General features: G+C 36.4%; 2 pseudogenes; both read left to right on the top strand.

Moving 5' to 3' along the window:
* The first annotated feature begins 16,868 nt into the window (after positions 1–16,868).
* On the top strand, positions 16,869–18,411 carry LOC140511301 (serine--tRNA ligase, cytoplasmic-like; annotated as a pseudogene).
* Positions 18,412–53,960: 35,549 nt separating this feature from the next.
* Positions 53,961–54,497, top strand: LOC140511300 (ubiquitin-conjugating enzyme E2 H pseudogene; annotated as a pseudogene).
* The last annotated feature ends 17,592 nt before the right edge of the window (positions 54,498–72,089 follow it).

Genomic DNA, 72,089 nt, shown 5'->3' with positions numbered 1-72,089 from the left:
TTGAAGGGATTCAGTTTCCTGGTATGGCACTGGTAGACGGTCCTTATTCCACAAGCATATAACAATGAGGTCCGCACAATGGCTCTGTAGACTTTCAGTTTCATAGTCAGTCTAATATCTCTTCTCTCTCAAACTTTTTTTCGGAGCTTCCCAAACACTGAGCTGTCTCTGGCAATGTGTGCATTGACCTCAGCGTCATTGTGGACATCCTGGATAAGTACACATCCCAAGGTAAGTGAAGTTATCCACAGCATTCAAAACTTCTCCATTTGTTGTTACTGATGGTTCCATGGATGGATGGTGTGGTGGTGGCTGATCGAGCACCTGTGTTTTCTTGGTGTTAATTATTAGGCCAAAATTAGTACAGGCAGCAGACAATTGATTCATACTTTGTTGCATCTCAGCTTCAGAGGCTGCATTGAGTGTACAAGCATCTGCCAACAGAAAATCATGCACCGACATTCCCTCTACTTCTGTCTTGGCTTGTAGCCTTTTTAAATTAAAGAACTTACCATCAGTATGGTAGTTGAGCTTGATACCATGTTCATCCTTACTGAAAGCATTTGCAAACATGGTTGAAAAAATAATGCTAAAAAGCATGGGAAGAAAGCACACAGCCATTTTACTCTGCTGGTGACTGAGAAGGCATAAGAGCATTGTCCATTATTCAGAACCCAGGCAAACATGCCATCATGAAATTGATGTATGATGTTGATGAACTTCTCCGGGCAACCAAATTTTGACATAATTTTCCATAAGCCCTCACGACTAACTGTGTCAACGACCTTGGTCAGATCTGCAAACATTGTGTACAGAACTCTGTTCTTCTCCTGGTATTTCTCCTGGAATTGTCAAGCAGGAAACACCATATCGACTGTTCTTTGGCCCTTTCTGAAGCCACACTAGCTCTCAGGTATCTGACCATCTTCCAGGTAAAGGATCAGCCTATTAAGGAAACCTCTAGCAAGAATTTTGCCAGGAATGACTAAGAGAGAGATTTTCCCTGTGATTGTTGCAAGACAGTCTATTCCCTTTACCTTTACAGAGATGGACAATGGAGTCATCCTTGAACTCCTGAGGGATAACCTCCTCTTGCCATATAACCTGGAAAATTTCAGTCATTTTTCGTAGGAGCAATGGTTCCCCTACCTTGTAAATATCAGCTGGAATAGAATCAGCACCAGGAGCTTTGTCACATGAAAGGAGCCTAATGGCCCTCAAAATATCTTTTTTCAGTTAGAAGTTCAGCTAATTAGGGTTTGACCTCAATTTAAAGTAAACGGTCAATGGCCTCAGCATTGATTGATGATGGTCTGTTGAGAACACTATGAACGTATTCAGTATATTTTTCTAGGATCATGTCCTTATAACTAGTTAATGTGGCCCTATCAGCACTGAGTAGTTGTGATGCACCATAGGTTTTTGGTCCATAAATAGCTTTCAGAGAATCAGTCAAAATGTTTTGGATTGTTACTATCAGCATAAAACTGAATTTCATCTGCCTTCTTACTGAGCCAGGAATCCTGCATCTCTCTAAGTTTTGCTTTTACTTTGGTTTTGGTGGAATTAAATGATTTCTTCTTAGAGGTGGATGAACTATTCTGCTGGTAAATCCTGTGGAGTTCTCGTTTTTCATTTAGCAGCTTCTGAATTCCCCCATCATTTTCATCAAACCAGTCCTGGTGTTTGAGAATGTTCTGACCCAGATGAGCAAATGCAATAGTGTACACCACATCTCTGAAAACTGTCCACTCATTTTCTGCTCCACCGCTGCCAACTGTGTGTTGACTCAACTTCCCTTCCAAGTTAGCAACAAACTGTTCACGCTCAGAGAAGAGCTCTAATTTGTTGGGATTAATACCTCTGATAGTCATTTTGTCTTGGGAGTGACACTTTTGATGAATGTGAATATTTAGCGTGGAAAGGATAAGTCCATGATCAGTCCAGTATTCTGCACCACACATTGCCTTTGTAACTCTCATATTTTGTCTGTCTCTTCTCCTTACAATTGCACAGTCTATTAAATGCCAATGTTTGCTGCGAGGGAGCATCCAGGAAATTTTATTGTGTTTAGGTAAATGGAAGACAGTGTTGTTGATGAGAATTTCATGCCATACACAAGTCTTCAGCAGTAAATGACCATTGCTGCTTCTGTTTCCAACTCCATTCCTCCAAAGGACTCCCTGCCAAGTCTGGTAGTTTGAGCCTAGTCTAGAATTAAAGTCGACTGCAATTTTAAGCTTGTCCTCTTTTGGTACATTGGAGATAAGCGTCTTTAGATCTCCATAAAGTTTTTCTTTGACTTCATCAGAGTTTTTCATGATGGGAGCACAGACACTGATGAAGGTAGTATGACATTTTCTTGAGAATGGCAATCGCATTGTCATGAGCCTGTCATTCACTGCTTTTGGCAGGCACACCAGCTTGCTGATTAGATTAGATTGGATTGCAAACCCATGTCAGGTTCATGGCACTCCCCTTCACTGCACACACTCCAGAAAAAGGTGTATTCAGCTCCAATTTCAGTAAGGTGGCCTTCATTTTTCAACCTTTTTTTCACTCAAGGCTGCTATTTCGATGCAATAACTGTTGAGTCCTCTTGCATGAAGAGAAGCTCTTCTTTTAGGTCTACTGGATTTTGTGTGTAAGGTGTGTTCAGGGAAGACCAGTACCTTTTGTGTGATGGCTGCTGAGCCCTTTGTGGGATTCTTTACACCTTTGGTGTCCACTTGTTTCACCTAACTCTCACCTGTAACTCCAAGAACCTGCAGCATGCACAGCAGCCACACCCAGGTAAACTGTTTCGGTAGATTGACCAAACCAGGTTGAGGGTAACCAAGGTGTCTCAGACCCATTGGTGAGTTAGGAGGGCATCTAACTCAAGCATGTGAAGATTTCCTCTGGTGGAATGGGCTTATGAGAACAATTTGTATGAGTGGCCAGGAAGGCAGATGAAGCAGGCAACGTAGAGCACTTTGAGTTGGTTAGACACTGAAGACTCCAAGGTCATCCACTGAATCCTGAGCCATCTCCAGCAATCTTGACTATTTTCTGACACTGGACTATGATGACTTTGGAGGAGAGAGTGAGGCTGACGAGGTCATGCAACTGTGCCTCACTTATCCAATTTATGCATGAATCAAAAGACATAACCCATACCATTTCACTATTATGCCTCAAAGTCCTGTGGCGGCAGTCAAGTGATGAAGCAGCAGGTGTGGACACACTGGGAGTTTTAGTCACAAGACTCCACACAAGCAGCCCAGGCAATAGGGTTGTTTCTTACTGGAAGGAGCAGTGGGACTTGGCATCCCCCTGGGTGTCTGAGCAACCTTTGAAGGATTGCACTGCTCACCCCCTGGTGTGAGGAAGGGGCTAGAAAAGGTGTCCTAAAAATTGTCTGCTTACACAACCCTGGACTAATTACTGTGGCAGGTGGGGAATCTCCCTATGCTGTTGGAACACAAAAAAATATGTACAAAATGTATGAAAACATCTGCAAAGATGATTCTACTCACCATCCATGCAAGGAACATGCACATACTAATATTTTCTTGTAAGGCAAGATAGATTGCTATACCCCATTGCCTATATGTCTTATTTCCCTGTTGCATGTAAAAACAATTTTTAACATTCGTTTTTCTTTCTAATTTGTTCTTGTTTATTCGTAGTATATTTTTTAAAATTTATTTTTAGTTTACAACATTCATTTCCACAACATTTTGAGATCCAAATTTTCTCCCCATATCACCCCTCCTCCCACCCCAATATGCTGTGCATTTTGATTACCCCTTCCCCAATCTGCCCTCACTTCTATCACGCCCCTCCTTTCCCTTATTTCTATGTTCACCTTTTTCTTGTAGGACAAGAGAGATTTCTGTACCCCATGACCTGTATTTCTTATTTCCCAGTTGCATACAAAAACAATTCTCAACATTCTTTCCTAAAATTTGAGTTTGAACTCTCTCTTCCTCCCTTCCCACCCATCCCCACTAAGAAGGCAAATATTGAATGGAGGCTTTGTATGTGTAGTTTTGAAAAAGACTTCCATAATTGTCATGTTGTTTAAGACTAACTATATTTCCCTCCATCCTATCCTGCCTCCCATTTACTCTATTCTCTTTTGACCTTGTCCTTTCCCAAAAGTGTTTGGGTCTAATTACACCCTCCTCGCATTTAACCTCCCTTCTGTCATCCCCCCACTCCACCTATCCTCTCCTCCCCTGCTTTCCTGTAGTGCAATATAGATTTTCATACTAAATTGAGTGTGCATGTTATGCCGTCCTTACACCAAATTTGATGAGAGTAGGTTTCACTTTTTCCTTCTCACCACCCTGCCTTTTCACACCATTGTAAAAGCTTTATCTTGCCTCTTTTATGAGAGATAGTTTTTCTTGTTCCATTTCTCTTGTTAGCCTCCCAATATATAACATATTTCTCTCTCACTCCTTAATTTTATTTTGTTAGATATCACCCCTTCCTATGCAACTCACCCTGTGCCCTCTGTCTATGTATATATGTATGTGTGTGTGTGCATGTGTGTGTGTGTATTCTCATCACATGCCCAAATACTGAGAAAAGTTTCAAGACTTACAAATGTTATCTTTCCATGTAGGGATGTAAACAGTTCAAATTTAATAAGTCCCTGATGATTTCTCTTTCCTGTTTACCATTTCATGCTTCACTGGATTATTGTATTTGAAAATCAAACTTTCTGTTCAGCTCTAATTTTTTCATCAAAAATTCTTGAAAGTCCTCTATTTCATTGAGTGACCGTTTTTCCTTCTTCAGTATTGTACTAAATTTTGCTGGGCAGGTGATTCTTGGTTTTAATCCTAGTTCTATTGACTTCTGAAATATCATATTCCAAGCCCTTCGATCCCTTAATGTAGAAGCTGCTAGATCTTTTGTTATCCTGATTGTATTTCCACAATACTTGAATTGTTTCTTTCTGGCTGCTTGCAATATTTTCTCCTTGACCTGGGAACTCTGAAATTTGCCTACAATACTCCTATGAGATTTTATATTTGGATCTCTTTCAGGAAGTGATCATTGAATTTTTTAAATATTTATTTTACCCTCTGGTTCCACAATATCAGGGCAGTTTTCCTTGATAATTTCATGAAATGTGATGTCTAGGCTGTTTTTTTGATTATGGCTTTCAGGTAGTCCCCTTATTTGTCCCTCCCTGGATCTATTTTCCTGGATCAATTTTCCTGGTCAGTTGTTTTTCCAAGGAGATATTTCACATTATCTGCTATTTTTTCATTCATTTGGTTTTGTTTGATAATTTCTTGATTTTTCATAATGTCATTAGCTTCCATCTTCTCCATTCCAATATTTAAGGAATTATTTTCTTCAGTGAGCTTTTAGATCTGTTTTTTTCCATTTGGTCAATTTTTTTTAGCGTATTCTCCTCATTGGCTTTTTGGATCTCTTCTGTAATTTGGTTTAGTCTATTTGTTAAAGTGTTATTTATTTTTTTTAGCATTTTTTGAGTCTCCTTATAAAGCAGTTGACTTGTTTTTCATGATTTTCTTGCATCTCTCTCTTTTCTCTTCCCAATTTTTCCTCTACTTCTCTTACTTTATTTTCGAAGTCCTTCTGGAGCTCTTCTATGGCCTGAGGCAAATTTATATTTGCCTTGGGGCTTTAGATGGAGGAGCTTTGACTTTGTTCTCTTTTGTTTGCATCCTTTGATCTTCCTTATCACCAAAGTAAGATTTTATAGTTTGACTCTTTTTCCTGTTTTTGCTCATTTCCCCAGTCACTTACCTGACTTTTGAGCTCTTTCTCAAGGTGTTTCTCTGTTTCCAGTGGGAGTGAGTGGATGTACTGTCAAATGCTTGGTTCTCCCACAATCTGTGAGCCTAGAGCTCCAGAAACAGTGTCTTCAGGTGCCCATGCTACTAATTTGGCTGCTGCGAGTTCCTCTGCCTTCTCCACCGTCATCGGGTCTGGGGCTGGTCCAGGACCACTGACTTTTCCCATTGACCTTCCAATTTATCGTAGGCGTTTTGGGGTCATGAAGTCTGGAAACCACCACAAATGTGAGAGATTCAGTCTCCCCAAGGCCTGCTCAGGTTCCCTAGTGTGCATACCCAGTCCTTACTGGACTGTAAGCTGCCACAACCACAGTGCAAGAGATATTTCCTAGTGGTCTTCCAGTCTCTCTTGCCCTGGGAATTTGCTTCACTCCTTCATTCTGTGAGTTCTGCAGTTCCAGAATTTCTAAGAGCCATTTTGATTGGAGGGAGTGCTCTAGAAAGTCTGTGCTGTTACTCTGCCATCTTAGTTCTACTCCCAGGAATGAGGTCTTTATCAGAGATAATGGCTATAAAAATTGTTTCCCAGCATTCTACTTCCCCTCTAATCTTGGTTGTATTGGCTTTGTTTCGGCAAAACTTTTAAAATTTAATGTGATGAAAATGATCCATTTTCACCTAATTTGTTAATTTGTTTTCAGTTTTTAATAGTCGCTTCTGTAAGTTCCAAAATTTTACCCCTCCCTATTTTCTATCTCCCCCAAACAGCATGCAATCTTATATGGGTTCTTCTACATTGCTATTAATATACATTACTATTAACCACCTTTTCTCAATAGTCATGTTGCACATGAGAACTAAAACGAATTAGAAAAATCATAAGAAAACAAAACATGACATAACAAAGGAGAAAATAGTCTGTTTCAATCTGCATTCCAACTCCATAGTTCTTTCTAAACTCCCATACTTTTTGCAACTCATAATGTTCTCTATCTATTGTTTAGTCATAAATTCATCCCTTCTCTATAAATCAGACAGGTAAACTATTCCTTTGCTCTCTTAGTTTGTTTATTGTATCACCCATTATGTCTAAATAGTGTATTCCTTTTGACTCTTCTTATACTGTGTAAGATATACTTACCTATGCTTAGTTTCTGACATACTATTTTTCAGTTTTCCCAACAGTTTTTATTAAATAAGGAGTTCTTATCCCTGAACCTGGAGTTTTGGTCTTTATTAAAGAGTAGATCACTATAGCCATTGGCTACTGTGTCTTGCATATCAATCTTACTCCTTTGATCCATCACTCTATTTCTTAGCCGGTACCAAATAGCTTTTATGCCTGATTCTTTATGATACAATTAAACATCTTATTTATCTAGGTGATATTTCTTGCATTTCTTTTCATTAATTAGCTTCATATCCTGGATATTTTGTTCTTCTACATAAAATTTATTATTATTTTTTCCAGCTGTGTAAAATACTTTTGGTACTTTGGTTGTTGTGATTGGTAGTTTGATTGGTATGGCACCGAATAAGTAAATCAATTTAGGTAGAATTGCCATTATTATTATTATTATTACTATTATTATTATATTAGCTCATCCTACCTACCAGCAACTGATATTTTTCCAATTATTTAGACCTTACTTTATTTATGTGAAAAGTGTTTTGTAATTACGTTCATATAGTTTCTGGGTCTGGTTTGGTAAGGAGACTCCAAATTTTTTTATGATGTCTACAGTAACTATAAATGGAATTTCTCTTTCTATCTCTTGTTGCTGTGCTTTTTTGTTTTAGCAATATTTAGAAATGCAGGTCACTTCTATGGGTTTATTCTATATCCTGCAACTTTGCTGAAGTTGTTTATTATTTCAAGGAATTTTTTATTTTATCCTCTAGCATTCTCAAAATAGCCATCCTGTTGTCTGTAAAGAATAATAACTTTCTTCTTTGCTTATTCTAATTCCTTCAATTTCTTTTTTCTTCTCTTAAAGTTAACATTTCTAGCACAATATTGAATAGGAGCAGTGATAATAGACATCCTTGTTTCATTCCCCATCTTATTGGAAATAGTTTTTATTTATCGCCATTACATGACATGTTTGCTGATGCTTTTTGATAGATGCTACTTGTCATTTTAAGGAGCACTCCATTTATTCCTGTGCTCTCTAGTGTTTGAATAGGACTGAGTATTGTATTTTGTCAAAAGCTTCTGCATCTATTGAAATTGTTGTTTTAATTTCCTCTTCTTTGGTGTTGAATTCACCTTTTCATTTTTGATACTGGCCTTGTTGTTTTCCTTTTTACATCAAGTTAAGCAAAGTTTCATATATATTTTTTAGATTTTTTGTTTCATAAAACTAGCTCTCAGTTTTTTATTAGTTCAGCAGTTTTCTTAATTTCAGTTTTATTAATCATTTCTTTGCTTTTCACAATTTCTACTTTAGTATTTAATTGGACATTTTATTTTTTTTCTTTTTCTAGATTTTTTAGCTGTATGCTCAATTTATTGATCTGCTCTTTCTCTTTCTCCATTTTATTCATATAAGCATTGATATATATCATATTTCCCCTAAAACCACTTTCCCTGCATCCCATAAATTTTGTTATGTTGTCTCATTATTTTCATTCTCTTGGTGAAGTTATTGATGCTTTATATTACTTGTTGATTTACCCACTCATTCTTTAGGATTAAATTATTTAACTTTCGATTAATTTTAGTCTATATTTCCATGGCCCTTTAGTACACGTACTCTAATTGCATAATGATTTGGAAATGATTAATTTAATATTTCCATGTTTCTTCACTGGATTGTGAGATTTTGTGCCTAATATATGGTCATATTTTTTTTGCACAGGTGCCATTACTACTTAGAAAAAGGCATATTCCTTTCTATCCCCATTAAATTTTCTCCACATATGTAACAAATCTACTTTGTCTAAAATTGTATTCACTTCCTTAACTTCTTTCTTGTTTATTTTGCAGTTAGACTATCTAGTTCTGAGAGGAGGAAGCTGATGCCCCAGTAGCACAATTTTGCTATATTTCTTCTTGTGATACATCCTCTAAGAATTTTGATGGTGTACCATTTGGTGGATATTTGTTTACTAATGATATTGCTGTTTTGTCTTGTAACACCTTTAAGGAGGATGTAATTTACTTTCTCATCTTTTTAGTTAGATCTTTTTTTTGCTTTTTCTTTGTCTAAGATTCGGATTGTTACTTCTGTTTTGTTTTTTTGGGTTTTTTTTTTACTTCAGCTGAAGCATAACATGCTTTATGCCTGCCTTTTAAATTTATTCTGTGTGTATCCTTTTTCTTCAAACGTGTTTCTTGTAAACAACATATTGTGTGATTATGATTTTCCCCAGATTCACTTTGTGTCAGTTTTCTAGGAATAACCTGAAAAGCTAGATTTTTAAAGCTGTTCATTACAAATCACTATTATTGTTCTTTCCATTAATACTAGTCATCTGTACTTTATACTCTGTCAGGGCATAGGTGTTTCCATGAACTCCATACTTCTTGATATTCAGCATTTCTTATACTGTTATAATATTCCATTGCATTCATGAAACTAAAATTTTTAGCTACTCCCAAGTTGATGTAGCAAATTTTGCTACTAAAAATATTGTTGCTACTACTATTTTTGCATATATGAGAGGCATCATATTATTTTTGACCTCCGTGAAATATATGCCTAGCTGTGAAATTAAAGGATTAAAGGGTTTTTATGTTTGTAACATAGCAGTAAATATTGTGGCAGTAATTCTAAATTCACAAGCTGTATTTCAATGTAAAGTAACTTGAGGAAAAGTTTGAGGAAGGGCTTAATTTATCATATTTTTGTAGGATCCATACACCACATATGCCTTCAAATTACAATGCAGTAATTGTCACATTTGCAAATTATGCTGACTCATCAAACCAAATATTTTTTTTCCCCTTAAACAGCAAGGATTAATCAGGTTTCTATAATGTGTCATCCATTGGAAAAATCGTATTTATCTATATTTGAGGAAAGGGAAGGGAGAATTGTCATTTTTTCATGTTCATGTCTTTTTAATACCTACTGCAACTAAATCAATCTTGATTTTGTTTCTAGCTTCTTATCTACTTACATTTAGAATCAATCTGTTACAGGGTTGTCTGAAGCTCTTTTCTGAATCTCAGGGTAATCTCATCTCTAATGCTTTTATACAGTAGCTATTTAATCTCCTCTATGGAGGAGACAGAATAATCTTACACTTAACTTTTCCTAATAAATCTAAGTGTGGCTAAGAATTTGAACTAGGGGAAAGAAAACTGCTGTATCTTTCAAACATAAAAAAATCTTCCTAAATATTTAGCACACAAAAAATATTGGACTCACACTCATACCTGCACACCCTCACACACCCATAGAGGTATACAGATATCTATATCTATAAATGGCTATCTATCTATCTATCTATCTATCTATCTATCTATCTATCTATCTATCTATCTATCTATCTATCTCTATCTATCTATCTATCTATCTATCTATCTATCTATCTATCCATCTATGCACATATTTATGTATACATATAGGTGAGTATATGTGCATGCGTGTGTGTGTATATATACATATGCATGAATGTATATGTGTAAATGTTGGCTTGCTGTACTATTTCAGGAAATTTTTAAAAGCCTGTCATTTGCAAAAATAGTGTAAGCAGTAATAGCTAGCACTTATTTCAGTTACAAAGTGCTTTACATACATTATCTCATCATAGTATACACATATTCTAGAATGGAATCTGCTTCAGTGAGGTATAAGTAAAGAATCATCAAAATATTACCTCACTTCTTTAAAAGATGTGATTCATTTGCATTTGTGACCTTTTCCATGACGATTCCAATGCTTATAAAATATTCAACAACTCATTGGTACGACTTATTTGACTGATGATGATGATGATGATGATGATGATTACATTACCACCTGGAAACCAACTTTTGGTAACAAGCTTCTCCACTTTCATGCCATGATACATACATACATACATACATACATACATACATACATACATACATACATTATAGATGTACGTATTTATACACGTGCATACACACACCATGTGGTATAAAATTTGAACCAATATATTTCTCAATCCTATATGAAAATTGTCTCCTAAATCCTAAATTCAAAGTTTAATTGTAATATTATTCTGGCAAGTCATTTAAATTACATCAGGAAACTCCCAAGCACTTCTTTAATATATGGATGGCAGTCACCATTGTCCTTTATCTCTGAAATTGCAAATCCTTCTAGCATTCATACACTGATAAGCAAATAATGTGTTTCATGCTAGGATGCTTGCATATGTAGAGTATATAGTTTGCATCCTGTTTTCTAATAGCACCAGGACTTCTCAAAGGAAAGTTATGTAGGCTACAGGCCTTATCTGAAAGAATATAATTACATATATTTATAAGATTATAACAATGCCTTAAATACTTTGTAGACTAGTAAGTACCTGTTTACTCATTTTACAGATGAGAAAAGATTATAAGTATCTTTTTATTTCAATTTGTTTATCTTAGTTTTCAACATTCACTTCCACAAGATTTTGAGTTCCAAATTTTCTCCCTGTGGCTCAGCTTCCCCAACCCCAATGACCATGTGCATTCTGATGACCCCTTCCCACAGTATGTCCTCCCTTCTATCATCCCCCTTCTCTTGTCCCCTCCCCCTTTTCCTGTAAGATAAACTAGATTTCTATACCCAATTGCCCATATATCTTATTTCCCATTTGCAAGTAAAAACAATTTTTAAGATTCACTTTTTTAAAACTTTAAGTTCCAAATTCTCTCCTTTTCTCCCTCTCTACCCTCCCTCATTGAGAAAGAAAGTAATTTGATATAGGTTGCCATTGTGCAGGCATCAAAAATACTTACAAAATAGACATGTTGTGAAAGACTGACTACATTTCCCTCCAAATCACCGTACCCCCCTTTATTTTATTCTTTCCTGTGACGCTGTTCCTCCTGAAGAGTGTTTGCTTGTGAAAATCCCCTCCCCCAGTATGTCCTCCCTTTTTTTAACACTCTCTCATCTTCTTTCTTCCTACATTCCTGTAGGATAAAATAGATTTCCATAACCAATTGAGTTTACGTTATTCCCTCTCACTCTACCTCCCTCCTCTTCCCTTCCATTGTAAAAGCTTTTTCTTGCCTGTTTTATGTGAGATAATTTACATCATTGTACCTCTCCCTTTCTCCTTTTCCTAGTACCTTACTCTTTCACCCCTTAGTTTTATTTTTTTAGATATTATCCTTTCATATTCCACACATCCTGTACCCTCTCTCTCTCTCTCTCTCTCTCTATCTATCTATCTATCTATCTATCTATCTATCCATATATATGTATATATATATATATATATATGTGTGTACGTAAGTATGTATGCATGTATATATGTATGTATATATATATGCACGTATATATAGTTAAGTGTCCTGAATCTATTTTCCAGGTCAGCTATTTTTCCAATGAGATGTTTCACATTCTTTTCTATTTCTTTTTCATTCTTTTGGTTTTATTTAATAATTACTTGATTTCTCATAGAGTCATTACCTTCCATTCACTCTATTCTAATTTTTAAGGAATTATTTTCTTTAGTGAGATTTTGTACCTCCTTTTCATTTGTCCAACTCTGTTTTTTAAAGCATTCTTCTTATTATCTTTTCTGTTTTTACTTCTTTTGCCATTTGGTCTAGTCTATTTCTAAGGTGTTACTTTCTTCAATACTTTGCAGTGTCTCCTATAGCAAGCTATTGGCTCGTTTTTCATGATTTTCTTGTGTCCCTGTAATTTTTTTCCTGATTTTTTCTCTTCTTCTCTTAACTGATTTTCAAAATCCTTTTTGAGCTCTTCTGTCACCTAAGAGTAATTCATATTTTTATTGAATGCTTTGGATGTAGAAGCTTTACCATTTTTGCTGTCTTCTGAGTAGATGTTTTGATCTTCCTTGTCACTAAAGTAAAATTCTATAATACATTTTCCCTGCTATTTGCTTATTTTCCCAGATAATTGTTTGACATTTTAACTCTTTGTTAAGATAGGACTCTGCCTGAAGTGTGGAAGGTGTACTGTCCCAAGCTTAAGGGATTTTTTTCAGCTGTTTTCAGACATATTTCTAGGACACTGTAACTTTTCAATTCTTCTAAGTTGGTATGGTCTAAGTTCAGGTGTTTACTCCTCTCCTGGCCTGTGCTCTGATCTATGAGTGAATACAAGCACTTTTTTCTGGTCAGGAACTGTGAGGGAAGTTCTTTCCACTGCTGCTACAAGCTCTGCTATATCAGTACTCCTCCTTACCCCAGGATGTCCAATCACCACTGCAACACAGATCCTAATATGGACAAATCAACAGAACAATGCTTCAGTGCTAGCAAAGAGATCCATGTAATCTTCTCATCATTTATTTGATCCTTGTTGGCCTAGAGCTCTGGAACAAGCAGATGCTGCTCTTTCCTTTGCTCAGGGTCTACTCTGGGGCCAGGGCTAATCTGTACTCTTCTCTCATTCAGGTCTGAGAGTCTTTTCCCATTAACTTTCTAAATTGATTTGGGCATTTTTGAGTTTTGAAGTCTGGAAACTGCCTCATTTGTGAGTGATTCAGTCCCTTGAGGTCTGTTCTAGCTTTGCTGGGGGGCCCCAAACTGTGGCAGTGTTACTGATGCTAGACTGTGCTCCTCTCCCAGTTCAGTGTAACAGACCTTTCCTGTAAATCATATAGGTTGCCTTTTGCTAGAAAGTTGCTTCATTTTATTTTCTGTGGGTTCCGCTGTCCTAGAATTTGTTTATAGTCTTTTTTACATGTATTTGGAGGAGTTAGGGGAAAAACTCAATTGAGTCCCTGCTTTTACTCCACCATCTTGGCTCCACCAATGTATGAGTATTAAGGAGTTTGTCTGGTGGACTAGAATTTTCTAGTAGCAGGGGAGAGAAAAAATAGGAAAAAAGGTGGGAAGGTTGAGGGAAAGATGGGGAAACAAATTAGAACTTTTACTGGGAAAAGTCAGAACAGGAAAAATAAAAGCTCTTTCTTTGCATTCTTTCCAATCCACTGTTGAAAACATATCATTAAAATTAAACCTCACAAGATTATCCAACCACTTCTTTCTCCTCTCAAATCTGATTAGGGCATCATCAACTAAAACATCAGCCACTATCTGATTATTTCTAGTTTCATTATATTTTGAGATACTTTATTGGCTAACCAGAAATATAACCATCCTCAATTATTTTTTGTACATGATTGCATGTATTTTTATTATACATTTGTATCTTTGTGTTCCTTTAATAGAAGAAAATGGGAAATTAAATTTTCATGTACTGAATCTCATTTAATAGTCAACTTTTTGAAAAGTAGCTAATTTACATATCAGTTAACATTTGTACCTTTATAATTTTCAAAAGTTAAAAAAAAGATGATGATTTGAGTTTTTGATGCATAGAGTACAAACAATATAAAGAAAAAGATCAATAAAGTGGACGTCCTGGAAATGGGGACATTAAATCACTGAAGATATAATATAGGGGACATAAAGAGACAGTGGTTTAATTTAGATTAACAAAGAATTAATAGTGTTATTTTAAAAATATCTATAATGCACAAGCAAAAAATTACATATATTTCAGTAAGAATCTAAATTATTGGAGTTTAATTCAACTTTGGTCTGTGGTGTAATTTATTTAAATTATGTGTATGTGTGTGAATATGTGTATACACACATAAATGCATGCATACATACACACAAACATATATACGTATGTACGCACATTAACACTCTTCAGAAAAATAGCCCTACACAACTTTTAAAGATCAAGCAGCTACTCACTTATCACTGCTACTTATTGCTAAGTAGTTTGTGTTTTATAAATATATTTTCCATCTGAAATTTCTCCAAATTGATTAAGCAGCTGATAAAAAGCACTCTGATAATTAGATTTATTCCGGAGTGGCATCATTTAATTTAAATAGAATTGGGGATTATCCCTAGACACAAATTAACTTCATTGAAATGTAGAACTCCGTTTTAAATATAAAACTATATCTCTTCAGTTGTAATTAGCTGCTGCTGTCTAATATAACAAGAACTTCACAAAAGTAAGGGAATGGAATAAGTGTCTAAATAGTGTTTACGATGTCAGGCACAATATTAAGAATATTTTATTTTTGCAAATACTATCTCATTTGATTCTCATAACAACCCAGAGATGTGGGAGCTGTTATCGTCCATATTTTTCCTCAGCTGAGGAAACTGAAGCATACAGATATTAACTGATTTGTCTACAGTCACATAGCTAGTAAGTGTCTGAGGTTAGTTTTGAACTAAAAATACGGTGACCCTAGGTACAGTGCGTTATTCTTTATGCCCACCAACAGTCTCTATTCTAAAAAAAATAAGTAAATACAATCAAAGACATGCTATATACTCTTTAAATCAGTGTATTGGCATATTATGTATACAATTTAAAGGACTTTTTTCTCTGTATTTAAATAATTCTTCATATTCAATAATTTTAAATGGTGTTCAACACTTCATTAATACATTTGAAGGTTTCTTGGCAAAGATATGGGAATGGTTTGACATTTTCTTTTTCAGTTCCTTTTACATATGAAGAAACTGACACAGACAGGGTTAAGTCTGTTGTCCAGAGTCACATAGTTACTAAGTGTCTAAGGGTGGATTTGAATTCTGATATTCCTGATTCCTATTCTAGAGCTCTATTGACTGCACTGCTTAGCTGTCTACGAAATAATTCTTAGTAAAATCCAATATGATGTTTGAGATTTGTTCTGTGCAAAATCATCAAACATTTTCTTTGCTCTTATTAGTCAATAGTGTCATTTTGTTGAATATTCAATAATGCCAACTATTAATCCTTTGAGTCTGTGATTATTGCTTTTGTGTAGGAGATTTTTATTTATGAAGACTGATTTTCAAATACATACTGTTTTTTTAAAGGTAATATGTTTGTAAAAATACATTATTGTGGCACAGTCGGTAGAGTATAGGACTTGAAGTTTAAATGTTGCCTTGGATACCTATTAACTGTGTGACGTTTGCCAAATAAATCAATCTCATTCTACATTAATTTTCTAATCGTAAAATGGGCATAACAATGGCATTAATCTAATATGGTTTTTGGGAGGATCAGATGAATTAAAATACATAAACAGCATGTACAACTAGGTGGCACAGTGGATAGAGTACCAGCCCTGGAGCCAGGAGGACGCTGATTTCAAATCCATCCTCAAAACTAGATGTGGAGGGAGGGAGAGAGAGAATTGTATAAATCTTAGGTATTACTTCATCATCATGATTATTATTAAAATTATATTATTAAAATGGTGGCTTATTGATGTGTTCAGAGTGAGTGTTTACTGATGATATTGAATGATATCTTTAAGATTTTTTGAAAAAATAAAAAAAAAATGATCCCAATAGATATGTTGAGATCTCTGTGACAAACTTAGAGGACATGAGGAAGTATAAAACAAGGTGGGCAAGCATGGATGTGTTGAAATTGATAAGTGGAAGACCTATGAATCCCCATAGATAAGATCATAGGCTTATCTCAATATTGTAGAGTATTATTTTTTGAAAGCATAAATCGGGAAGAGGATTCTGGGAAGGTGGCAGAGTAGAAAATTTCTCAAGATTTTCTTCCATGAAAGAGATAAAATATCACCTCAGGGTCAACATAGAGTAGTGAAAATAAGCATGGGGGGGAAAGGATATCCCCTGGGTCAATCCTAGAAGATCTGAAGAAAACTCCCAGGATGAGGTGTCATCCCTGTGATGAGTAAAAACATCTAGGTTACAGACCACTTAAAAAACAAACAACAAGGCCTGAGGTTAGCTGGGTGGGAAAGCTGCGTTTGTGCCAGCCACAGTAACTTTTACCCCTGGGACAGTGAAAGGAAATTAAAAAAAAAAAAACAAAGTGCACAATATAAAAAAAATGAAAAAAATGGCAGTGTGCTACTAGCTGGCAGGCTGGAGGAAGCCAGGAGAGGTGAATTCTCTGCCCTCAGAGTAAGGCCTGAAGAGCAGAGAAGATGGTGCTGGACCAGGATCTGTTTCATGATGATAAAGGAGGAGATCTGGAGCTGATCTGGGAACTGCAAATGAAGCTCTTCAAGGACCCGGAGCTGGTGGACCAGCTGGTGCTGGTGGACAGCGAGTGGTGACGATGCAGATGTTGGTCAGAGCACTTAAGCAAGGTGAAGAACTTATGCAGCAGGACAACTGGAGAGAAAATAAAGAGAACAGAGCCTGTAGGGGATAATGAATCCTTACCAGAGAGTGTGTTGAACCTTGATGACATAGCTGCAGACGTGTTAGCAAGCCTCAAAGTGACACAGATTAAAAAAGTCCAACTCCTTATTGACGAAGCCATCATCAAGTGTGATGCTGGGAGGATACAATTGAAAGCAGAGCGAATTGAAAGTCTCCGAGAAATTGGGAGCCTCCTCCATCCCTCCGTGCTCATCAGTGATGATAAGGATGCTGACAACAAAGTAGAAAAGATTTTGGGTGATTGTACTGGAAGAAAGAAATATTCTCAAGTGGACCTCGTGGTGATGGTGGACGACTTTGAAGGGGAAAAAGGAGTAGTGGTGGCTGGGAGCCGAGGCTACTTCCTAAAGGGAGTCTTTGTGTTCTTGGGGCAGGCCCTTATCCAGCTTGCCCTTGGAATCCTTTCTAGTAAGGGCTACACCCCCATCTATACTCCTTTCTTCATGAGAAAAGAGGTAATGTAAGAGGTGGCACAGTTTGGCCAGTTCGATGAGGAGCTGAACAAGGTTATTGGCAAAGGCAATGAAAAATCTGATGCTAGTTCTTATGATGAGAAGTACCTGATTGCCACCTCAGAGCAGTCCATTGCCCCCCTATACCGTGATGAATGGCTTCCACCAAAGGACTTGCCCAGCAAGTATGCTGGTTTTTCTACTTACTTCCACCAGAAGGTGGGCTCCCATGGTTGTGACACCCGTGGCATCTTTTGAGTTCACCAGTTTGAGAAGATCAAGCAGTTTGTCTGTGCATCACTAAATGACAACAAATCGTGGGAGATGTTTGACGAAATGATCAGCACTACAGAGGAGTTCTACCAGGCATTAGGCATTCCTTACCACATTGTGAGTGTCGTCTCAGGCTCTTTGAACCATGCTGCCATTAAGAAGCTGGACCTGGAGGCTTGTTCCCTGGCTCAGGAGTCTCCCATGAATTAGTATCCTGCTCGAATTGCACAGACTATCAGGCCCACTGGCTCCACATTCCCTGTAGACAGACTAAGAAGATGATGGATAAGGTGGAATTTGTCCATATGTTCAGTGCCACAATGTGTGCCACTACCCAGACCATCTGTGCCATTCTAGAAAACTATCAGAGAGAGAAAATAATCATTGTGCCAGAGACGTTAAAGAAATTCATGCCACCTGGTCTTCAAGAATTGATCCGTTTGTGAAACCCACCCCAATTGACCAGGAGCTATCCAAGAAACAAAAGAAACAGCATGAGGGTGGCAAAAAGAAAATGATAGCAGGAGATGTGACCCTGGAAGGTCGGCTGCAGAACATGGAGGGAACTGATGCCTGAATTTAGCCTCTTCAACTTCCCATTCTTTCATTACTGCCAGCCTGGTACCCCAGGACCCTGCCCAGGGACAGCAGAACCAAGCATTCATCCATTGCCCCCATCTGGCTCTGAAGCTAAAAGAGAATCAGTCTGCTCTTATAACGCACCTGCCTCTGACTGGACATAGGGTTTTATCTCTGATGACTGACAAAATTTGCAATGAAGAATATGGTAAAGGTCAAAAAAAGAAAAAAATTATAAGAGAATATGAAACAGCTTATAAGAAAAACAATTGATCTGGAGAACAGATCAATAAAAGAAAATATAAGAATAATTGGATTACCTGAAAACTATGATCAAAAAAAAATCTTGATACAATAAAGAGAATTATCCTGAAGCATTAGAACAAGAGGGACAAGTAGGAATAGAAGAAACGCCCTGATCACCACCTGAAAGAGATCCTAAAAGGAAAGCACACAGGCATATCATAGTTGAATTCCAAAATCCCAGCTCAGGGACAAAATATTATGAGTAACAAGAAAAAAAAATTACATATGGTGGTAGCACAATTAAAATCACATGAGACCTTACAGTGGTGACAATAAAGCATCACTGGTCTTGGAACAGTATAAACTGAAGAGCAAAAGAACTTGGCTTCTGATTAAAAATATCATACCGAACAAAATTAAGCATAATCCTAAATGAAAAAAAGACATTTACTGAATTGTCAGATTTTCAGGACTTTGTCAAAAAAAAAAAAACAAAACAGCAACACAGAACTTAATATTTGACATGCAAGACCCAAGAAAACATAAGGTACATACCAATGACCAATTACAATGGACTCAATAAGATAAACTTTAACTTTCATGTATGCAAAATGTAAAATCCATGTCTAAGATTGTTATTAGTAATTAGATTGCAATTTGGTACTTGAGTCTGATATGACTTCAAAAAGTAAAATTGTTCAAGAAAAGCTAAAAAAGTAATTATTTTATACAAATGAAGTGTGAGAAGAAGAACAAATACAGAGGAATTAGATTGGGGAGGGAGACTGTTAGTTCTGGAAACATACTTTCCCTGGAAATGGGTTCAATAGGAAAAAATACATTTAGATCTAGAAGTGTATAAAAGCCTTCTAAATTTAGGAAGAAGTGAAACTCTAATGGGGATGGGGGGAGAAGATAAAGGAAGGATTTTTAGAGGTAAGGGTTAAGGAATAGTTTAAAAAGGGAATAAGGAAGGGTTCTGAGATCAATGGGAGTGGAGCACATATAAAGGGATGATTATATTTATAGGAATGGGAGGATAAAAGAGGGTTTTTTTCAAAGGGGATGTTAAGTAATAGGAGCGCAAGCTAGTGAGTACAAGTAAAATAGAGGAGTCAAGAGGGAAAGGAAATAAGAGATCTGCAGCAACACACGAACAAAGATTAGTAGTGGAATCTATTAGAGAAAGCATATGTTTGTATATGTATGCGTGTGTATACATGTATATATATATGCATGTATATAGTACATATATATGTGTGTGTGTATGTGTAAAATATATACATATATACCAAATTTAATTGTAGCCTGGGGGTAGGTGGAAGAGGAGCAAATTAAAAAGTGCACAGCAGAGAACAAAAGAAAAGCTTTAAGGAGGCAAAGAAAAGATGGACAACTCTCAAAACAAAGTGCAGCATTTTATATATAGGCTGCCTTGGAATGGAAATTTATTGCTATGTATTCTGAATCCTCTCTTACATTCTGCTATGCACGTGATATCTTTTCTTATTTTATATTTGTTTTAATATTTAAGTTTATAGTGTTTCTTTTTCTTTTATTATCATGGATTTAAGTTTTAATAGAAAACACTAAAAGAAAAAAAGGAAAAGAAAAGAATCAAATAGTTTTCTTTCTCCCTCAAAGGAACTGTATGGTATGATGTAAAAAGATACTGGTTCTGAGGTAGGAGGATCTTTTTTCAAATCTTTCCTCTTCTATGAATTACCTTTGTGACCCTGGGCAAGTTAGATAACTTAGCCTTTACTCAGTTAATCTTCCATTAAATGACTAGTTCTTTAGAAGATGACCTTTATGTTTCCTTTTGACTTCATTTCCTTGATCCTACAATCAAGAATCTGACTGAGACCTTTCATTATGTTGTGGAAGAGACCCTAGATTGTGTGTGTGTGTGTGTGTGTGTGTGTGTGTGTGTGTGTGTGTGTGTATGAGATGTTACCAGAAGCTTGGGAATTAAATTAAGACGTGCTCATTATCATGTGGACTTCAGGCTAAAAATGTCTTCAGTTGCAGAAATCTCTAAGACCCTTAGCTATGCTATAGAAATACTATATCAAAGAAAAGACGTTAGAATTCCTTAAATATCAAAAATATCTTTCAAAATGATTTTAAAATATGTTATTTTAATTTCTTTTAAAATTGTAAAACTTTTTATGAATCATGCCTTTGTTGATCATTCACAAAAATTACCTTCAAATCATTGAGAATTCTTAAAAGGGAACAAAAAATAGCTATAAATTAGTCGTGCTAATAAAAGTACTTTGGAAAACAGACCATATTAATTGTTAAACAGTTGTGAGAATATTTAGATTGGTGGCATTAAGTAAAGATCTATTTATTAACAGATCTTATATGTGAACTAATAAGATGTTTTAAAGCATAGACTTTTGAAGAAATTTTGCCAAGAGTTGTTATGAAAGAGTATCTTTAGAGGGCAGCATATAATAGGAAAAAATTTAAAAAAAGCGTTTAAGACTAAGTGAAATTCAGAAATGCATCATGAAGCAATATGGTTTAATGTTTATTTTACTATGTAGATGATAATAAAACACATTATTTATGAATAAAATAGGCAAAAGTGTATATAATATCTAATTAAATTTGCTGTGTGCTTAGTTGCTAATTTAAATTTGATAATTTGTTGTTCAGCAATAGAGCATACAACTGTAAAGTAGTCTGTAGCTATTACAAGAAAACATGAAAGAATCCATGCCTTAGGCAATGTATTTTAGCTTAATTATCAAGTCAATAAAAGGTGATTATTAACTATGTACTTGAAGAGATATAGGAAACTATATTTTAAATAAATAAAAGGAGACATTAAAATAGAACTTTAATAATACTTTAAGAATATATAGAGAAAATATGATTATTGAGTGTGAAATGTGCCTGGGATTATTTATTTCATACTTTTATTTTGATATTTTCTAAGATCTGTAAAGACTGCAGTGTGAGGTTTCTATTCACAGTAGTACATTCAGTTCCTTCTATTATCATGCATTTCTTATACATATGATTGCATTAATCATCTTTACAGAAATGGCAATAATATCAACATTTATTACATGTCTTCTTTTCATGCCACTGCACAAGCAAATGGGTAGAAATAATATTTAGCCAAATTATGACCTCATAAAGTTTACACATATGCTGACAGACAATTCTAATATGGAAGGGATCATGATATGCTACTTTATGAGTTAAAAAACAAAATGAGAGTTAAAAAGAGTAAAACCATTAACATTCCAGGGAATTCGGGTAAGTGTCATGGGGCATGTAACATCTGAATTAGAATGCTAAATATAGCCTGGTGAAGAGAGGGAGAATATTTGTAAGCACATGGAAGAACTTTAGTATGGAAGTGTGAGGAGCAAATATTGGAGCCAGACTCTTTCAGGTTGGGTAGCACTTTGTTTTTAATGTTTATTTATTTATTTTTAGTTTTTAACATTCATTTCCACAAAATTTTCAGTTCCAAATTTTCTCTCCATCTCTTCACTCCACCCACTCAAAACACCTTCCATTCTGATTACCCCTTCCACCAATCTGCCCTCCCTTCTAACCACCTTCCCTTCCCTTAACCCCATCTTCTCTCTTGTCTTGTAGGGCAAGATTAATTTTTATAACTTATTACCTGTGTTTCTTATTTCCCAGTTGCATGCAAAAACAAGTCTCAACATTTTTTCCTAAAACTTTGAGTTTCAACTTCTCTTCCTTCCTCCCTAACCACCCATCCCCACTGAGAAGGTGAGCAAGTCAATATACATTATACATGTGCAGTTTTGCAAATGATTTCCATAATTATGTTATGAAAGACTAACTATTTTTTTCCCTCCATCTTATCCTGCCCCGGATTTCTTCTGTTCTCTCTTTGGACCTTGTCTCTTCCCAAGAGTGTTTACTTCTGATTGCTCCCTCCTCCCATTTGCTTGCCTTCCATCATCCCCCCCCCCACCCTGCTTATCCCCTTCTCCCCTACTTTCCTGTAGTGTAAGATAGGTTTTCATACCAAATTGAGTGCGCATGTTATTCTTTCCTTGAGTCAAATATAATGAGAGTAAGCTTTACTGTTTCTCGCTCACCTTCCTGCTTTTCCCTGTATTGAAAAAAGCTTTTTCTTGCCTGTTTTATGAGAGATAATTTGCCCCATTCCATTTCTCCTTTTCTCCTCCCAATATATTCCTCTCTCACACCTTAATTTTATTTTTTAGATATGATCCCTTCCTATTCAACTCACCCTGTGCTCTGTGTGAGTGTATGTACATATGTGTGTGTATAATCCCTCCAACTACCCAAATACTGAGAAAAGTTTCAAGAGCTACAAATATTATCTTTCCGTGTAGAAATGCAAACAGTTCAACTTCAGTAAGTCCCTTATGAGCTCTCTTTCCTGCTTACCTTTTCATGCTTCTCTTGATTCTTGTGTTCGAAAGTCAAATTTTCTTTTCAGCTCTGGTCTTTTCAACAAGAATTCTCGAAACTTCTCTATTTCACTAAATGAGCATTTTTTACCCTGAAGTATTATACTCAATTTTATGGGTAGGTGATTCTTGCTTTTAATTCTAGTTTATTTGACTTCTGGAATGTCATATTCCACGCCATTTGATCCTTTAATGTAGAAACTGCTAGATCTTGTGTTATCCTGATTGTATTTCCACCATACTCGAATTGTCTCTTTCTAGCTGCTTGTAACATTTTCTCCTTGACCTGAGAACTCTGAAATTTGGCTACAATATTGCTAAGAGTTTGTCTCCTTGGATCTCATTCAGGAGGTGATGAGTGGTTCCTTCAATATTTATTTTGCCCTCTGCTTCTAGAATATCAAGGCAGTTATCATTGATAATTTCATGAAAGATAATGTAAAGGCTCTTCTTGTGATCATGATTTTCAGGTAGTTCCATAAGTTTTAAATTGTCTCTCCTGTACCTGTTTTCCAGGTCAGTTGTTTTTCCAATGAGATATTTCACATTATCTTCTATTTTTTTTATTCTTTTTTTTTTTTAAATTTCTTGGTTTCTCATAAAGTTAATAGCTTCTATCTGCTCCATTCTAATTTTTAAAGATTTATTTTCATCAGTGAGCTTTTGAATCTGCCAATGCTGCTTTTTAAAGCATTCTTCTCCTTATTGGCTGTTTGGACCTCTTTTGCCAATGGAATTAGCCTATTTTTAAAGGAGTTATTTTCTTCAGCATTTATTTTGGGTCTCCTTTAGCAGGCTGTTGACTCACTTGTCATGATTTTCTTTCATCACTCTCATTTCTCTTCCCAACTTTTCCTCCACCTCTCTTACCTGATTTTCAAAATCTTATTTTCTGAGCTCTTCCATGGACTGACACCACTGCATATTTAATTTAGAGGTTATGGAAGACTTGGCTTCCTCTGAAGATATGCTTTCTTCTTCCTCATCTGAAAGGATGGGAAAAAATACCTGTTCACGATGAAAGTAACATTCTATAGTCTTATTTTCCCCCTTTGTAGGCATTTCCCAGGCATTTATTTGATTTTTGAGTCCTTTGGCAGGAGGAGGGTACACTCTGGGGACCTGTAAGTTCTCAGTTCCTCCAAGGTGGCACTATCAAGGGCCTGGGCACTTGTCTGGGAGTTACTAAAGCATTTCTGCCCAGAGTCATGGAGTAGTAAAATTCCCTCTCCACAATGGCTTACAGCAAGCTTCACCCTAGGAGGATGCTCAGGGCTGAGATACATATCAGCTGCTCAATTCCCCTAGAGGTTTTAGGAGGCGGCAGGGCTGCCACTCAGGGCTGAGGTTCAGATCAGCTGCTTAATTCCCCCAGGGGTTTTAGCCTGAGAACTCCACAAATGGATGCTGCTCCTTTTGCTACTGCTGCCTCTGCCACCACCACCATATGAAGCCAGGACTAGGGGAGGATCCTGTTCACTTGTCACTGAGGTTAAAAAAAAAAATTACCTTTGAAGCTGCCTTTGGTGTTTGGGGGTTGAAAGATCTGAGAATCTCCACTGCTGCTAGGGATTTCGCCCCTGAGGCCTATTACTCCTGGTGCTTCAGGGCCAAGGCTGAGCTGTTCTTTGCTCCATGCCCCATTGGATACACGTTTCTTGTAGGCCTTCCTTGATTCCTTCTAGGCTACCTTGACCTGGAAATCTCATTCACTCTGTCATTATGTAGCTTCTGCTGCTCTAGAACTTTGTGAGAGCCATTTTTTACAGGTATTTTATGGGTTGTTGGGGATGAGCTAGAATATGTGCCTCTTTCTACTCTGCAAGCTTCCCTCTATCTTCCTTTGCTAACGCATTGCACACAGGTATTAGAGTAATTAGAGAAAAAACTGGCAAGGTAGCATGATGTCAGGTAGTAGGAAACCTTGAATGACATGAGTTTGGAATTTGTGTAAGACAACTGAGAGCTGACTTTGATGGCTGAGAGATTACAAATTCTTCTAGCCAGCTACAGACTATCAGAATAGCTTCAAAATATCCTCACATTTGTCCTGTCTAGGTGTTGTTCACATTCCCTCACATTCTGTACTTCCTATATGTTATTCTGGGAACAATAAACAAATAAATAATACGAGTGCTTCAACTCAGACTATTGAAAAAATCTTCCTTTCCTGGAGACCATTCTGGAATACTTGCATTTTCTCTCTATCCCAATGTAAATGTTTTGAATGCAAGAGATGCTTTCACGTTTGTTGTTGTTATAGTACCTAAGCTCTTAACATAGTGATTGAGCATTAATGATTTAATAATTTTTTTTAATTTATTTTTTATTTAACTTTTAACATTCACTTTCACAAAATTTGGGTTCCAAATTTTTTCCCCTTTCGTCCCCTCCCCCCATCCCAAAATATCGAGCATTCTAATTGTCCCTATCACCAATCTGCCCTCTCTTCTATCATCCCTCTCTGCCCTTGTCTCCATCTTCCCTTTTGTCCTGTAGGGCCAAATAACTTTCTATACCCCTTTACCCGTATTTCGCGTTTCCTAGTAGCAAGAACAGTACTCAACAGTTGCTCCTAAAACTTTGAGTTCCAACCTATCTTCCTCCCTCCCTCCTCACCCCTTTCCTTTGTAAGGCAAGCAATTCAACATAGACCATATCTGTGTAGTTTTGCAAATGACTTCCATAATAGTCGTGTTGTGTAAGTCAAATTATATTTCCCTCCATCCTATCCTGCCCCCCATTGCTTCTATTCTCTCTTTTGATCCTGTCCGTCCCCAAGAGTTTTGACTTCTAATTGCTCCCTCCTCCCCATGCCCTCCCTTCCATCCTCCCCTCTCCCCTGTTATCCACTTTACCCCCACTTTCCTGTATTGTAAGATAGGTTTTGATACCAAAATGAGTGTGCATTTTATTCCTTCCTTTAGTGGAATGTGATGAGAGTAAACTTTGTGTATTTCTCTCACCTCCCCTCTTTTTCTCTCCACCGAAAAGTCTTTTTCTTGCCTCTATTATGAGAGATAATTGGCCCCATTCCATTTCTCCCTTTTTCCTCCCAATATATTTCTCTCTCACTGCTTGATATCATTTTTTTAAAGATATGATCCCATCCTCTTCAATTCGCTCTGTGCACTCTGTCTCTATGTGTGTGTGCGTGGGCGTGTGCGTGTGTGTGTGTGTGTGCAAGTGTGTGTGTGTGTGTGTGTGTGTGTAATCCCACCCATTACCTAGATACTGAAAAGATTCAAGAGTTACAAATATTGTCTTTCCATGTAGGAATGTAAACAGTTCAACTTTAGTAAGTCCCTTATGACTTCTCTTTGCTGTTCACCTTTTCATGCTTCTCTTCATTCTTGTGTTTGAAAGTCATGTTTTCTTTTCAGCTCTGGTCTTTTCATCAAGAATGCTTGAAAGTGCTCGATTTCATTGAAAGACCAGTTTTTCCCCTGAACTATTATACTCAGTTTTGCTGGGTAGGTGACTCTTGGTTTTAGTCCTAGTTCCTTTGACTTCTGGAATATCCTATTCCATGTCCTTCGATCCGTTAATGTGGAAGCTGCTAGATCTTGTGTTATCCTGGTTGTATTTCCACAATACTTGAATTGTTTCTTTCTAGCTGCTTGAAATACTTTCTCCTTGACCTGGGAACTCTGGAATAGCCACGATCTTCCTAGGAGTTTCTCTTTTTGGATCTCTTTCAGGAGGTGGTCAGTGGATTCTTTGAATACTTATTTTGTCCTCTGGTTCTAAAATCTCAGGGCAATTTTCCTTGATAATTTCATGAAAGATGATGTCTAGGCTAATTTTTTTTGATCATGGCTTTCAGGTAGGCCCATCATTTTTAAATTGTCCCTCCTGGATCTATTTTCCAGGCCAATTGTTTTTCCAATGAGATATTTCACATTATCTTCCATTTTTTTCATTCTTTTGGTTTTGTTTTGTGATTTTTTGGTTTCTCATAAAGTCATTGGCCTCCATCTGTTCCATTCTAATTTTGAAAGAACTATTCTCTTCAGTGAGCTTTTGAATCTCCTTTTCCATTTGGCTAATTCTGCTTTTGAAAGCATTCTTCTCCTCATTGGCTTTTTGAATCTCTTTTGCCAGTTGAGTTAACCTATTTTTCAAGGTGTTATTTTCTTCAGCATTTTTTAGGGTCTCCTTTAGCAGGGTGCTGTCCTGCTTTTGATGCTTTCCTTGCATCTCTCTCATTTCTCTTCACAGTTTTTCCTCCACCTCTCTTACTTGATTTTCAAAATCGTTTTTGAGCTCTTCCATGGCCTGAGCCCATTGGGTGGGCTGGGATACAGAAGCCTTGACTTCTGTGTCATTCCCTGATGGGAAGCATTGTTCTTCCTCATCAGAAAGGAAGTGAGGAAATACCTGTTCACCAAGAAAGTAACCTTCTGTAGTCTTATTTTTTTTCCCCTTTTCTGGGCATTTTCCCAGCCAGTGACTTGACTTCTGAGTATTCTCTTCACACCTGCTTTGCCTCCACATCCTCCCAGCCAGCACTTGGGGTCTCAGATTCAAATGCTGCTTCCCAGCCTCAGGGCTTTTGGCAAGGGTGGGGCTGTTATTCAGTGTGAGATTAAGTTCAGGTGCTCAGGTGGGGGCAGGGCTACCTCACTGGCTCAGTTCCTTCAGGGGGTTTATGCAGAAACCTTCAACAATGAATCCTAGCTCCTGCCTGCTTGGGGAGCCCTGGTATGCTCCTGCCTCTGCTGCTGCTTCCTGAGGGTGCCTGAGTTATAGGGGCACCCCACTCCCCTCTCAGCAAGCCGAGAAGACCCTCTCACCCACCTTTGGGCCCTGTGGGTGGAGGGACCCCAGCAGCTGCTGGAGATTCTGTCCCTAAAGCCTGCTCAGATCTGCTCCTCTCGGTGCTGCGTGGCCAAGGCAAGGGTGGGCTCGGCTCCCAGTCTGGGGCGCCACAGACCTTTTGCAAGAGGTTGTCAGTGCTCTCTGGAACAGAAATCTCCACTCTGTTTTTCTGTGGCTTCTGCTGCTCCAGAATTTGTTGGGAGTCCTTTTTTACAGATATTTTATGGGCTGTGGTTTCGGAGCTAGCCTTTGTGTGTCTTTATACTCTGCCATCTTGGCTCCGCCCCCGATTTAATAATTTTTTAAAAAATCATTCAGTGATTGAATATTTTTGAAGAAAGGAGTGATGTGTCTACAAGAATTGAAATATTCTTTCAATGACGTCAAACATACACCAATATAGGAGAAAACAGAGGCCATAAGATTTGTTATCAAATGTTCAGATAAATGATCCTGAGGATTTATTCTGTCATGAAAGTGGTGAATAATGGGACTAATTTGAGATATGTGGCAGGTATGTAATTTGCAGCACTTTTTAACTGATTCAATATGATTTATTAAGTAGGAGGAACAGTCAATAGTGACTCAAAGATTAGCAAATGGTGGTGTCCCACACTTAAATATTGAAGTCAAAAAGAGTAGAAGACTAAGAACAAAAGTTCAAGTTTGGACAGTAAGTGTTTTTTATTTTGTTTTTTTTGGTTTTTTGTCCCCAAGGTCAGCTAGGTGGAGCAGTGAATGGAGTGCCAGCCTTTCAGTCAGTGGGACCTGAGTTTAAATCTGGCCTCAGACACTTACTAGATATGTGTCCCTAGCAATTTATTTACCCCTTGTCACATCTTTATAAAATGATCTGGAGAAGGACATGGCAAACCCCTCCAGTATTTTTGCCAAGAAAACCCTAAATAGCGTCATGATGAGTTGGGCATGACTAATCTGTAAAATGACAAGAAGCAACTTTGTTTGTTTTGCTATTTTTTCCCAATGAGCATCTTAATTTACTGTACTTTTCCATGATCTACAAAGACTTTGGAAATATAAATGTGCTACAAATCCTTTCTAAAATATCTGGAACGCTTTTTACTCCAAGTTATTTTTAGTAACACATTGTATACTACTTATGTTCACCAGTATTTATTCCATTGCCCTTTTACTTATTTTAAATTTTCACTTTCCTGTGATTGATATTCCACAAACATATGTTTTTGTTATAGCAGGTTAGTGTGGGCATTGCCCAAATGACAGAAGAGAAGCAGGGACCTTCCTGAGCTATCTGCCCAAATCCCGCAAAATACCTGGAAAAAATGACTCTAAACACATTCTAGAGCAGCAGAAACCACAAAATGACAGAGTTAAACAGATGTGCATCCCAAGATAGTCTGAGAAGAAGACTCTGTTGCACTGGGCTCAGAGTAGAATACAACCCAGCATGACTGGCACTGGCACAGGCAGAACTACAACAGGCCTCAGGGCACTGAATCAGTGGCACCTGTAACAATTTCCAGACCTCTCAACCCACAAACACCAAAGATAGCTTCATAGGTCAATGGGAAAGTCTCTCATCTGAGTGAGAGGAAGGTGGGCTGGCCCCAGCCCCAGCTCCAGTCCCTGGGTGGCAACAGCCATAGCTGTAGCAGCATCTGCTTCTGGAGCTCTCAGTCTACAGATGGTGGAGGAATGGAGTGCCAGATCTGGCTCACAGTCCTAGGTGATTGTCCTTGTGTGAGGAGGATCATGGCAGAGATGGTGGCAGCTGTGGAGAAGGAATCCAACTCGCAGTTTCAGGGAAGAAAATGGTGTGTGTGGTTGGTCATAGATCAGAGTGCACATCAGGAGAGGAGTAAACACCTCTCTTTTCATTACATGATTTTGGAGGAACTGACAATTTACAGGTCCCTAGAGTTATCTCTGAAAATAATTGAACAATATCCCTAAAACTTGGAAAAGTACAGCCTCCACTTAAGAGTTCAGAAGTCAAGTATTTGACTGGGAAAATGACCAAAAAGGGAAAAAATAAGATTAGAGAAGGTTATGCCTTGGTGAAAAGGTATTTTCTTACCACAAGGAAGGTAAAAGCATACAACTAGAGGAATTCCAAACTATACAACTGGAGAAATTCAGGAAGGTCAAGGCTCCTACATCGCTGAATGCTCTCTCTCTCTCTGTCTCTATGTAAAAATAAAACATATATATTTATATATATGTGGGGGGGTGTGGGCATGTGTACGTGTGTATGTATGTATGTGTGTATATACATGCACGTGTATGTATAGACATATAGGAATGTGTATACATGTAAGTATGTACATATGTATGTGTATATTGTGTGGTCATATGTGTACATACATGTAAGTGTGCACATGTATATTTGTGTGTGAATGTGTATATGCATATGCATATATGTATATATTCCTATGTGTGTATATGTGTACTTATGCATGTTTGTATATGTATATGTGTGTATAGGTATATGTACATTTATTTCTATCTACCTATAATCAATACTGAAAATGGAGAGAAATATGCATCCTAATATACATGTACGTATATTCATATGTGTATATATATATATGTATGTGTGTATAATATTTATACATTATGATTTATCATATTTCAGTGAGGATGAACACAGGAATCAAGGTCAACTACCATACCGATAGTAAGTTCTTCAATTTGAAAAGGCTACAAGCCAAGACCAAAGTGGAGGGAGTGTTGGTGCATGAATTTCTATTTGCAGACGATTGTGCATTCAGTGCCTCTGAAGCTGAGATGCAAAAAAGCAGGATGCACAAATCTGGGATATCCACCCCAAATATTCACATGGACTATTTGTGCCTGACCTGTGGTAGAGTATTCTGAGGTCATATTTTTCTGATCAGCCCAAGTTGGACACACTGAAATTTCACTTTAACATGGTGATGTAATTTTGGTTCTCCTCAAAGACGAAGGACAATAACCAACCAAACATATCATGTTTCTATACACATTAACATTATATATAGAATAACTATGCACACATATATTATTTCCCAAATGCTACTTCTCTCACCATCACTTAAATACCTGTTTTCTTTTGAAGTTCCTTCAATCCATATTTATTATCTAGCTGAGAGTTTGGTAACCAATATTTCCCATACTCCGGGACACTTGATGTTCCTCTGCAGTTCAATGCCTCTCTAATGAATGTCATTATTCATATTTTTATTTTTGAGATATTTTCAGGCCTGTCTGAGTCTTTGTGATCCCATAGTCTTAATATCATAACCTTAATCTTGCGATTGCTTACATGTATTCTTCTTCTATGTCTGTGAACTCTGCAATTGCCATATCTGTTTATAATCTGACTTCCTTCTGTCTTTGAGTCTAGCAACCCTTACACTCTATTGTTCATTCTCATCGTGATCTCAGTTCTCCTAATCTTCACTTATTAACCCTGCTACATGCCAAAATCCTTTGCTATATATGATCTCTTTCCTTCCCTATCCTGATCTCTTGGTGAACCAGGACAACTCTACATGACCCTCATCTTCCAATTCTCTTGTCCCCACATCTTCTGAGTGACCATGCTCTGCAAAGTCTTGACTACAGTTGACTATATTTACTGCCTTTCTTCATATTCTTATTTTTCTGCTCCTGGAGACAATTACAATGTGCATTGACAGAAATTACTCTAAATTTATGTGAAATGATATCAAATGGGTCTTCCGTACAGCAAGGCTATCAATTGTCTTCTATATAATTTGTTCACTCTCTGACAACAGCTTTTCCAAACCTTTTCATTTCTCTTGAAACCTCTCAGAGGCTCCATTCTTCCCTTCTTACCTAAGAATGTGGTCTTCATTTCACTTCACAATTTTAGGCTATTTGCCCAAATTTCCTTCTTCCACCATGGTTTTTATTTCTCATCATCCATCTGCTGCTGCTTTATCTTCCTTCTCCCCTGTTTTACATGAAGAAGAAGTCTTCATCTTTGGATAGGTAAACATCCCTATATGTATAAGGGAACACAGTCAGTCTTTTCTTCGCTACCAGATTACATCTTACTACAAGACATTTCCTGTCAACTGGCTTGTTCCTTTACCTTTTACCATGGTGCTCATGTCTACCCCATTTTCAAAAATCTCCCATTTGATATGTCCATCCCCACCATCTCTGGGTATATATATATATATCTCATCTCATTTTTCTTGTTATATTGCTTGTGGAATCATCTACAAGTGGCAGCTCTATATCCTTTCTTCTCACTCACTTTTTCAACTCTGTCATCTGTCTTCTGACACTATCATTCATCTGAAACTATTTCCTACAAAGCTACCATAGATATTTTAATTTCTTAGAGGCAGCAAGGTAGCATAGTGGATAGAGTGTTGGATTGGATTCAGGAATATCTGGGTGTATACTTTATCTCAGACACATAGGTATCTACATTGGGTGTCACTCCATTGCTGTCAGCCTCAGTACGATCATTTGTAAATTGGGGACGGAAATAACATTAACTTACTAGATTTCTTGTGAGGAAAATAAAATAATACTTGTAAATTTCTTTTCAAATCCAAAAGTCCAACCTAAATGTTGTCATGGTATCAATATTTATTGTTAAATATAAAGGATTTTCATTAATACTCTTCATTTTGGGGGCAGAGCCAAGATTGCGGAGTAGAAAGAGGCACCTACGCTAGCTCTTCCCTCAGAGCCCATAAAATACCTGTAAAAAATGACTGTAAACAAATTCTAGAGCAGCAGAAGTGAAAAACAACAAAATGAAAGAGATTTTCTGCCAAAGGCAGCCTGTAAGGCCAACAGGAAAGGTCTATCACATGGGGCCTGGAGTGGAGCACAGCCTATGGAGCATGGAGCACAGCTCAGCCTTGGCTGTATGTCACTGGCAGTAACACAACCAGAGCAGGTCTCTGGAGCGGAATCTCTGGCAGCAGTTGTGGTTCTCAGATTTAGAAACCCACAAACCCCAAAGACAGCTTCAAAGGTCAGTGAGAAAAATTTTTCACCTGGGTGAGAAGAGAGGATGATCCTCCCCTAGCCATGGCCCCAGGTAGGGGCAGCAGTGATAACAACATTGTCCAATTTTGGAGCCCTGGCCTAAAGCCTCTGGAGGAATTGAGTAGCTGATCTGGGTCTCAGCCCTGATTGGTAGTCCTTGGGAGAGGAAGAGTGTTGGCATGGTGGAGCTGGTGGAGGCTCTGAAAAGGGAAATCTACTTGCAGATCCTGGGGAGAAAAGCTTTGGCAGCTCCCAGATCAGAGCACAGGCCAGGAGAGGATTAAACTCCTCTCCTTTGATTGTTCCACCTTGGAGGAACTGAGAAATTACAGATCCACAGAGTATACCCTCCTCTTGACAAAGAACTCAAAAGTCAGGTAATTAGCTGGGAAAATATCAAAAAAAAAGGAAACAAAATAAGGCTATAGAAAGTTACTTTCTTGGTGAAGAGGCGTTTCCAACCTTTCAGATGAGGAAGAAAAATCCCCACCATCAAAGGAAGACATGAAAATCAAGGCTTCAGCATCCAAAACCTGCAAAATACATATGCAATGGTCACAGGCCAAAGAAGTGTTCAAAAATGATCTTGAAAATCAATTAAGGCAGATGGAGGAAAAATTGGGAAGAGAAATGAGAGTTATGGAAGAAATTCATAAAAAGTATGACAATACTTTCAAAATGGAGACCCAAATATGCTGAAGAAAATAGCACCTTTATAAATAGACTCAAATGTCAAAAGAAGCCCCAAAAGTCAATGAGGAGAAGAATGCTTTAAGAAGAAGAATCAATCAAATTGAAAAGAAAGTTCAAAAGCTAACTGAAAAACATAGTTCTTAAAAATTAGAATAGAGTGTATGAAAGTTAATGATTTCACCCCAAACCAAGAAATTACAAAACAAAACCAAAAGAATGAAAAAATAGAAGACAATGTGAAATATCTCATAGGAAAAACAACTGACTTAGAAAATAGATGCAGGAGAGACAATTTAAAAATTATGGAACTACTTGAAAACCATCATCAAAAAAAGAGGCTAGACATCTTTCATGAAATTATCAAGGAAAACTGTCCTGATATTCTTGAACCAGAGGGTAAAATAAATATTGAAAGAATCCACCTATCACCTCCTGAAAGAGATTCGAAAAGAAGAACTCTTAGGAATGTTGTAGCCAAATTCCAGAGTTCCCTTATCAACGAGAAAATATTGGAAGCAGCCAGAAAGAAGCAATTAGAGTACTGTGGAAATACAATCAGGGTAACATAAAATCTAGCAGCTTCTACATTAAGAGAATAAAGGGCTTGGAATATGATATTCCAGAAGTCAAAGAACTAGATAAAAAACAAGAGTCACCTACCCAGCAAAACTGAGTATAATATTTCAGGGGACAAAATAGTCATTAAATGAAAGAGAGGACTTTCAAGCATTCTTGACAAAAAGACCAGAGCTGAATAGAAAATCTGAGTTTCAGACACAAGAATCAAGAGAAAAATGAAAAGGTAAACAGAAAAGAGAAATCATATGGGACTTACTAAAGTTAAACTCTTTACAATCCTACATGCAAAGATAATATTTGTAATTCTTGAAGCATTTTTCAGTGTCTGGGTAGTTTTAGGTATTATACACATGCACAAACACATATACATCTACATATAAATATATATATATATATATATATATATATATATATATATATATATATATATATATATGGAGAGAGAGAGAGAGAGAGAGAGAGAGAGAGAGAGAGAGAGAGAGAGAGAGGGTACAGGGTAAGTTGAATAAAAAGGAGTAATATCTAAAAAATAATATTAAGGGGTAAGAGGAATGTATTGGGAGGAGAAAGGGAGAAATGGAAGGGGGCAAACTATCTCCTATAAAAGAGGCAAGAAAAAGCTTTTTCAATGAAAGAGAAAAGGGAATGATGAGAGGGAAAAAGTGAATCTTACTCTCACTACATTTGGCTTAAGGAGCGAATAACATACACACTCAATTTGGTATGAAAATCTATCTTAAAATACTTGAAAGTAGGAGATAAGGAGGTAAGTGGTGTGAGGAGATGACAGAAGAGAGTGCAAATGGAATAAAGGAGTATTAAGAAGTAATCACTGTAAGGGAGGGAAAAGGACTAAAGAGAATAGATAAATAGTAGAATAAATAGGGGCGAAGATAGGATGGAGGGAAATATAATTAGTCTTACACAATATGACTATTGTGGAAGTCTTTAGTAAAAGTATACATATATAACCTATATTGAATACATATATAACCTGTCTTCTCAGTGGGGATGGGTGGAGAGGGAGGAAGAAAGAGAAGTTGGAAACCAAAGTTCAAGGAATGAATGTTGAAAATTGTTTTTGCATGCAACTGCAAAAGAAGAAATACAGGTAATGGGATATAGAAATCCATTTTGCCATACAAAACAAGAGGGGATATGAGGATAAGAGAAGGAAGGGGTATAATAAAAGGGAGAGCAGATTGAGGGAAGGGGTAATCAGAATGCACAGTGTTTCTGGGTGGGGGAGGGGAGAGATGAGGAGAAAATTGGGAACTCAAAGTCTTGTGTAAATAAATATTGAAAACTAAAAAGAAATTAATTAATTAAAAAAAAAAAACCTTCATCCTTGACTTCCCTATATCTATTAATCATTCCACATCACCATATACTTGTTATTCTTTACTTTCTACATTTCCATAATGATATTATTTCTTTGTATTCCAACTTGTATCTCTTCTTCTGCTGACTATTCTTTCTTGGATTTTCATTCAGTTTATATTCACTTACAATGAGTGTCTTCTAAACATCTGTTCTGGGATACCTTCTGGTTTGTCCTATTACTTCCTTTGGTGGCGCTATTAACTTCCAAATATTCAATTTTCATCACTTTCGTGATGGTTGTCATATCTGTTTATGCATCCTTAACCCCTCCATTGACTTCCAGAAAGCATCTCCAACTACATAATTAGGGATCACTTCAAGGGCACAGAAACTTCTTTCTAAAACTCACTTTAATTCTCCTCAAGTGTCGTGCAGTAGAAAACACTGTCCAAGAAATTAACAGAACTTAGAAAATAATGGTAATGGAGAGTAATCTGTTTGGAGCTTCACTAGACCTGATAGAAAGTAGTCTCGTATTTGGGTGAGACCTTACCTTTCCTTCAGAAGCTATTTGGAACAAGGCTTGCAAGTTAGGATAGTCTAAGATGGATTAAAAAACCATCATGAGATTAATTTTACCACCAATGGGAAAGAGTTATAAAGGCAGTGAAAGGGGAATATAAGAGGGTAAATATCTGGCAAGGAGAAAATTCAATTAAAAACAAATTGGGGCACAAACGGATAATTAAGTAGGAAAAAATTGCAAAATTAGTAGTACCAAGACAGCTGCAAGATCACAAATATCTCCAAATAAATATATCTTAATGAAAATACAGAATTGTAGATTCCCAAGAAAGCATTTAACCACAGCACCATGTTCCTGTACGGTTTGAGATAAAAATCAAAATCACGAGAATAGCTAAAAGGAGCAAAATGCAGAATTTTTGCCTCTCTAGAAGAACTAATTAGTAGAATAAAAAAAAATTCACATAAATGCTTCATAGTGAGTCCCTGCAAAGAAGGAAAAGAAAGTGCAACAAATATAGAATATAAATATGCTGAAGTGAAGGACAGTCTGCAAGAAGAATGAAGTGGTAACATTAAAAGCAGAAACTGGTCATGCTGTTTCATGTCTTTGATACCTGAAAACTGGAATAACTTAGAAGCTACCTCAATTTTTGAGGCTAGTAATTTGAGCTAAAGAAGGCTAAGTAAATCAATTATCCATAGTAAGTCCAGCACCAATATGGTAAGCCCCCTAGGATGATGGAGGTGGTCACCAATGCAATAATGTTATGCACTATATTTGTACTGTAACAAGGGCTCTAATGACTTCAACTGAGAGAATGATTAATGTGGATATTTCAATCACTGACAGTGCAGTGTGTGTATGTATGTGGGTATGCTGGGAGTGCAGGGGAAGAAGTATACTTTTGCCTTCAGGTAAGTCCTTTCAGTGCTCCCTAAATCAGAGAACATCAAATGGCTGCTACTTTTCTTTGGACCACAAACAACTCTACATATCTGTCTTAAAACATGCAAATCAGTTTGAATGAAAGAACTTTTATTTTTTTAATTTTAAATACAGTTGAAACAACTGCTTTTGATTTCTTCTTTGTGTTAGGTGTTCCATTAGACTGATTTCTTCCCCCACATTTTACCTGGGTTTACACATCATGTGCCAATGTAACGAGTTTCAAGAAATCACAAATTACCCTTCCAACTCTATTCCTGATTTTCTGTACTTCAAAACCATGTCAAAGCTACTCATCCTGTATCTTCCCTTGAATCCTGGGAAATCTTCACTTTAGCAGATCCAGCACAACAGGCTGTGTTTTCTTCCTAGAACATTCCTTTAATAGGTAGATCTCATTCACACATTGGTAAGAGTCATTGTTCCTGATTTTACAGACCACCAAATCATATCTCTGAATCAGATACCTTCACATTTTCTCTTTACAGTTCCCTCCCATATGTTGTCTTTCCCAACTATAACATAAGCTCCTTGATGGCAGGAATTATTCTTGAAGCTCATTTTACTTCTATTTGTACTGCTGGTGCTTAGCACAGTCCAAGGTGTAACAATATATAATAAACTAACAAACAAATAAATAAATGTTCTCTTCCATTGTTCCCCGTCTTCTTTCTTTCTTCCTCTCCTTCCTTCTTTCTTCCATTTTTTCTTTTTTTTCTCCTCACCTCACCTTATAATATATCAAATAAAACAATTTTTAGTAAGTAGCATTATGTCTCTGGTACAAGAGGTCCCCCAAGATGTATTTCTATCCTTATTTATTCCCATGTGTAGCATTTTTAGCGAGTCATTTATTATTTCCATTAATTAGCTCTAGATAAGTGGCTTTAGTGACCTGTCTTTTCATAGATTTGTAGGTGCTGTTATCTAGAACTCTGAACGCACATGTAGTATGTGCAAAACTCAGAAAAATATGAAATACAATTTTATTAAGACTTTATCTTCTTGCAAGAGGCACAATGTTGGCCTTGGCAGCTACCTCAATTTTTATTAAATGACTCTGAAAATAGATAAAGTCTTTATGTTGTCATAATAATATTCTGAGTGATTTGCAAAGTCTCAACTCTAAAGATCCAATTTGAGTTGCAGAATATGTTATCCTAATATTAAGAAAAAGGAAAATTAACCACATATATCATAGCCATATCTTTGATAAATATCTAAAGAAATGGATAATATAGTTTTGTGGAGTTCATTGCATGCCATATCATTTCCGTTAGAAGAAAGCACAGCATACGTTTTATGCCCTTTATTCTTTTCAGCACAACCAATTTATTTCTTGTCATGTTACTAATAAATTGTGTGCCTTATCGAGAATTGCTTATCTTGTTTTAATGTAGCGTAACATTTACAATTCCACACTTATTCCCATGAAAGTATTTTGATTGGGCAAAAATGTCCATCCAGAGTAAGAAACAAAAAATATTTTATAGAAAAGAAAATGATTCAAAAATTTTAAAGGAAAAATCTTTTTTTGATTTTATAGTTAGATTTTCTTAATGATACAAATGAGATATAATGGTGAATTTTCAACTGTTTCAAATGTAGGCATATATAATTTTCATACAGTTATCTATTCAATCTTACTGAATATTTAAGTGCACATATCATATGTGCAAGGGACAGTATGTCTACATGTTAAACAACATAAGCAAATATGAATAACACAATTTAAAGGAAATGACAAGTGAACTGTGACTTGAAGGATGTATGCAATTCTGGTAGGTGAAGATGAAAAATATCTTGGCCTTCTGTGACAGAGGTTAATGTTAAGCATGTCAAGCTCAACTCATTGGTGAGTATATTATGATGACTGCTACATAGGGGGTTGTAGAAGATAAGGCTGATAAAGCAGATTTTTAGACTAGTATTAACAAGTTTTAAAACTTTTACTTATAATCCTATGCATGCTTGTGTGCCAATGATCTGAAGTTTGGGGGCTGTTATAACATTCAAATGAGACATATGTATTATACTTTACAAACCTTTAAGTGATACACAAATAGTATGCCATCTTTTAATTATCAATAATGTCCAATTTTCGCAAAAATAATTGAGTGGGCTTCATTAGTTTTGAAACTATTGATTTAACTTTTTTTTGATAAAGCATTTTGAGTATCTAGATCTACATTCAGCTCATTTCAAAACTTTAAATGGTTTTTAAAATGGTTTTCAGAGCTGAAAAAATGCCACACAGTAATATTAAGATCTAAATACAGGGGTATCATAGGCTTCACCTATTAAATGATAATTCTCATACTTCAAGCCCATCCACAAATTATGAAAAATTATTATTGAAAGTGAGTTCATAAAATTCCATCTTCACTTATGTCAATCAGTTGTTGCAGCCTATTCAGATGTTGCACTTCTGTATTTTTGACAAATGGGTTTCAAAGTCCATTAAAACTTATCTAGAAAAAAATTGAAAAATTAAAAATTCTGTTTTTACTTTTATACAGTATGCAAAACAGAAATTTTACTAGTGACACATAAATATTTGCAAAAACATTTTATTTGTTAAATCTCTTGCTCTTTATGGTCACTTTATACTTTCATCAGCTAATATAGTATATCATCATCCATGCCTAAGTTAGTGTTCAAAAACTTTGTGATACAAGTTATAGATGCTTTGTGTAAAGTACATCACATAGTTGGCAAATGTAGGTGCAGTGCCAGTGTGATACCCACAGCAACTGCTGTAGATATGCAGGTGTACTTCCAGGATAAATTCACACAATATGAACTATCATCCTCAAACACGAAACCAAGACATTTATTCAATACCAGAAAGCCAAATTCATCACAGTAACCAAAAAATCTATATTTATTATCAATGCAGGGAACACAGCCATCTCCAAGCCTTCCCTCCATTAGGCTACCCCACAATCTCCCTTAGGTGAAATGACTCCATTTCTCAGTCATGCTAGTTGATCTCTCTCTCTCTCTCTCTCTCTCTCTCTCTCTCTCTCTCTCTCTCTCTCTCTCTCTCTCTCTCTCTCTCTCTCTCTCTCTCAGCTCTATCTTACTCTCTTTCCCAGCTTCATCTATTCCTGCTACACCCAGCAAACTCCTCCCACAATCAGCTCCATGTAACTCAGGCTATGGTCTAGGCTAAAGCACAAAGCAGGTTACATGGCCCTGTTAAGGGGCAGGAAAGATCTTCAAATTCCCTTATCATTTTACTAGGGTGCTCTTATTTCTTGGGAATAGATATGTTACAAATTTTTTTTTTTTTAAGAAAAGTGAGATCAGGCTTACATTTGAGAAGAAGCTAATAAGATGCCATTTGTATGCTGTTTTTTAGCATTTGGATCAATAATTATACATTTCTTATGGCCTTTTTGATTTCCAGTTCTGCACAAAAAATGAGTTTCATTCAACTCCCTTGTTATAACTGCTCCATATTTACTTAACACTAAGCATTATTTCTCTTTCTTGTTTGATTTAGATTGTATTTTGTTGTGTTACATGTCTTATTACTATATACTATAGAGGACCAGATTTTTTTTTAACATTTTCCTTCTTCAAAACTTATTTTTAAGGTCTGAGCTAAAAAAAAAAAAAATGAAGTCTCTATAGTAATCCAAGAGTTTACAAGCATCCCAAAGGTTGGTGAATAGATTTTAGTTGGTTCAGGGATTTGGATAACTAAAACAATCACATCTTTATTTTTTCTTACCTCTATATTGAATTTAATATGTAATTGTTACAAACATATTATGATATAAAGGTTTAGAATATCTTCCCTAATATAAAATTTTTGTTGATGACAATTGCTTTTCTTTCCTTTTAATGCTTTGGATGCTTCAGTGTCAGCTTTTTGAATTCTGCTTTCAATTTCTGATTAACATAATTAGAGTCTTGATTTGCTTTTAATGTATGGATTCTTTTCCACATATTCCGGCTTTATTTATTTTAACTGATGATTATGGACCTTATGTCTTCTAATTTGCATGACAGCTAGACAATATGTAATTTCATAAGATTGCCTCAATAAATCTCTCAAAATTGTTTTAGTTTTTCTCAGTTTTGACATGTCCTGATAGTACTCTTACTGTTCTTCTTATGCATGCTACCATGAAAAAGCTCATCAAAAAAGTGACATCTATTATTGTGTTCATGATCCCATCTATTTCAATACTTTCTAAGGTGATTAAAGTACGTAATAGCTTCTGTGAATTACTTTACCTTAGCATAATTTTTCTCTTCGTTGGATTAATGCTGTCATACTCACAAATGATATTTTGGAATTCCAGTTCAATATCAGAATCATTTGTGATATTTTGGCTATTTTGTCACATATTTCATGATTAGGTATGATTTTAGGAATTTTCAGTAAGCCAAGAATCGTTACCTGAGAGTTTTCACATTACTCTGCTTTGAATTTTCAGGAAGTAAGCTATTTCATCTCTTATTTTTTTTATTCTACGTGTAATGATGAAGGGTTGTTTTTTTTGTTACTCTTTTTAATAACTTCTGTGCATTGGTTGGTCAAAAAAGTTCTGTAAATTGATAAGAGTACTATTAACAAAAAGCAGCATGATTTGCATTACCATAATTCTTAAGATCTATTTCTAATGCTGTTGCATTATTGGCATATAATTACAGTATTATTGTCTTTGGTACATTTAATGCATACTTCTGATTTCGTCATTTGGTAATCAACCTCATATTCAGTGAAGCATTACTAGATTGGTATTCCTTTACTTTGTCATTGACATATTCTTGTTTCCATAACATGGATCAAGTGTTGACTTCGAGTGGCTTATATGCCATGCTATTCAACTATTTTGGAGGTATTTAAACAGAGATATGAGAACAATCATTATCTTTCTATCACTCTTTTATATTTACCATTTTGCAGATTGCTGCACAGGTTAATTATCCTTTTTGTAACTTAATAAGAGTATGGGGAGATAATAGGATTGTCGATGTGAAGATAATAGGAGTCTTATTGCATAACTCAGTCCAATTGTGCATTCCACATTATCTGGTAAATATTAAATTTTTGTAACCTTAACCCATATGGAACATCGTTTCAGAAATTTGATTGTACAACGCATGTTGATCACTAAGTCTATATACCTTAAAAATCCTGAAAAATACGGCAGCAAAGACCTAACCTTGGACCACTATTATTAACCTCTTGATTTCTATAGAGAAATTTGCATGACTTCAGTATTTCTTTGATGCTTCTATTTTTGTGGATAAATTGTTGATCGAGTCAATTTGTATATTACCCATTGTGAAAATTTTGATTCAGTTCTTAGATCTTAGCTATTTCATAGTCTCTAGCAATAAAACTAACCAATTTTTACATATTTGTAAATCTCTAACATTATTTTATTAAATGAGCCTTCTTGTTTCCCAAAAGCATTTTACTAAAATTTTAACATGCTTATCATATACTTACTGAAAGGATTCATCAATCATTTGCTTCCTTTTGAATGAGTAACGGTTATTATTTTTATTTTTTCTATAATTGTCTTGGTGTGATGGGTCTTGCGTTTCATTAACATTGCCTAGATTTTTGAAAACATCTTCAAGATCCATTTTATCCATTGAGCAATACCAAAAATCTACATTAAGAGTGGCATTGGGGGGGCAGAGCCAAGATGGCGGAGTGAAAGCAACGACTCACCTAAGCTCCTGGAAAAACTCCTCTGGATATATCTGGGGGGAGAGTCTGACCAGACTTTGGAGGTGTAGAATCCAGTGGGAGACGGACTTTGACAGATTCGGAGCCCAGGCTGGACTGGAAGGTCCACGGGAGGGATCTGTTCCGCGGGGGTAAGACCCCGGCGCACAGCGCAGCGCGGTCGGCGCGGGAGGGCGGAGGGAACTCGAGGGGCCCGAGAGTGGCGGGCGAGACCAGCGGAGCAGGAGATAAGCCAGGTCGAGCCAACGATATCAGCGCAACAGCCTTTGAAATCTTCAGCCTAAAGACGGGACTTCAGTGGGTCACTACTTGAACATCCAGAAGCTGGGATGCCGGAGTGATCAGTAAGTGCTCTCCCCTCCCCCCCGATGACCGTGAGGGAACCATAAAATTCTTCCCCAGATTGATCCTGGATCAGTGGGAGCAGCAGAAGGGGGCGGGTGGTCTCATATCACCAGAGGCTGGAGAGGTGGCAAAGGGGAATTCTTCCTACCGTGGTGGAGGCTATCTGGAGGGACAGACGACCCAGGGCAGAAAAAAAATTCGCACTGAGACCCAGGCAAGCCGCAGCCCGGGAGACGAGCCCCAGGAGGGGCGGGAACACGCATTAGCCTCTAGGCGTGCCCCAGCCCTCCAGGGGAAAGGGAAGACAATAGGGAAGCTGGGATCACCATCCCCTGACCTTGCCTTTGCCTCAGGCCAGCTGAGGAGATATCCTGAGACCAGACCACACCTCCCACACACCTATCAAGCTAACTCCAGGGTTGATCTGGGAAACAACAACAACAACAACAACAACAAAAAGCCTGCTTTTAGCCTAGACAAACATCAACTCAACTTAAAAGATCTGTATCGTCTGACTGAAAGAACCATAAGCTACAACACTCAGCCAACATCATGAATCGGAAAAAGCAGACGAAAAGTGAAAAAACCATAGAATCTTTCTATGGGGATAAGGACCAAAACACAAACACCAAAGAGGTCAGAGCTGAGACTGTACTTCCATCTGAAACCTCAGATGGAACTATGAATTTCTCGCAAGCACAACTAGATTACCTGGAACGTCTGAAGAAGGATATAAAAGAAAAACTGGCCAATGATTTTAAAACTATAAAAAAAGAATTCACTGATGAGAACATCACCCTGAAAAAGAAAATTGAAGAAATGGAAAAGGAAGTTCAAAAATTAACTGGAGAGAATAATTCCCTAAAAGGAAGAGCTAATCAAATGGAAAAGGAAACCCAAAACCTAATTGGGAAAATTGATCAGATGGAAAAGGAAACCCAAAACCTAACTGGGAAAATTGGTCGATTGGAAAAAGAAGTACAAAAATTAAATGGAGAAAATAGCTCCTTAAAGGGAAAAATTGGCCAGATGGAAAAGGAGATGCGAAAGCTAACTGAAGAAAACAATACGATCAAGATTAGAATTGGGCAAGTAGAAACTAATGACTCAATGAGGCAACAAGAATCAGTCAAACAAAATCTAAAGAATGAAAAGATAGAAGAAAATCTAAAATATTTAATTGGAAAAACAACTGACCTGGAAAATAGATCCAGGAGAGAAAATCTAAGAATTATTGGCCTGCCAGAAACCCATGATGAAGAAAAGAGTCTGGACAATATCTTCCAGGAAATCATCAAGGAAAACTGTCCAGAAGTACTAGACTCAGAGGGCAAAATAGTCATCGAAAGAATCCACCGTTCCCCATCAGAAAGGGATCCCAAACTCAAAACCCCAAGAAATATAGCTGCCAAATTCCAGAGCTATCAAGTGAAGGAGAAAATACTACAAGCAGCCAGAAAGAAACAATTTAAATATCAAGGTCACACAGTCAGGATCACACAGGACCTTGCAGCTTCTACATTAAAAGATCGAAAGAATTGGAACCCAATATTCCGTAAGGCAAAGGAGTTGGGACTCCAACCGAGGATCAACTACCCAGCAAAGTTCAGCATAATATTTCAGGCAAGGAGAAAGTCATTCAACGAAATAAGGGATTTCCAGAGCTTCCTGACCAAAACACCAGAACTCAATAGACAATTTGATCTTCAAATGCAGGTCTCCAGAGAATCATAAAAAGGTAAACAGAGGGGAAAAAACAAAAACAAAAACTTGCAACTCAATTAGGGCAATCTGTTTACCTCCCTGTAAGGGAAGATGATACCTGTTAATCTTGAGAACTGTGCAGCTATTATGATAAAAGGGATATATGTAGAGGGAACGGGCATAAAGTAAATGATGTCATGTCAAAAATATGATTTAAGTATGAGAAGGGAATGTAATAGGAGGTGTGGAAAGGGGGAAGCAGAAAATGGCAAATTATATCACAGGAAGAAGTACAAAACTATAGTAGAGGGAAGGAGGGGAGGGAGATGAGCATTGTTTGAGAGGTACTCTCATCTGATTTGTTCAAAGGAGGGAACAATAACCTTAAGCAGATAATCCTAACTAGCTCTATAGGTAGTAGGAGGGGAAGGGGGAAGAAAGGGGAGGGTGGCTAAAAGGGAGGAAAGAAGCAATAAGAGTAAAGGGGACTAAAAAGGGAGGGGGGCTAAAAGAAGGAGGGGAAGGCTGCAGGAGGAGGGGGAGAAAAGTGAATACTATTGAGGAGGGGAAGGGAGACGGGAGAGTTGAAAGCACAAATGGTGGGAAAGAGGGTGGAGGGAAATACACAGATTGTAATCATAACTGTGAATGTGAATGGGATGAACTCTCCCATAAAACGGAGACGGATAGCAGAATGGATTAAAAGCCATAATCCAACAATATGCTGCTTACAAGAAACACATTTGAAACGGGGGGATACACATAGGATAAAGGTCAAAGGATGGAGCAGAATATATTGTTCTTCAGCTCATGTAAGAAAGGCAGGAGTAGCAATCCTAATCTCAGACAAAGCAAAAGCAGAAATAGATCTAATCAAAAGGGATAAGGATGGAAACTATATCCTACTAAAAGGCACCATAGACAATGAAGCAATATCATTACTAAACATGTATGCTCCAAGTGGTATAGCATCCAGATTCTTAGAGGAGAGGTTGGGGGAGTTGAAGGAAGAAATTGATAGCAAAACTATACTAGTGGGGGACCTCAACCTCCCCCTCTCTGAACTCGATAAATCCAACCTTAAAATAAACAAGAAAGAGGTTAAGGAGGTAAATACAACTCTGGATAAGGTAGATATGATAGAACTTTGGAGAAAATTAAATGGGAATAGAAAGGAATATACCTTTTTCTCAGCGGTACATGGAACATTTACAAAAATTGACCATGTACTAGGACATAAAAATCTCACAATCCAGTGCAGAAAGGTAGAGATAATCAATGCATCCTTTTCAGATCATAATGCATTAAAAATTACATGTAATAAAAGGCCATGGAAAGAGAAACCAAAAATCAATTGGAAACTAAATAATCTAATTCTAAAGAAGGATTGGGTTAAAGAAGAAATCATAGAAACAATCAACAACTTCATTCAAGAGAATGACAATAGTGAGACAACGTACCAAAACTTATGGGACACTGCAAAAGCAGTTATTAGGGGAAGTTTTATATCTCTGAATGCGTACATAAATAAAATAGAGAAAGAGGAGATCAATGACTTAGGCTTGCAGTTGAAAAAGCTAGAAAAAGAACAAATTGAAAATCCCCAAGTAAATACCAAATTAGAAATACTGAAAACCAAAGGAGAGATTAATAAAATTGAAATAAAGAAAACTATTGAATTAACAAATAAAACCAATAGTTGGTTTTATGAAAAAACTAATAAAATTGATAAACCTTTGGTTAATCTGATCAAAAAAAAGAAAGAAGAAAACCAAATTACTAACATTAAAAATGAAAGGGGTGAACTCACCTACATGGAGGAGGAAATTAAAACAATAATTAGAAACTACTTTGCCCAACTTTATGCCCACAAATTCGACAATCTAAACGAGATGGATGAATATTTTAAAAAATACAAATTACCCAGATTAACAGAAGAGGAAGTTGAATACTTAAACAACCCCATCTCAGAAAAAGAAATTGAACAAGCCATCAATGAACTCCCTAGGAAAAAATCTCCAGGGCCAGATGGATTCACAAGTGAATTCTATCAAACATTTAAAGAACAGTTAATTCCAATACTACATACACTATTCTTGAAAATTGGGGAAGAAGGAGTCCTCCCAAATTCTTTCTATGATACAAATATGGTTTTGATACCCAAACCAGGAAGAGACAAAACAGAGAAAGAAAATTATAGACCAATTTCCCTAATGAATATAGATGCAAAAATTTTAAATAAGATTTTAGCAAAACGAATACAGCATCTTATCACGAGACTAATACATTATGATCAGGTAGGATTCATACCAGGACTACAGGGCTGGTTCAATATTAGGAAAACTATTAGCATTATCGATCACATCAACAACAAAGCTAACAAAAACCACATGATTATCTCAATAGATGCAGAAAAAGCTTTTGACAAAATACAACATCCATTCCTACTAAAAACATTGGAGAACGTAGGAATAAAGGGAACTTTCCATAAAATAATAAGCAGTATCTATCTAAAACCTTCAGCAAGCATTATATGCAATGGGGATAAGCTAGATGCATTCCCAATAAGATCAGGGGTGAAACAAGGTTGTCCATTATCACCACTATTATTCAATATGGTACTAGAAATGTTAGCTGTAGCAATTAGACAAGATAAAGATATTCAAGGAATTAGAATAGCCAAAGAAGAAACTAAGTTATCACTCTTTGCAGATGATATGATGATTTACCTAGAGAATCCCAGAGATTCAAGTACAAAATTACTTGAATTAATAAACAACTTTGGCAAAGTTGCAGGGTACAAAATAAACACACACAAATCCTCTGCATTCCTATATATTAGCAACAAAGTTCAACAGCAAGAGATAGAAAGAGAAATCCCATTTAAAGTTAGGGTAGACAGTATAAAATACTTAGGAGTCTACCTGCCAAAACAAACCCAGGGACTATATGAACACAATTACAAGACACTTTTTGCACAAATAAAGTCAGATTTAAGTAAGTGGAAAAACATTAGTTGCTCATGGGTAGGCCGTGCTAATATAATAAAAATGACAATTCTACCCAAATTAATATACTTATTTAGTGCCATGCCAATTAAACTATCAGACAATTACTTTCTAGAGCTGGATAAAATAATATCAAAATTCATTTGGTAAAACAAAAGGTCCAGAATATCAAAGGGACTAATGAAAAGAAATGCTTGGGAAGGTGGCCTAGCGCTACCAGACCTTAAACTGTACTATAAAGCAGCAATTATCAAAACCACTTGGTATTGACTAAGAAACAGAGAGGTAGACAAGTGGAATAGACTTGGCACTCAAGATGCAGTAGGCAAGGAATATAGCAACCTTCTGTTTGATAAACCCAAGGACCCCAGCTTCTGGGATAAGAACTCATTGTTTGACAAAAATTGCTGGGAAAACTGGATAACAGTGTGGCGGAAATTAGGCATAGACCCATACCTGACACCGTACACAAGAATAAAGTCCAAATGGGTACATGATTTAGGTATAAAGATTGATACCATGAATAAACTGGAGAAGCAAGGAATAGTGTATTTATCAGATCTATGGAGAAGGGAAGAATTCTTTACTAAAGGAGAGATAGAATGCATTATGAAATGCAAAATGGATAACTTTGATTACATTAAACTGAGAAGTTTTTGCACAACCAAACCCAATGCAACCAAAATCCGGAGGGATGTAGTAAATTGGGAAAGAATTTTTACAGCTAAGCTCGGGGATAAAGGCCTCATTTCTAGAATATATAGAGAACTGACCCAAATGTATAATCATACAAGTCATTCCCCAATTGATAAATGGTCAAAGGATATGAACAGGCAATTTTCAGAGGAAGAAATTAAAGCTATCTATAATCATATGAAAAAATGCTCTAAATCACTATTGATTAGAGAGATGCAAATCAAAACAACTCTGAGGTACCACATCACACCTATAAGATTGGCAAACATGACAGAACAAGAAAATGATAAATGCTGGAGAGGATGTGGGAAGAGTTGGAACACTAATTCATTGTTGGTGGAGCTGTGAGCGCATCCAACCATTCTGGAGAGCAATTTGGAACTATGCCCAAAGGGCTACAAAAATGTGCATACCCTTTGACCCAGCAATATCGCTACTAGGACTATATCCCCAAGAGATCATAAAAATGGGAAAGGGTCCCACATGTACAAAAATATTTATAGCAGCACTCTATGTAGTTGCCAAAAACTGGAAGTCAAGGGGATGTCCATCAATTGGGGAATGGCTGAATAAATTATGGTATATGAATGTAATGGAGTACTATTGTGCCATAAGAAATGATGAACAAGAAGACTTCAGAGAGGCCTGGAAGGACTTATATGACCTGATGCTGAGTGAAAGGAGCAGAACCAGGAGAACTTTATGCACAGCAACAACCACAGTGTGTGAGAGTTTTTTCTGGTAGACTTAGATTTTTGTAATAACACAAGAACTTCTGAAAAAAAAAAAAATCCCAATGGTGGACCTCAAGGCAAAATGCCTTCCACACTCAGAGAGAGAAATATGGAAGTCACTCACATAATGTAGCAGATCATATTTATGTATGTGTATCTGTTTGTGTATCATGTTCTGATTTGTTATACGGATTCTTTCATTTATCTTAGTCTGACTACATAGCATGACTATAGTGAAAATATACTCAATAGGAAAGTATATGTAGAATCTATACAGAATTGTATGCAGTCGTGGGGAGGGAGGGAGGTAGTGGGGGGTGGGTGGGGAGGGATAAAATCGCAATTGTATGGCAGTGATTGTTAAACATTAAAAAAATAAAAAAATTAAAAAAAAAAGAGTGGCATTGTGTAGGCATTAATTGCTCTGTGTTCTTGTCATTAAACTTTGGCATTAAGATTACAGTCTTTTAATATATACAATCTCCGTTTTCTCCCTGATAGTTTCCTGTTCAATGTGTTCTTGCCTTGAGCAGAGCATTTTTCCCACATTGTATGTTGAAAAAAAAACAACCCTTTCTGTTATCCTCAGCTTTACTCATCAGCTTCAATTCACTCTAAGAATTTGACATAAATGAAAACATTTTAATGAATCATAAAACAAGTTCAATTATTCTTTCATAAATTCTGTTACTTCCATTTTCCCTGCATTATTTTTTTTTAATTTTGCATATTTGGGGACTTATCTTTGCATTCTCTTAATTCTCTTTATCACATTTTATTTGTCTACTCGTTAGAATTGTTTTCTTTTTTCAGGGTTTTATTCTTGACCATACCTAATGCCCCTTAATTTGATCATTAGCATCTAATCTAGTTTTCCTCTGAACTCTTTGAATTCTATTTTCACAAAAATGTATATGCCATACTTTGTTCAAATTCTCCATCCTCTTTCAAAGACTCCTAAAATGTATCCCATCACTTCAACTCCAGAAATCAATGACTCCATTTTAGTGAAAATAAAAATCAGGAAAAATATTCCTATTCAGAATTTCTGAACTTTTAAAAAGCTTAAATTATTACAAAATCAAGTCAAGAAGTTAATAGCTTTTGATAGAAATATAGAGATTATTATATCAGATTGCTAGGTAAGTGAAATTTGTAGTCACTCTACATCAGGCCTCTCTACCAGGGTAGTGATTTGTTTCCCGAACTCGACAGTTATTTCTACTTTCTTACCAGGTATTCTGTAGATCTTTATCATCCAAACACAAAAACATTTACATTTCTCTCTCTTTTGATATTCACTCAAATATTCCCAATCATGTTTCTACCACCTCCTTCCCTGGGTTCTTGGATTTCCTCATACGAATACACCTTCTTAATATACATTGCAACTTCATCTCATTTCCTGTACTCATTTTTCTCTTTCTTTTGATAGAACATACCCTTACAAAGGTAAAATAGTGTCATCTTACTACATTCAGGGAGCACTTGGAGTCACAATTTCCTTCATGCATTAGGAATTATAGTTGCTATCATTTGATTGCTAAAACTTGAGAATTTGGAAATTGACTCTGTGAAAATGAGTTTTGCTGTTGGCTCTTTTCACAGACTTTGTCTCAAGATTTCATGTCTTGTCTTTCAAAATTATATGAAAATGAGCATTTTACTCAATCATATCAAAGATTATATAACGTGATGCAAAGACTAATGAAATGATAAAACTGGTGAGTCTCTTCCTGTAAGTTTACACAATGAGTTTGTACTTTTTTAGCTGTAACATCACTTTTGCTTTCTGGCATCAAGATGGGTGTGATTTGATTTCCCAATTTAAGTGTCCACTAATCTGTCTTAAGGTATTTTGAGTACCCACAGTAGTTACTGTTTATGGACTGTTGAAAACTTGTTATTTGGGTCATTCTTTACTCCTTTTCTGTCACTCTTCTACTGTAAGTGTGGAAGTAGGAGGGAGTCTTCTGGGAATAAACACTATACATATACATATACATGTATATGTGTGTGTGTGTGTGTGTGTGTCTGTGTGTGTATGTATATATTTTCATTCCCTCCTGTGTTTTCCACAGTTAACAAATCCATCTCCAAACAGTTATCTTATTGGTGATGATCCTCTTCTGAAACAATATGGGATAAAGCTCACAAATCATATATATAATAATACTCGGATTGTAGAACCTGGAAGAATTCTATTCATATAGCGTCTGACCATAAATGCTCCCCTCCATGCTACAATCAAAAATCAAGGAAGGACACTTGAAAGGCATTACAACATATTAACAATAATTTCAAAAAAATATAAAATTAGAAACTGAGGTGTGGGATGAATATTATGACAAAACTTAAATTCAAACAACTAAATTATATCAAATGAATTGAACCACAATCTGAAAATTCAGTACAATATTGAAAGAAACATTTACTGTTTTGGTAAAAAGTAATGGTGGTGGTAGTGATATATATTTAGATAATATCATCTAATAAAAATAAAATAATATTCACTTGACTAATTAATTAGATATAAAATAAATTAGACAATATTAAAATAAAATTAATATTCTATATTAAAGATGCTAATAGTTTAATGTAATTATCTTGTTATTTGAAAGATAAGATAGTGTCTTTTCTTAAACATTGTACATTTAAAAATGTATTTTTCCTAAAATGTGAAATAAGTGATTAAAAAAACGAGGTACCTTTTAAAATAAATGTGATGGGATTTTGTTATTTTTGCTTTTTAAGTGAATATTGAAATGTTTGAAGAATATTCTAAGACGTAGGAAAACGAAAACAGTTATCATCCATTTGAAACTGAACTGGGACATTGATGTGCAGAAAAGGAAAAAAAAACAACATTAATCAGATAAGATAAAGAGCTGACAAGAACGTGGAAAATACCAGTGACAATTTAAGAAAGGAATTATCTTCCAGATATAAATTGAAGTGAGGGATTTTGAAAAGCAAGCTGAAAGCTTTTGTCTTTAAGTGACTGAGAAAATATAAAGCTCAGTATATGAGATACATAGATTAGATAGATACATAAATACATAAATAGATACATAGAGGGCACAGGGTGAATTGAAAATAAAGGAATCATATCTAAAAATAACATTAAGGTGTGGTGGAGGAATATAATGGGAGAAGGAGAAAAGGAGAGATAGAATGGGGCAAATTATCTCACATAAAGGAGACAAGAAAAACATTTCTCAATAGAGAGGAAGAGGTGTAGGTGAGAGGGGATGAGTCAGCACTACTCTCATCTGGTTTGGCTTAAGGAAGGAATAACATGCATGATCAATTTGATATTTTACCCTACAAGAAAGTAAAGTGGAAGGGGATAATGGAGTGGTGATAGAAGCGAGTGAAGATTAAGAGAGGCAATGGTCAGAAGAAAATACTTGTATACAAAGGGAGAGGGTCACAGGAGAAAATTGAAGAAGTGGGGAACAGGATAGGATGGAGAAAATACAGTTAGTCTCTCACATCATGACTACTATGAAAGTGTTTTGCATAGCTACACATGTATAGCTTATACTGAATTGTTTGCTTTCTCAATAACAATGCATGGGGAAGGAATAAGGGAAAGAATTTGGATCTCAAAGTTTTAAAACTAAGCATTAAAAAGAATTGTTTTTACGTATAACTGGAAGATAAGATATACAACTAATGGGGTATAGAAATCTAAGTTGCCGTACAAGAAATTAAGTGGGAAGAGGAGAAAAGATGGGGATGATAGAAGGGAGGGCAGACTGGGGGAAGGGGCTATCAGAATGCATGCCAACTTAAGAGGGTAGAGATGGGAGGAAAATTTCAAAATCAAAATCTTGTGGAAATGAATGTGAAAATTAAAACTAAAAATAAACAAATTTAAAATAAAAAATAACTATGTTTTACTCATAAAGAATTTTATTGCATATTGTTAAAAATGTGAATGTAAGTCCAGTTTGAATTAAATTTTATTGATTATCATTATAATAGTGTATTTTATTTAAAATACTTTTTTGTGTGTAACAATCCTTAGCAAATTTACATACCTTTACACAATATATCTCTCATCTGTCTCCTGTCAGTGTGTACAAAGTATGTATTTAAAAATCCACTCACTGACAAAATACCTTTGAAACAGTAATTCATTGCATGTATTTCAAAGGAATTGGACTGAATTTGAATGCATCTGTCTTCATATGAGGCAGGCAAATCATAAGGTAAAATTTATTTGAAATCACTGATTGTATTTTGAGCAATCTATTTTCGTGGGGCCTTTGTTTCTTCATTGGTAAAATGTGGGGACTATAGATTGCTTCTAAGATCTCTTCTAGTACTCTGATACTATGGCTAAGTATCTTCAGAACACATATTAAACTGCAAACATGCTAGCATGGACAACATGGTGCTTGAGTGTCAGGCAAATTTTGAACAAAGTTTAGATAAATAGCACACAACCATTTTAATCCTATGATAGATACAAATGGTTGGTTTAGGATCAAACACAATTTAGAAGAACATGTACAGATAAAAGGCGATTCAATTTGGGATGGAGCAAAATGTAAGCAGAGAAATACGTAGTCATTTGGAAGGTTCAGAACCTTTTGAACCATAGGGACTTGAGTGTACAGAGTTTTAACTGAAATGGTCGGTTTTCGAGTTATCATATTAGTAATGTGACTGAAGAACATTGAACTGTACCAAAAATGTATCTCTAAAGTTTAGTCAGAAAGTCTTACTCAGGATAATGAAGGTGAAATTATAACTGAATTTGTAGTGAAGTTTTATGGACCACAAGGAACACCATACGAAGGTGGAGTGTGGAAAGTTAGAGTGGATCTTCCTGAAAAATACCCTTTCAAATCTCCATCTACAGGATTCATGAATACAATTTTCCATCCCAACACTGATGAAGCATCAGGAACTGTGTGTCTAGATGTAATTAATCAAACTTGGACAGCTCTGTATTATCTTACCAATATATTTGAGTCCTTCCCGCCTCAGATGTTGACCTATCCAAACCCCACAGATCCTGTAAATGGTGATGCTGCAGCCATGTACCTTCATCGACCAGAAGAATACAAACAGAAAATTAAAGACTACATTCAGAAATATGCAACAGAAGAAGTACTGAAGGAACAGGCAGAGGGCAGTGAGGACAGCTCGTTGGAGAGTTCTATGTCTGACTTTTCGGAACATGAGGCACAAGACATGGAGTTGTAGTAGAAAAGGCTGTCTGCTTTTCAGAAAGACTATTATTTCCTAACCATGAGAAGCAGACTATAATATTCATATTTAAACAAAGCAATTTTTTATTACTAAACAAGGTTTTTATGAATAACAGCATTGATATATAGATAGATAGATAGATAGATAGATAGATAGATAGATAGATAGACAGATACATGTGTACATACATACATACATACATGTGGATATTACATATCACCCTTAAGATCTTGATTTCTTGGTCATTTCTCAAACTGAGGTACATAGCATATTCCCACATTCCATTTTGGTAGCAATATGCAGTCCGAAAGATAGCATTCATAAGTCCATTTGGCCAAGTCAACTTGAACGCTACTCAGCTGTCAACAAAATAGCTGCTCTGATAGGTAGACGTGAGGACAAGACAGCACTGCTTCCTTTATTGGTGGTTCCAAAGAAACAAACCAAACCAACCAACCCTTAGACATTAGATAGAATAGAGCTTTTTCTAAAAGGAAAGACTAGGGGAGGGAGAAGGCCTGATATAAGTGTGCTTAGAGAGCCAACAGCCCAGTAGTGGTGATGTTCCTTCCCATTTATGTTGACACCCTATTTTACATGGAGTGACCATAACCGAGTACAGGGAGCTATCTGGAGTATTTGACATTTAAAGGAAGGTTTTTTGACTTGGATTTTAAGTACTTTTTTATGTGGATTCCTGCCCTTCCAGCTACAGGGCCCTGCAAACACTGGTGTATTTGCTTTGAGAACCTTTTGAAATCCTTTTTCTGGACATGCCTCATTTTCTTGGTCTGTATTCTGAGCTCCAGGCCTTTTGTGGGCCAAGGGGGAAAAGGAAGGAAATGACATGGATAATGCTTCAGCTTATTCAGAGCACATGCAAAATTAGACTCTACTTCTTTGCCATTTTGAGAGTGCTTGCTTGACAGCTTTAAACTTGCTCTTTCATGCTTGAACTGTGTTTAGACATACGTCGTAAATTGTACCTTCTTCTACCGAGAGAGGTTCCCATCATCACAGCGAGTCATTATGCTAAGCATTAGACCTGGGAAGACTGGCCAGAGGCCATGAAAACTTCAGCATTCTCATTTAATGTGTTGTGTTTTTTTTCTTTTTCTGCCACCTCTTGGCAGCAGCTTGATTACCGTCTGCTCCTGGGAGGGGAGAGAGGACATTGCAGACCCCAGCACACATTCAGAATTCTATCAGAAGACAGATTTGAGCAAATAAAGGTTATTCCACCCAAAGTGATTATATGTAGAGAAAACTAGTGCAACTTTCTTCAGATATAGTTGAAGGACTCTTCTGAAGGGATATGGAGGGAAAGAGACAGGATGAAATATCTTCTGATGTAGTGGAACAGGTTTTGAAGATGGATTTTTTTTTCCCTGTCAATGTTAAGAGGGAATTAGACATTTTAAAATGCCCTCCAATCAGATGTAAACTCAGCTACCTACATGTCCAGAGGTTGCCTACAAAGTTCCTTTCAGATCTTAATGTTGCCTGCTGTATTTTAGGGAGTTTATGAAGACGTTTAGACAGCCAGAAAAAAATTCATTCCTTTTTTTGGGACGGGGGGGGATGGTGCAACCAGTAAGAACAGTAGCAGAATTAGTCAATTTTGAGACTGTTTAAAAACGAAAGCTTTGAACGTCCCACAGGGCTCATTTGGTGGATTTAAAAGAATTTTTTTTTTTCTGAAAAGCATTTTTAAATTTAGAAGTACAATATTCCACAAGATTTGACTCAGTGAGGTTGGAAGGTAGCCTATCTTTTTTTTTTTAATTCAAAAAGCACAATCAATCTCTTTTCCTTTGAAAAATCTATATAAAGTACAACTTGCTTTAGTATGATTATTTTCCTAAATAAAAAGACATACAAAGAATTTATTTTAGGTTAATTACAGGCATGATGCAAAAGGTTTTCTTTCTCTTTTTTGCTTAAATTAAAAAAAAAAAGTGCAGTTATGTAGGGCTGTGGTTAGTTACCATGCTGAAGTTCTCTATCTAGCATTTGTGGCCTGTTGGAAGGGTAGTATTAACTATTTAACCTGTAATGGTGTACTTTAACTGTTATCTAGCACTGTTGTATTCTCATTACTTTGGGAGAGGGAGGGTATCTCTGCTGTCACGGTCTAACTTGCTTACCTGCTGAATTAGCAGTTTGCTTGTGCTATAACCTTTTCTGTCAGTGTTATTTAGGGGAAGGCTTAAAGTGCTGGGAGTGGTGATTTCAGTTAAAATAATAAAAAAATTGTATTTTTTCAATATTGTATAAACAATAGTGTTCTAATCACCTTAAATTTATTTCCAGATAACTATTGTTTTTAATCTAGTTAACAACTAGGTTGCAAGTCCATAACCAGGTTGGGGGCATGTGAACCAGTGTACATCTCGTCTCCATGACCAAGGCCCATTTCTTTAATTAAACAGACAAGCCAAAAATTCCTTCTACTGTAAAGCACCAGCATCAGAAGTTTTTATAGTACAGGGTGCTCTCATAAATGAGACAGTTCTGGAGACCAGAAGGCAATCTGAGCATTGCTTCATTGTGTGGTACATGCACGTGCGTGTGCATGTGTGTACATAAGTGTGTCAGTGATTAGGTTTCTCTGTTAGCTTTCAGAGCCTCTTGCCATTGCTATACAAATTACATGGTGTCCTTTCAAGGCTGTACATATCCTTTCTGAGAGACTAGCTATGGATCTGTGCATGTTTTTTTGGCTCTAGATGGGGCATTTTCCTTATATATGGAAACTGGTTTTCTGCATGTCAAAAAAGATTGCTTAATTAGCATTTCTTAATGCCCAATCTTTGCCCCTCCACTACAGCTGAGGCAAGTTTTGGTAGATAATGAGGCCCATGGTTGGTCCCAAGTAATAGAGGGCTTTCTGTATTTCAAAGAAATCCAGTGCCTCCTCCCACTCCCACCCTCCCAATATGGCTGGGAGAGTAAGCCAAAGTAGATTTTCCCACACCAATCAGCTCTGTCTTGGTCCAAACCTTACCTGGTTCCCCTTTCTACTGCTGAGACTAGTAACCAGTACCCCATCGGAAGACTGGACACAGCTATTTAGGCAACTAGCAATGGCAATTTGTTTTCCTTTTTCCTGTTCAGGTAGTACTTGTACTTTCTGAAAGCCTATCTTGTGGTTTTATAGCCCCATGCCATTCTCTGTCCCTATCCCTGACTGATCTTAAGCTCTGGCCAGATACCAGCAAGCAAGATAGTATAAGTCTGGAAACATTCGATCCTGTCCATTGGCCCTCTGGATTCTTGAACACTGGAGCCTCCTTCGAGGCTAGTGGGTAGTGGTTGATGACCTAGAAACAGGTACTTTGGCTCATGTCCTTGAGTGTTCCCCTCCCCCCATCCCGCTTTGAGGTCACCATCCAGTTTTACGCTGGCATCTCATACTTCGATGGATGATCATCAGAAGATGCCATAATCTCGTCATGAGCTAACAATCTTCTTTCTATTTCAGAAGAACCTTTTCTAATTGCCAACAGGCTGATAGAAACTCAGAGAAGTGTTTAACTTCTGAAAGGGAATTTGATGGGTCAGATAGCCACGGTTCAGGAATTGGCTTCTGGCTTGACTGAAATGGTCTGTGAACCTTTTAGAGTCTCAAGGACTCACCCAGTAAAGTTTTTTTTTTTTTAAATTACTCAGTAAAGTAAGCAAGATGTGTGGGGTGTGTGTGTGTGTGTACGTATGTGTATATGTGTTTTTTAATCATCACCCCCAAACCAGTTCCCTGAAATCAATTTAGTTCAGATTTATAGGAGGGCAGCAAGCACTTCCCTCAGTCTTAACCCATGTTCATTTTCCCTTTGGTCATGTGGAACATTCACAGAGGATTCTGGAAGGCAAAGAATTTCTCATTGGAGTCCGAGTCTTGTGGAAGGGTGTCTCAGGGGATGTAGAAATAATGAGCGGCTTTTAGCTATGTGAGGATTCTCCACCATCACTATATGCCATTCAAGAGGGCAGAGACGTACCTTTGGCCTTGCCTCAGTGGAGGAGGCCCTTTGGCAGGTCTGTAGGTATCATGAGAAATGGTCATTATTTACTGACTGTATTTGGTACATATTGTGTGATACTTGCAGAGATGAAAGGGGATTCCAAGCCCTTCATTGGAGACTAAGATTTTTATCTTTTTTTTCTCCTCTCCCCCTCCCTACCACCTTTTTTATTGCATTGTGATGATGTAGTGGGCACATCTGTCAACAGGATGAATGCCTCTTCTCAAAGACTATAACCTCTAAAAGAGTTGTGTATAATGAAAACTGTAAACTTTTTAAAATAAAATGTATATACTTTGGCAAAAAAATAAAAGAAGGTACTAGAAAGTGGAAATCAACAATGGATTCAACAATTTCAGTGATGGGGAATTGAAATGAGAAATGGATTATTATTTTAAAAGAATAATAAGGAGATAAGTTTTTCTAAACTATAGAGTAAAAGGGCATTATGTGATAGGACTGTAAAGAAATGTTTTATAAGGCTTTGAATTTAAAAAGAAGACATTATATTTTGCTTTGGAATCAATTGATAGCCAGCGAAGGTTATTTGATGTTGTCATTTGTTTTTTAATTTGTTTTGATTGGGTGAGTGACACTTGTCACATTTGAACTTAGGAGAATAATTTGGTGGCTGTGTTAAGGGTGAATTGGAAGAGGGATATTTGAGGTAGGAAGAAGGAAGAGGAAGCTATCATAGAAATGCACAAGAAGTGATGAAGACCACTACTAGAATGCTTGAGATGGAAGCACTCAACTTCCTCTTCAAAGCAAGGAACTAGAATGCCTAAGGTTAAAAGCACCAATGTTTGGTACATTTCCCAGATCTCTGACTCTTGTATCTTGAGAGGAACACAATAATTTTATTTATTTTGTATATACTTATTTTTCATAGATTCACATATGTTTATGGTGTATATGTTGTGTTCCCCTTAAGAATATAAGTTCCTTCAAGGCAAAGACAGCTTTACTTTTAGTTTTGTATTTGTTAGCACAAAAAACAGCCAATGGCTCATTAAAGATATTAAAAGAATAAATAAACACCTATACATATATGAACTGAATAAAATGGAAAGTTGTGTAACATAATGAAAGGTGACTGGCTAGGAAAATAGGTTTAATTCAGCCTCTGTTGTTTACTGACATTGTTCAAACCATTTAATGTCTCCCTCTCTCTCCTATATTTGTGTCTGTTTCAGTTTCTCTCTGTGTGTCTCTTCTCAATTGTTTTTTATTGCTGTGCAAAGTTCATCATGGAAAAAAGCAATTCATTCTGTTACAAAATATATTTTTAGAAAATTATGGCATTTTTAAGCAATTATGTTATTGCTTTGGGTGCAAATGGAAATTTACAAAATTGCCCTTCTGTATAAATATAAAATTACATAATGGTTTGAAAACTAGTAAGAATATATATATTTTTTAAATAAACATATTAAAATTTACAAATCTAAGTCATTATCAGACCCTCCAAATTCAGAAGTTTTAAAACATTCTTTTGAATATTTCCAATAAAATCTAAACTACCCCCCTCCCATTTTCCCTTTGGAAATAACAGTGAGTGTGAGTGATTACTCTGTGTAACATTTTTGTGCCAAATATCATTTTAAAGAAAAAGAAATTAAAACATAGTTGTATGACCTAGTGATTTGCAAGTTTCTCTAACCAGCATTTTATGAAGTACATGAACAATATTCTAAGATAAAAAAATAAGTCATTTGAACTGACAGATTTTAGGAAGATTTTTAAAATAAGTTATATTTTCACACAGAGACAGCATGGCTTTTGGTTAGAGCGTTAAATTTGGAAAGAGGAAGACTTTGACTCAACTCCTGACTCTGACACTAGCAAGTTTTATGAATATAGGCAAGTAACTTCACCTCTGTACATCAATCAACAACCTAGGAGTTACATATTAATAGATTGAACGTCTGAAAGTCCAAAATGGCAGAGTGATCAGTAAATGTTCTCTCCTCCTCCCTTGTTGACCTCAAAAGAACCATAAAATATTTCCCCAGAAAAATCCTGGATCAGTGTGAACAGTGAAGGTACAAACAGTCTCATAACACCTGAAGGTAGGAAAATAATTAAGGGGGATTCCTCTTACTATGGCAGAGACGAACCAGAAGTGGAGGGTCTCCAGTGTAGTAGAAATTCGTACTAGGACCCAGGTGTGCCTCTACACTAGTAGAGGAGCAATAGAGTGGGTGGAAACTCACACTAGGACCCAGACGTGCCTCAGTGGTAGGAGAGGAGGTCCAGGGGAGCTCTACTCAGACCCAGGCATGTCTCAGCTATCCAGGGGAAACCTCAAGACAATTGGGCAGCCAGGATCACCAACCTATGAGCTTGCCTTTGCCTTAGCACAGCTGAGAAGATCTCCCCTGACCAGATCATCCCTTCCCCACAATTAACAAGCTAGCTCCAGGTTTGAGTGAGAAACACAAAGCAAAAAGATAAAAAGGCACCTACCCTTAGCTTTTCCACACCACTCAGGTCAATACCAAGTTCTGCACTTTCTAACTGAAAGAACCAGAAGCCACAATACAAATCAACATCATGAGCAAGAAAATGCAGAACAAGGGTTAAAAAAGATAGAATCTTTCTGTGGGAAAAGGACCAAAAGAAGAATACCAAAGAAGTCCGTAGTGAGACTGAACTTCCAACTGAAACTTCAGAAGGGACCATGAACTGCTTGCATGTTCTCCTGGAACAGCTGAAGAAGGAAATAGAAGAAAAAATGGCCAACAATTTTAATGGTATGAAAAAAGAATTCCATGAAATGAACATCACTTTAAAAAGGAAAATTGAACAAATGGAAAAGGAAGCACAAAAACTAACTGGAGAAAATAATTCCTTAAAAGAAATAATTATGGGGGGGGGGGGGGGAAGGAGCCAAGATGGCAGAGTAGAAAGACGCACACACACTTAGCTCTTACTCCACAACTCATAAAATACTTGTAAAGAACTCTCAATAAATTCTAGAGCAGCAGAAGCTATGGAACAATGGAGTAGAGGAGATTTCTATCCGAGAGAAACCGGAAAGACCGATGGGAAAGGTCTGTTGCACACTGGATGAGGAGCAGAGCTCAGGCCTGCTTTGGCCACGTAGCACAGAAAAGAGCAGATCTGAGCATGCTTCAGGGAGAGAATATCCAGTGGCAGCGAAGATCCCTCAATCCACAGGCACCAAAGGACATGGAGAGGGTCTTTTCGACTGGCCAAGAGGGGAGCAAGGTGTCCCCATAACTCAGGCCTCCTCAGGCGGCAGCAGTAGAGGCAGCAGCAGACAAGGGCTCCCAAAGCAGGCAGTAGCCCGCATCCATTGTTGAAGGTCTCATCAGAAAACCCCTGAGGGAACTGAACCCTGTGTGGTGGCCCTGTCCCCACCTGAGCAGCTGATCTTAATCTCACACTGAATAGCCTGAATAGCTGCCCTGCCCCCTCCTAAAGCCCCTGAGGCTTGGGATAAGCTCATTTGAATCTCAGCCCCCAAATGCTAGCTTGGCAGAATTGGAGGTGAGGTGGTTGTGGATAGGAAACTCAGAACTCAAGTAACTGACTGCCAAAATGCCCAGAAAAGGGAAAATAATAAGACCATAGAAGGTTACTTTCTCCAAGAACAGGTGACTCTTCCCATCCCTTCAGATGAGGAAGAACAAGGCATACTGTCAGAGGAAGTCAAGGCCCCTGCCTCCAAAAGAAAGTTAAATTGGCCTCAGGCAATGGAAGACCTTAAAAAAACAAGTTAGCAGCTTCCTAAAAAAAAATCCTGAGAAAAATAACAGCTTTATAAAGAGGCTAACTCAATTGGAAAAAAGAGGTGCAAAAAGCCAACAAGGAGAAGGAAGTATTAAAAAGCAGAATTAACCAAATGCCGGAGAAGGTTCAAAAGCTCACTGAACAAAATAATTTATTGAAAGAGAGAACTGAGTTCAAGAAAATGAATGTCTTTGAGCTAAAAAAAATCAGCTAGTTAACAAAACCAAAAATTTGAAAAAATAGAAGAGAATGTGAAACATCTCACTGGAAAAACAACTGACCTAGGAAATAGATCCAGGAGAAATTATTTAAAAATTATAGGACTACCTGAAAGCCATGATCAAAAAAGAGCCTAGACAATGTCTTCCATGAAATTATCAAGCAAAACTGCCCTGATGTAATAGAATCAGAGGGCAAAATAAATATGGAAAGAATTCACCAATCACCTCCTGAAAGAGACCTGAACAGAGAAACTCCTAGGAATACTGTGGCCAAATTTCAGAGTTGCCAGATCAAGGAGAAAATACTGAAAGCAGCTGGAAAGAAACACTCTGAGTACTGCGGAAATACAATCAGGATAACACAGGATCTAGCAGCTTCAACATTAAGGGATCAAAGGACTTGGAATGAGATATTTCAGAAGTCAAAGGAACTGGGATTGAAACCACGAATCACCTACCCAGCAAATCTGAGTATAATACTTCAAGGGAAAAAATGGTAATTCAGTGATATAGACGACTTTCAATCATACATGTTGAAGGAAAGACCAGATCTGTATAGAAAAATTTGACTTCTCAATAAAAGAATCAAAAGAAGCACGCAAAGGTAAAGAGGAAAGAAAAATCATAAAAGACTGTCTAAAATTGACTGTTTACATTACTACATGGAAAGAAAATATTTTTAACTCTTGAATCTTTTCTCAGTGTTTGGGTAGATGGAGAGATTGTATGTACACACCCACACATTCACGTGCACACAAACACACACACACACAGATAGATAGAGAGTACAGGGTGTGTTATATCAGAAGAGATGATATCCACACGAAAAAAAATCAAAATAATACAAAAAATTAAGGGGTGAAGTAGAAAAATTCCCAGAAGAGAAAGGGAGAAATGGAATGGGGCAGGCTATAACTCATAAAAGAGATAAGAAAAATCTCATTCAATGGAGGAAATAAGGGAGAAGGGGAGAGGAGGAGAGGGAATAAAGGTACTCTCTCCACATGTGACTGAAGGAGGGAATAACATGCTCACTAAATTTAATACGAAAATTTATATCACACCACAGGAAAGCAGGAGAGGAGGCAACAAGTGGGGTGAGGGGCTTGTTAGAAGGGAGGGAAAATGGAAGAAAGTAGTCACTAGAAATAAACACTTTCGAGAAGGGACAAGGTCAGTTATAGGGAAAAAATTAAGGGGGAATAGAGCAGGACAGAGGGCAACATAATTAGTACTACACAACATGATTATTATGGAATTCTTTTGCAAAAGAACACATATTTAGTATGTATTGAATTGCTTCCCTTCTCAGTGGGGCTGTGGAGGGAGCAGGGAGGGAAAACGTTGGAATTCAAAGTATTAGAAACGAACGTTGAGGAATTTTATTGCATATAATAGAGCAAGAAGAATTACAGGGAATGGGATATAGAAATGTATCTTGCCCCACAAGAAAAGAGAGAAGATGAGGATAAGGGAAGGGTGGGGTGTGATGGAAGGGAGGGTACACTGAGGGAAAGAGTAATCATAATGCAAAGTACTAGGAAGTGGGAGGAGGGGAGTGATGGGAAGAAAAACTGGACATGTTACAAAGTGAGGTGAAAGCAATTAGTATTAAAACAATTGACTGAATTAATTACTGAGAATAAATCAATGACATCTTTAGTTTGGGGAAAAGAATTTCAGTCTAAATTTCACAGAGGAAAGGAACCTCGGTTAAAATTTGGAACTTGGAAAAGTTAAGGTTTTAATGATAAATTTGATTTTATATTCAATAAGGAACTAGAACATGGATAGGAAGGCATGTACGCCACTTAAAACTTGCCTCAAAAAATATTCCTTACTCAAAGTGAAATTATAATCATATTTGAAATCTGTTTATTGGAATTTGCCATTTTTTTAGATACTATGGGACTATTAAGTGACTGCTCTTCTGAGTCTAACTCCAGGTTTGGGTAGCAAGAAAGGCGATCTGAGCCTCCAACCCATGATGTCAATAAGTTGGTGAGATGCTAGTATGAACTGCCAAAGGTGATCTCAAGGGAAGGGTGGGATAGTGGCTGTTCAGTGTGGGCTGAGGTAGGATTCTCCTGACTCACTTTCCCCACTGACACCTGGTAGACCTCAAGCCTGATTGAATGCAAAAGGATAATCTAATCCTGCCTGGAACTGACATGAAGTTGGGAATATATTGTTTCCCTGCAATGTCCCTACTCTTGGTGGCAATTTCCTATAGTCAAAAGGTTTGCAAGCTTAGTACCAGATCTATTCAATTACAGATTATTGGTAGGGGAACATACGAGGATAAGTCTAAAATTAAGCTATTAGGCATAGGACTTAAGGCTGACAACAATAAGTTAGAGTCCTTTAATTCTTAGTAATACTGTGGAGACAATTGTGTCAAGAGCTTGTGAAATTAGCCACATAAATATTATTTGTGTCTCAGTTGGTTAATGTTTAAAAAAATTCTTTTGTATTCCATATTGTAAATGCTTTAAAAAGAAGTATCACCTGACCAAAAGTTTGAATTTTTTTATCTGTTATAAACTGTGTTAAAAAAATTGAAAATTAAAATTAAAAAAAAAAAAAAAGAAATGATGTGCAGACAGACTTCAAAAAAACCTGAAAAGACTTATATGAACTGATTCTGAATGAGGGGACCAGAACTAGGAGATAATTGTACACAGTTACAGCCACATTATGTGCTGACTAACTTTGGGAGACTTGGCTCTTCTCAGCAATGTAAGACAACTCCCAAAGGCTCATGATGGAAAATGCTATCCACATCTGGAGAAAGAATTACTGAGTCTGAATGCAGATTGAAGCATAGTATTTATTCTCTCTTTTTAAAATACTCATTTTGTTTCTTCTTTCTTGTAGTTCATTCCAGGTTATAAATCTTCTCTACAACATGACTAATGTGAAAATATCTTATATATATATATATATTTGAAACTCAAAAGTTTGTGGAACTGAATATTTTAAACTTAAAATAAATAAATTTTTAAAAAGAAAAATTGGACACTTAGAAAATGAGATGTAAAAGTTAACTGAAGAATACAATTTGATAAAAATTAGAATTGGGCAGGTAGAAATTAATGCCTCTATGAGAGAGCAAGAATCAGTCAAACAAAATCTAAAGAAAGAAAAGAAAACAACTCACCTGGAAAATAGATCCAGGAGATAAAATTTAAGAATTATTGGCCTACTAGAAAGCCACGATGAAAAAAAGAGTCTGGAAAAAAACTTCCAAGAAACAGCCCAGAAGTGCTAGATTCAGAGGGCAAAATAGTCATCCACAGAAGCTACCATTCACCTCCCTAAAGGGATCCCAACCTAAAAACCCTAAGAAATATTGTTGCCAAATTCCAGAACTACCAAGTGAAGCTGAAAATACTACAGACAGCCAGAAAGAAACCATTCAAATATCGAGGAGCAACAGTCAGGATCACACAGGACCTTGCAGCTTCTACATTGACAGATTGAAGGAATTGGAATATTATATTCCATAAGGTAAAGGAGATGGAACTACAACAAAGGATCAATTACCCAGGAAAGTTCAGCATAAAATTTCAAGCAAGGAGATGGACATTCAATGAAATTAGGGATTTCCATACCTTCCTGACAAAAATGCCAGAACTCAATAGAAAATTCGATCTTCAAACACAGGGCTCAAGACACGCTAAAAAGGTAAAGAGGGGAAAAGAAAAACTTGATACTCAATTTGGGCAAACTGTTTAGTTCCCTAAACATGATACTTGTTAATCATGAGAATTGTATATCTGTTATGAAATATAAGAGGGATATACATAGAGGGAACAGGTATAAAATAAATGATATGATGATAAAAATATGATTTAAGCATGCAAAGGGATTGCAACAGGAAATGTGAAAAGGAGGAAGCAAAAAATGGTTAATTACATCACAGGAAGAAGTAAAAAGTTTTAGTACAGGAAAAGAGAGGAGGGAGGGGAGCATTGTTTGAGAGGTACTCTCATCTGATTTGGTTCAAGGAGGGAAAAATAAACTTAAGTATATATATCTAGCTCTACAGGCAGTAGGAGGGGAAGTGGGAAGAAAAGGAGGGGAAGGTAAAAAGGAAGGAAGAAGTAAGAGTAAAGGGGAGTGAAGGGGAGGGAGGCTGAAAGAAGGAAGGGAAGATTGTGGGAAGTGGTGGTGAGAAGTCAAAACTGTATTGATGAGGTAAAGGGAGACGGGAGAACTAAAAGCACAAATGATGGGAAAGAGGATGAAGGGAAAGACACAGACTGTAATCATAACTGTGATTGTGAATGGACTCAATACTCCCATAAAACGGAGAAGGATACCAGAATGGATTAAAAACCATATTCCAACAATATGTTGTTTGCAAGAAACACATTTAAAATGGGGGGATACACACAGGGTAAAGGTAAAAGATTGGAGCAGAATATTTTGTGCCTCAGCTGATGTAAGAAAAGCAGGGATAGCAATCCTAATCTCAGAAAAAGCACAAGTAGAAATAGATCTAATTTAAAGATACGAGGAAAGAAACTATATTCCGCTAAAAGACACAATAGACGATGAAGCAATATAATTACTAAACATGTATGCTCCAAGTGGTATAGAATCCAAATTGTTAGAGGAGAGGTTGTGGCAGTTGAAGGAAGAAATAGACAGCAAAACCACAGTAGTGGGGGACCTCAGCCTACCCCTTTCTGAACTTGGTAATTCTAATCTCAAAATAAATATGAAAGAGGTTAAGGAGGTAAATAAAACTCTGGATAAGGTAGGTATGATATATCTCCGGGGAAAACTGAATGGGAATAAAAAGGAATATACCTTTTTCTCAGTGGTACATGACACATATACAAAAATTGACCATGTTCTAGGGCATAGAAACCTCACAATCCAGTGCATCAGGATAGAGATTGTCAATGCCTCTTTATCAGATGATAATGAAATAAAAATTATATGTAATAGAACGCCATGGAAAGATAAACCAAAAATTGATTGGACACTAAATAATCTAATCCTATAGAAGGAGTGGGTTAAACAACAAATCATAGAAACAATCAAGAACTTCGTTGAAGAGAATAACAATAATGAAATAACCTACCAAATCTTATAGGATACTGCAAAAGTATTTCTTAGGGGAAGTTTTATATCTTTATATATCTACATGAATAAAATAGAGAAAGAGGAGATCAATGACTTGGGCATGCAGCTGAAAATGCCAGAAAAAGAACAAATTGAAAATCCCCAAGTAAATATCAAATTTTATATCCTGAAAACCAAAGGAGAGATTAATAAAATTGAAATAAAGAAAACTGTTGAAGTAATAAATAAAACCAATACTTGCTTTTAAGAAAAAAAACTAATAAAATTGAAAAATTTTTGGTCAATCTGAGTTAGAAAAATAAGAAAACCAAATTACTAGCATGAAAAATGAAAAGGGTGAACTCACCTCCAATGAGGAGAAAATTAAACAATAATTAGACATTACTTTGCCCAACTTTATGCCCATGAATTCTACAATCTAAACGAGATGGATGAGGATGTAAAGAAAAATACAAATTGTCCACATCAACAGAAGAGGAAGTTGAATACTTAGAAAATCCCATCTCATGAAAACCTCAGAATGGGTCAAAAAAAAGTCACGCATGACTGAAATGACTGAACAATAAATATAAATTTTTGAGTGTTAAAATTGCAAGTCACCTCTAGTATATTTTTTACCAACTTCCCAAAGTATTACGAATTACTTTTAACTTTTTTGTAGTAAGAAAGAAAAGCAATATGTGGATAATTCCATTGGTATATTGTTAACTACGAGAGAAGAAAACCCTAAAGTGCATTAGCTTAATTTTCCTAGGGGGACCTATAAGAAAATATAGACAAGAATCACAAAATAGACAAAATTGCTGAGAGATTTCACTTTTTATTGCAGGACTGAATGCTCCCATAAAGGAAATGATGGATCTTTCAAACTACCAAAATAAAAGTGGCTAAAGAGTAGGGAGAGTGTTTCAGAATGTGTTAGTATTCCTCATTCTTAATTAGCTTCCTAAAATTGAAGGAAGCCTAAAAACATTAGTAAGCAAAAATTAGGCATTTTCCAATAACCAATCTCATTCTTTTTTTCCCCCACTGGCGCATATATTATTTCTTAAAGTTCTCCTCATAAATGAAGGAAACTATTGCCATCTTCATATTTTTATATATCATCAAGTAAACTCACCTTACAAACCTTCATTCATGTGCTCCACATTGTGCTTTTCAACAATTAGACATTTGTTTGTTAATACAATTTTCCATTGTGTTCATAAAACTAAAGGTAAAGTCTTATCATCTATTTGATAGAATCACTCTCACCAATTTTGCTTTAAAAGAATTGCACAAAATTCCTTCAGCACACTAAATTTGCATTGTTTGTCAAAAGTACTGCAAAAGTGTAAAGATTTAACTACTATGACTAATTAAATTTTTCTAATCATTCTCTTGTAGTTTTAATTTAGTTTTCAATGAACTATTATTATGTACCTAACAACAATCGTTTAATGGGAGCTTATTTTGGACTCTGTAGAGTCAGTATAGTCACATTTTTTTTCAATCAGTATGACTTTTCCAAAATTATAAATAAAGTTGAATTTTATTTAGCACCACTAGCTGGTCACCATTTCTATAGAGACGGGTAGAAAAGGTCAGTCATGCTAATCAAATCATGTTTGGATAACGTAAGGTTATGTCTGCAACACCCTCTCAACTGAGGAATTTACCTTATAGTTCTTCAAAAAATAGAAGCCACTTCCAGGACATACCTCTTCTCCCCTCCTCCTCATGTTACATGATTCATAATATATTTTACTACCTCCACAATTTATTTCAATCTTTTATGAAGGAGAGATGGTCCATCTACTTGGTAAGGTAAAAATGATTTACATGTACCTTTGATCTCATGCTAATTTGTCTTCTCAGGAAGATTTTCCGCATTACCAACCTCTGTCTGCTGTCTCCAAATGTGCCATTTACTCTTTCATCCTCAAACAACCCTCACTTGTTTTTTTTCATCCTCTTGAGCTCTCATCCTATATCTCTCTTCTCCTTTGATAAATGCCCTGAAAAAAGTTGCTTATACTTTATGCTTCTACTTCTCTAATTCCCAACTACACTTTCTGAAGTCTGGCTTTTGACCATATTACTTAAATGAAAATATTCTTTCCAAAGGTGCCAGCAATCTCTTAATTGCCAAAGACAATTTCCTTCTTCTCAGAACTCCTCAATTTTGTCCTCCCTACCTTTGACATCATTAATCTTTTCCTCCTGGATAATTTTCTGCACTCTTATTTTCATGAGAAATCTTTCTCTTGCTTCTCCTCCTAGATATATGACCACTGTTTGTCAGTGGGCTTTGATGCATCTTCATCCTCGTAATACACACTAACAGAATATGCCTCTTAAACCTTCCCTAGGTCCTCTTCTCTTTTTCCTCCATTTTATCTCATTTGGTGATTTCATCAATTCAGTTATCAACTCAGTGATGGCGATCACACTTTTTTAATGCAAGGGGTCCTTTTGTTATTTTGTTACCATTGGTTACTGAAACTGGACACAAAAATTACATTTGTATGAGAAAAGCTGAGAAAAGGAACCTCTTGAAGAAAAAAAATATTTGTGCAAAAACATTATAAACAACAATCCAACAGTTCTGTAGGGACCTGAGAGTAAATAGTCTCTGAGATAATAATCAGAAAAGTATCTGAAGATATGTTTAAGAAGAAATGTGTAGTCAAATAAAAAAAAATGTCTGGGGACTTTGAGAATGATTGGGAAATCAATGACTATATAACAAATTGCATTGCCTATTTGTGGTGGATGTGTAAAAAATATAGGGTTCTCGTTTTCACATGATAAAATAGAAGTTAGTTACTCTGCATAAGGTATCTTTGCTTGGAGGAAAGAGAAAGCCAGAAGTTAGGGGAAAGATAGACTAAGAGTGAATGGAGAAACTAACTATGGAGAGAGAAGTAAAACAGCGAATTCATGCTGGTTATTGAAAAATCCAAGCTCAGCTGAGCCCAGATGACTGGATGAACACAAATTGGAGGGTCTTCTGAGAATTATACTGGAGGAATAATCTTTATGTTGGGAGCTAATTGGAAGAAACCAGAATTCTTTGCTGCTCAGCAAAGCTGGCTAAAGAAATGAGAGGCTTGTCTATCTTGGTGCTCATTTACACCTAGACTTTGAACGATGGGAACCTCTCAGCCATGTATGTGTCTTCTTTACTGCCTTCTATAACTTAAGGAGCAGAAGCTCTTCAGGTTCTAGACTATCCCTGCAGATTCTATGTTTAAGAGAATTTCTTATTGAAAGAGCTTAGCACTCTCTCTTAGGGAAAAAAAGGGAGGGTATCTGGAAATATCTGCAAATTCTATCCTTATATTCTCTGCTTTCACTGAAAGTGCTTAATAATAGCCCAGAATCCCAAGACTAGTAGTCAGTAAGAATACCTTCATCCAGTAGCAGAATTCGTTTAAATAGTTCTTGTTATTTCAATAACTAGAAAAGGAGAGGCTCCACCCATTGGTATATATTTAAAATACATTACATCCTTCAGTGGTCCTACCATCTAAACCAAGGGACTCATTTTGTAAAAACAGGCCATTCAAAATGTGTTGACTTCAATTTAGGCCAATGCTCTGTGATCACTTGTATGCTTAATAAATATCTGCCGAATAAATTCTTGAATAACATGTCCTCCATCCTGCTAAAAACTCACAGAAACTCTTATACAATCTATTCAACCTCTATGATATTTAGTATATACTTCTCTCTAAGGAGATCAAATATTTCAAGATCATTAATCCACAGATAGCGATATCCTTCACCAAGAGCCTACATATTCATGTGCTTTCCTGCTGGCTTTCTGAGTTTGTTCCCACTATTCCAAAGGACTATGTGTACATTGGTGAGAGAATGTGATCTTGATTTATATGTAAATTGTTATTTTATGATTATATTTGCTTTTTTATGCGTAATAAGTATTTAATTGTTTAGTGTAATGGTGTTATCAACTTGTCTGACTGGTAGGGGTGAGAATAAGATCCAGGCTATATATGTCCAGCCTGAATATGCCTTGCAAGCTCCAATTGTTCACATGCAACTATCTATTGGACATCTAAAACTTTATCACATAGATTTCTCAAACTCCACAAGAGCTATCAAAATGTAGATACAACACTTTTCACATGCATAAACATTAAAAGTTATTTAGCATTTTTTAAATAAAAAATATGTGTGTTGGAACAAAGTCATAGGAAGCTATGCTTTCATGATAGTGGATCAGAGAAAGTTTAAAACTGGATTGCCTTTGTGCTACTAAGGACCCTATTCTCTTCATTACAGTGATAGCAGAAATCCTACCAGTGGAGAAAAGAGTAAATAAAAAAGCCTCATGATTCTCAAAACCATCTAATATCATAGCAACAACAAAAATAATATAAACCTTCACATGAATTATATTAAGTGTTCAGGAGAAAATAAATCTTTCCTCCTCCTCTTTTCTCCTGTTCTTAAAAATATCGATTGAGCTGATCTTAATTTGTTTTAGGTATGTGATTTTCATCTCTATCTCATTTGTTCAACTCTCACAATTAAGTCTGAATGTTACACATGACACCTCAAAAC

Source organism: Notamacropus eugenii, chromosome 6 (assembly GCF_028372415.1).
Source record: "Notamacropus eugenii isolate mMacEug1 chromosome 6, mMacEug1.pri_v2, whole genome shotgun sequence".
In the NCBI taxonomy this organism is placed as follows: Eukaryota; Metazoa; Chordata; class Mammalia; order Diprotodontia; family Macropodidae; genus Notamacropus; species Notamacropus eugenii.
Note: the sequence above shows the minus strand (reverse complement) of the source record. Positions and strands in the feature narration are given on the sequence as shown.